A 72,089-nucleotide genomic window follows, 5' to 3' on the forward strand; every position below is an offset into this window, starting at 1 on the left:
AAATGTATTCATCTGTATACCCATTTCTGGTGAAGAATCTGATACCCATTTTCCGGTGAAGAATTCGACCACTGGACGAACTCCCATTGCCGATCAGATCTCCCAGCCCCAAATTCCAGCCTCGTCTCCGTTTCTGTTTCTCCTCCTTATTGTTCTTATCATCGTCAGAACCGTTAAATTCGAGTTCCACTCTCTCATAGTATTGTCCGTAAATATGCTACTATGCTACTGCGTATACTCATTTTCTTGATCAAAGAGGATTATGTGGCCGTGCCACTGCCACACTCGATAATCTCTTTCTTCATGGAATCCAACGCATATGCGGTGATCTCCAATAGTAACACCCTCCCTAGAATTAGGGTTCAGGGTCTCGATCCTCACGTTATCAATTCTCCGAATAGTCTCCCTCTCTATCTTCGATTCTTCTTTGGCAAGCCATTGAAGGTTGTTACAAGAGGAGTTGTGGAGGCTGTTGTAAGAACTCATGTTTGCTCTGTTATTAATGAACTTGAATGGGAGTGCAGCTTTAGCCAATATTTGGAAGGGCGCCATTTAGTTTGGCGTTCCTAAATATATAATACACCAAAATATGCACTCACGATCAGCAAAGATTTTACAAGTGTCCAGAAAGATACAGGTAAGGCCCTACTAGTTTTGGATTTTGAGCACAGACGGAGCGAGTGGGGGGAATTGACCCCCGATAATTTTTTGGAGGAGTTTTACCTACTTACTTAAAATGAATAAATTAACTTTACCCCTCTTTGATTTTTAATTTACTGCAAAGATCTCCATTCCCATCTCTTTAATTTTCCCTCTCTCAAGGCGTCTAGTTTCCCCTATCCGACGATGACGGCTAAGCCTTGAGGTATGCTCTCTCTCTCTCTCTCCCTCTCTCTCTCTCTCTCTCTCTCTCTCTCTCTCTCTCTCTCTCTCTCTCTCTCTCTCTCTCTCTCTCCACACACACACACAAACCCCCTATTGAATATGGCAGTACTTGTATAGCTCATGTGTCAAAAATGATAGTTTCTAGGGGAAAAAGGATTAGCAAAAATTGATCATGGTTTTGGGGCCTAAAAAGATTTCATAATCATGGTTTTCATTTTTTTTTTTTTGGATCTATGGTTTCATGATCAATGTTGTGGGTTTTTTTTAACCTGGATTTTACCCATTAAATTGAATGGATTCCTTCTTGCTAAAAGTTTTGAATTTTCTGAATCTCTGCAAATTGTCAAGTGCATTTTTTCAATTTGAATTCCAAAATTTATTGAAAATAAGATTCTTCTAAGTTTTTCTTTGTTCTGACAATGTTGAATGTTTCACATTTAGTTACTCTTGATAATTTTGAACTTAGGCGATTGTGTAATTTTATTTTTCTCAGAGGCTGTCTGTGAGAGATACATCCTGAATTTTCCCTAATCTAGTCATAAATTTCATGAAAATATCTTAGTGAGTTCAAGATCACTTCATTTTCTAAAAGTTTTTTGTTCTTCATTCTTTAATTCTAAGAAAGCTTGTGAAATTATTATTCCCAATGACTATACTTTTAGTTCTTTAATTAACGGATCCGTAACATTTGGGATTCTATTGTGCTTAGTTTTGAGAATTATTCCTCAATTGCCGAGATTTAATAGATATCTGCATTTTCCTATCTCCGTGTCTCAACAAAATTGAAAACCATGTCTTATCAAGTGTTTAAAAAAGGGAAAAATATTGAAAGCTTGTTCTAAATATATTTTTGGTACGTGTTATTATCATTTTCTCCACTCCAGTAGTTTCAAAAACTCAAAAGAGACTCCTATTCAAATTTCCAATCTAATGTTTTGGGTCTTTTTCTTTTGGCACACTCAAGTTGTTGTGAGCCACCCATTAATTGTGCCTCGGCTCGAATAAAAGAATTTGTTTTAATTTTGTATATAGAACCAGAATATGCGAGGCTCAGCTTAGATTTTTGTGTTTGGGACTAAAATCTAAAAAATAGGTTCACGTTAGTATTAATGTGGATTGTGTCTCAAAAATGGTAATTTATAAGGAAAAATGATTCCTTATTTTGGTGGATATTATAATAACTTTCTGATTGTTGTATAAAAATCATTCGATGGAGCAAATTAGGGAGCCCTTCCAAAAACCAATTACAAGCACTAATGGGGGCGCCATTGTAACTTGTTTTTTTTTTTTTTTTCCGCAAGGGCGCCCTTCAGTCTATCATTCTCATTAAGAATTTCATTCCGCAAAATCAGAATACCCCATCTTGGTGGCCAGAAACAGATTCCAAAATTTCCCTTCAATGTCATTCCTACCTCTAATTCTGTTCTTTTTTTTTTCCCAACCAGTCATACGGAATTGCAAGGAACGCACGCGAAATCCAAATATATCTTGCTAGATGCGGAATCCCACGCCAAATCCAAATATATCTTGCTAGATACGGAAACCCACGCGAAAATCCTTACATATATCTTCGTGGATACGAGGATGCCTTTTCTTGGCATTTGGACCGTTATATATATATTGAGGAATGCCAAACGAAAGGTCACCCTTGCTAAAAGGACACTCCCATTCAAGTACATTAGCAACCGAGCAAACATGAGTTCTCACAACACCCACCACAACCCATTCTCTAACAACCTTCAAAGGCTTGCCAATGAAGAATTGAAGCTGGAGAGGGAGATTATTTGGAGAATAGAAAGTGGGAGGATCGAGACCCTGAACCCTAAGAATGATGAGGAGGAACAGAAACGGAGACGAGGAGAGAATCTGATCGGCGATGGGAGTTCACTGGAATCGGAATTTGGGTTCATCGAAATAAGGTATAGGTTTTTCTTTCTGTATTTTTTTTTATAGTGCTGTAATGGGGTTAATATATTTGTCCCCATATAAAGTTTTTTTTTTAATATAAAATAATTGTGGGTTATTTTCAGTTTTTTTTGGAATTTTGAAGTAATATACATGCTCGTTTGTTTGATATTAAGATTCATAGGCATGTAACAATGAGAAGTGGAATGTGTTTACTGTACAATGGTTGCAATATAGAACTTCTAAAACTGGCAGAGGATTTTCTAGTAATGTGAATGTGAGAATGGTCTAACCATAAGTGTTAATTATCTAAATTTATGGTTAGACAATAGAATGGTACTCCTAAAATTGAAGTGTCTAACATTCCTCACTCCCCCACCCACCCAAGTTGCTGCAAGAATTTATTTCTGTTTATTGCGTTCATAGGGAAGCTGATTCAGAAAAAGGCCACAAAAAGCAATGCTATGCCACTTCAAAATATTTGCATAGAATGGTACCTTCCTAAAATTGTAAAAGAGTAACACTTCCCCCCTCAAGTTGGTGCATGAATATCTCTATGTCTATTGCATTCATGGGAATATCTCTATGTCACCGAGGTATCCCACGGCATCACACCTTAGGTTGGTCGGTTGAAGAATTGCTCATCCAAGGCTTGCACAGAGCAAATGGGCTTATTCATAGCATTCATATCTTCTCTCAAAAATAGGAAGAAGGCCTTACACGTATAGACCCTTAAACTATGACTAATTAGGACTCTAATTTGCTTAAAACTTGGACTATTCAATTTACTAAAACATTACATGGTCTCTCCCACTTAAAATTTCCGTAATACACTCTTAGACTAAATAAAAGACTTTTAACTCTTGTGATGGGCTCCATCTTCCTAGTTAAGGAGGATGTCATTTCCCTTTGTTTGTCTTTTTTTCCCTAAATGTTGTTGCATTTTCATCAACCTTTTGTTTGTCTTTTTCCCCTAAAAGCTGCTGCATTCCATCTCCTCTTGTCTGTCATTTCCTGAAAATGAAGCCATTCTCAGGAAAAAGACAACCAAAAGGGAAATGATTGCATGGCTCTCTATATGTATGTGTGTGGTTTTTGACATTTTAGTCTGTGACTAACTTGAATTTTCTCTAATCAGGGAAATAACTTTGATCACCATTGATATCTTGGTGGAGACGTGTGATATTATCGGAAATCCTGAGATTTTTAGGGGACTTCACACAGGCTTCAATGCAAACTCGCCAAAGGATATTGAGCAGTTTGAAGCAGAAAGAGATGAGTTGATTCGGGCGCATGAAAGGAAGAAGACTGAACTGAGGCGCAAGTATTTGGAGGAAGAGGTGGAACTTGAGAAAGAATTCAAGGAAACACTCACTCAACTTATGGAGAGCTTTGTTTCCCCATCTGATCCTCAGCAATTCTACAATCAACAGCCACAGCTGGGAGGGACACTCTTTCATTCCTATGGAAAGAATTCAAGGAAACACTCACTCAACTTATCGAGAGCTTTGTTTCCCCATCTGATCCTCAGCAATTCTACAATCAACAGCCACAGCTGGGAGGGACACTCTTTCATTCCTATGGAAAGAATTCAAGGAAACACTCACTCAACTTATGGAGAGCTTTGTTTCAAGGCTGATCTTGTAGGTTTGTCTCATAATTGGACACTTATGTGTAATCAGTACAATTGATCTTGTAGGCCTAGCTGAACATCCGAGGCCAATAGACAATTTTTTAAGAAATAACAAATTTGAAATAGATGGGGCTATTAGGCTCCTTCCTAACACACACTCTATAGATCAAGGATTAGGATCATCCTGTGGAAATTATTTATTATTTTGCAGGAATTTTAAATTCCCCAGTTTGGTTTCACCCCTTACGAAACCCATAAATTCCAATGACACTTTCTACCTCTTGCCTAAAATCCAGCTTAAGCTGCTTCTCTTGTTAATTTTGGACTTGAAAACAAAGAGCTATTGTGTTGATTTTGGCCAACATAAATTCAGTAGAACCACGTATGGAAAAATCTCTCTTATTGGCAAAGTTGTTGATTATAGAACATATCCCTTGTAATTTAGAAAGGACGAGAAACGAAAGAGGGGAAGGGGTGCAACTCGGGTCGTGTTGAGGCCAACACGAACCTGACCCGAGCAACCATTTGGTCAACCCGAACCCGACCCGACCCGAGTTCCAACCCGACAAGGTTCAACCCGACCCGAGGAACCCTTTTTGCCAACCCCAACCCGACCCAACCCGAGATTTTTAGCTAAAAAAATTATTAAAAAAGTCGGGTTCACTTGGGTCGGGTTGCCCAAGCCCTCAACCCGAACCCGACCCGAACTGAACTCAACCCAACCCGACCCGAACTGAAGTCAACCCAACCCGACTTTTTCCTGGGTTGAACCCGTAGGGTTCCGGTTGAGCCCGCCCAAGTTGCACCCCTATTGAAGGGTGTCAATTATGAAAATAAACTTCATATTTTCACCCCCTGCCAAATACAATTAGGCATGATTTTAAGGCACGGTGTGCTCTATATAGTTTTTTCACAGTCTATGATCAACCACAAAAAATAACATTACTAGAAATGATTGGTGTGATTTGGAGCAAAAATCAAGAAAGGACATGTAGTTACTGTGAAATGAACGTTTTGGGCTCGAAAATTAGGAAGGGCTTCTTCAGACGCTCATTCACAAGAGCCTATGAGGGTTCCGTGACGGGAGAAACACGTGATTTTCCGACCTGTAGGTCCACTAACGTAAAGCGAGGAGTTGAGCCTGAAGCGAAGTAACTTTTGGAAACATTTACTAGTATTCTAGGCCCATGCTATGCATTGATGTAAAATGATGGGCCTCACAACATCAAAACATGAGGGATAAAGTGGTGGGGTCCACCATGATGCATAGGTTTGGATAGAAATGGACCCTACATCATCAATAATATTAGGAGTAAATAGTAGGCTCCACCCTATGCATTGGTTCAGGTAGAGATGGTGGGTCCTACCCACCAAAACCTGAGATGTTAAATGGCAGGCCCCATCCCATAAAAAATATGAGGTGCAAAATGTTGGCCCCGTCCCATCAATAACATGAGATGTAAAATGGTGGGTCGCAACCTATGTATGGGTTTGAGTGGAGATGGTGGCCCTACCACATCAAAACATGAGGTTTAGAATGGCGCGCCTCACCCATGCCAGGCATGATTATAAATTGTTGGCGCCAACCCCATCCTAGCATGAAGTTCCGACCGTAAGTTCTATAGGAAGAACTCTAGTTGGCTTCTTGCCACCTCCCATGAATTGATGACCATGACTTTGGCCGGGATTAAATTTCTTTGTTCTTTTCCTAGTTTCCTCATCATAATGGACGGAATGATTTTGACCATTGCACCGTTGTCAACCAAGACCCTAGTTATAGGCCGACCGTTCACGTGGACTTTAACAGAGAGTGACTTAAGGTGGTTTTCCATCTCATCAGTCACTCGTTCAAACACAATCTTTGGTGCTTCACTATCATTATTCATCATAAATTTTGCTGTTTTCTCTATCTTTTCAATTGGCTCGTGGATGATTTCCACATCCAAGATCTCAGAGATCTCTTCTCTTGGTATCTCAACATCATCTTCTAAGTGCGAAGGTTTCTCGGGTTGGTCCGGGTACAGTTTGGGCAGGATGCATACCATATTGACCACCACCTTGTCAGGCAGAGATCCCATTCTGGGGGCGCTATACCTTTCTCTGTCAGTCTTTCTAACCCATTGGAGCGGTCGAACCTTCATCGTTTGATCCTGACCAAACTCAATTTATAGTCTTCTGAAGAGTGCATGCTGCTGTTGCAACCTCCTTTTCTGAGTCTTGGTCAATGGCATAAGATCATGTGGGTACTGATAGAGACTGACTCGGGTTCATTATATCTAACTCTGAAAAGTTTGGAAGTTCCATATCCATAGGGATCTAGAAATTGATCACTCTGATCGTCATCCGAGTCCGGTATGCATTTGAACTTTGCTTTTCTAACCTTGTGTTTGCACCAATGACAAAGGGTCTTAAAACAATCCGTTTTAAACTTGCACATCCGTTTGGAGAGTTTCCTGGCATTATCAGGGGCTTCGTCAATTTCATTTTAAGTTAAACTGAAGAAAGTAAGGCTAACATTCCGGTCGAAAAAAACACTATGTGACCGAAAGTTGTCCTTTGGTGGTGTCTCGGCCTTGCCCTCAGTCTCATTCCGATCCGGCACTTTGGTTGTTTTAACAATTGGGTTTTTCTTGGATTTCCCATATCTATTTTAGTGAGTTCAAGATCACTTCAATTTATAAAGTTTTTTATTGTACGTTCTTCATTTTATGAAAGCCTGTGAAATTATTACTCCCCACGACTATACTTTTTAGTCTTTAATTAACGGATTCTTAATTTTTGGGTTTCTAATGTGCATAGTTTTAAGGATTAATCTTCAGTAATTGCTGAGTTCTATCCAATAGATATCTTCATTTTCCTATCTCCGTGTCTCAACAAAATTGAAAACTTATTCTAAATATTGTTTTGCCATGTGTTATTATCATTTCCTCCTCTGGCAGTCTCAAAAATTCAAAATAACCTCCTATTCAAGTTTCCAATCTAATGTATTGGGTATTTCTATTTTGGCACACTCATGTTGTTGTTAGCCACACATCAATTGTGCCTTTGGGTGAATACAAGGATTTGGTTTGATTTTAGATGTAGAAACGGAATGTACATGGCTTAGGTGAAATTTTTGTGTTTGGTACTAAAATCTAAGAATTAGGTTTTGGGCAGGACAATATTACTATGGATTGTATGTTGAAAATGGCTGTTTATAGGGGAAAATATTAGCTATTTTGATAGATATTATAGTAATTTATTGATTATTGAATAAAAACCACCGTTTGCCCGTCGTGGAGCAAACTCTTATCTCTGTCCTTGATGTGAGTCCAAAGCTGAATATTGGACTCAAATTTACATTTTACTTTTGAGACAAATAATCGGTTTGAGACTCACAATCAGTTATCACATTATAAAACAAGCTTGTCCTAAACCTTAGGCTGTGTTTCAATACCGAAATCTGGAATTGGAGGCCACATCCTATTTCAATTCCTATGCTGGTTCCCTATAAACTGAATGTAAAAAATTAAAATAAAAAAATTAATTAAAAAAATCTAATAAAAATTTTACTCCGGAATCAGAATACCACATCTTGGGGGCGGTAATCCCCTTTAATTTTGCTCCGATGTCATTTCCACCCCTAATTCTGTTCATTTTTCGAACTTATTAGAGTTACCTAGAATTAGAATTGGATCCCGATTCTAGTGCCTCATTCTTGTAATGGAATCGCAAGTGAAGTATATATGTTGGAGTATACGAGTATGTTAATCCAATGCCTTTGAAACACACATGAAATCCTTAACGTATCTTTGTCGATTCGAGTATGCTGATTCTTGCAATCTAAAAAACCCCTAAAAAATATTTGTTAAATTTGCCATTTTTGCAGGGATGGCACATTATAAATAGCTTCACCGTCAAAAGTGAGGAGAAACAGAGCACAATGAGTTCTTCTTCTTGCAACAACAATCTCTCCTTCAACCCTCCCTATCTCAAAACCATTTCCTTTCCTTCCCCTGTCAGAGCCTGCCTGGAAGATTTAACCATCATCATTCCTTACATCCCCCAATCTTTATACAAACCCTATAATTGGGCAAATTGTGAAGGCATAAGAATGGCCATGGAATCTGGCCACCAAGCGAATTCCTATCACCGATCAGACTCCCAGCCCCAAATTCATGGAAACCCCAATAAGGGTGTTTTGAACCCCCATCACAAACAAAATACAACCTCAAACCACCCCCTCCAGTAAATAAAAAAATACAAGAAAATACAGAAACAAAAACCCTATACCTTATTTCGATGATGAACCCACATTCCGATTCTGGTGAAGAACCCGACCACTGAACGAACTCGCATCGCCAATCAGATAGCCCAGCCCCAAATTCATGGCTTAGCTTCATTTTTTTTATTCTCGTCATCGTCATTCTCATTTTTTGTCATTCCTGCCAAATTCAAAATCCAATCTCTCATAATAATGTCCATAAATGTATTCCAGCCTATACATGTTTTGCTCATCGGAGAGGATTATGTGGCCATTCCACTGCCACACCCGATAGTTTGAATCCCTATCAACATGGAATGCAATGGATATATGGTGATCACCAATTGTAACACCCTGAGGAGAATTAGGATTTAGGGTCTTGGTCTTCCCACTGTCGATTATTCGAATAATCTCCCTCTCCAGCCTCCATTCTTCGTTGGCAAGAGGCTGAAGGTAGTCACAGGAGTTGTTGTTGTTGTTGTTGTAAGAACTCATGTTTGGAGGAGTCTTACCTACCTACTTAAATTTTTTGGAGGAGTCTTACCTACTTACTTAAAATGTCAAAATTACATTTATCCCTCTTTGAGTTTTAATTTATTGCAAAGAGAGACAATTCTAACTCATTTCCTAAAACCCATTAGCGGAAAATTTTCCTTTTCAAAATTGATCTCCACTCCCATCTCTTCGATTTCCCCTCTCTCAAGGCACACTACAACAAAACTAGCCTTTCCCTGCCCATTTTAGTTATGTCCGTAGGGATAAATTTACTTTTTCCCTACGGATTTTAATTCCATAGGGAAATGCACAATATCCCTACGGGGGTTAATTTCTCCATAGGAATATAGTTTTCAACTATGGACTGCTAAATAATCCGTAGGCATAGATGGACATTTATGCATACGGTAGCCTCTTACCTACGGAAACTACTTATGTCCAGTAGGGATATGGTATGTTTTGCCTACCGTTAGTTAGGTAAATCCGTGGGTATACCAAATTTAATTTTTTCCCTAATAATTTCTCAATTTAGAGTCCCGCCCGCGCTCGATATTTCCTCCGCTCGATCGATATTTCCTCTTCGATATTTCCTCTTCCATGCCCTAAAATCGAGTATTACCTAAACAAAACCCATCTTGCCTTTGTCTCTCTTCGCTCTCTCCAAGCTCTGTCCAAAGAATAAGGTTTTCCCTAGGTCATCTTCAACCTCTCGTCTGCGCTCACCTCTGCAAAGGAAGAAGAGGTTTTTATCAAATCTGCTCTCTCTCTCTCTCTCTCTCTCTCTCTCATCTGGTTTTTTCCCACCCCTAACCCTATGCCTGATTATTGAAACATGTTTTCCCCTGTTTTCTATCCCTTACCAATTCGTTTCAGTTTTTCTTCTTTTTTAGTTTCTCAGTGTATTTTCTCGAATTTGATTGTGTGCTTGTTCCAGATGCCTACTATGATTGGATTGATTCTTAAGAAACTTGCTTTCAGTTTTCGACTTCAAAGAGGATACAGATCTAGAAACAGTATGGATTGGATCTCTATCCAGTTTTGAGAGAGCCCTTCAAATTGAATGCTCTATTTAGACTGATTCTTCAAAAACCTGTTTTATGATTTTGTGTTCGGGTAGGAAACTGACGTAGAGCGGTGAGCAGAATTATGCACAAAGAGATTCAAATATGATCTTGATCTTAAATTTATAGATTAGATCTGAAATCTAAAACAAATGTCCAAGATTTTACGGAAAAAGTGGTTAGATTTTGGAAGAACCCCCTACCACCCCCCACCCCCACCCCCAACACACACACACACACAAAACCACCACGACCAGGGAATGACCTACTGTCTGCTCTTTGAAATCACTTCAATTTCAGTGTTACAGAATCCATAACATCAACAGATAGACCTAGGCTGGACTGATTTCTTGCTGCTTTTAACCTTTCCTTTAGGTAGAGGTTTCTCTAATTGGAATAGCAGTATTCACAATATAGGCATTTCCCCTAACTCCCGAGCAGTTTGAACAGCATCCCCTTGTAGACACCCCATTTTGACCGGACCTTAATTTCCTAAAATTAAATAAATTTTCGAAACCCGAACCTCAAATGCGTAATTTTTGAATAAATTTCTTTTAAATGTGTGCTCTAGAGTCCCAAATTTCATTTTAGCATAGTTAGAACTCTAATAAAGTGTCCGTAAATTTTCATTAGAAGCCGATGGAAATTGCCCAATAAACAAGCCGGGTTTGTGTTAATGGTGTAATTTCACTATGCAGTAGGGGAGTGTGTCATCATAGCAGGGGTTGCCCATAGAAGAAATGGGGTTAAGGATATCATTTTCCCCTGGGCTTGGTTTTACCCTGGGCTACCCCGTTAAATATAAAAGAGAGTCATAAATACATTATAGGTGGCTGTCCATGGAGAATAGGGGGGGTGCGAATCTACCACTTCTCTCTACAAGCCCCCCCATCGAATTAGGGTTTAGGAGGAGGCCATTTCGACAGAAAGGAGAAGAGCAGCTGCAGAGAGAGGGAGAAGAAGAGAGGCAGTTGCAGCCACCTCCCATCTCCACCTCCAAAGCCCCCATCTCCCTCCGACCAGCGCCATCTTCTCCGGTCCTCCGACCACCATCCCCATCTCCGGCCGGAGCTCCGCTCGGCCACCACCTCCATCCCATTTCTGCAACCCATTTCCACCTTCACTCCCACAATCCGCCTCCACCACCACGGATTCGGACCACCATTCTCCACCTCCTTCTTCCCCCTACCCAAATCAGCCACCACCCAAACCCTCTTCTCTATCTCAGACTTTTTCCCCAAAACCCATTTTTGAAAAACCAAACGTTCCTCCATTGTTCTCGGTCACCATCCCCATCACTGGCCGGCCATCGCCCAACCACCATCGCCCAACCTCCACCTCAAATCTGCAACATACCCACCACTACCTTCCCACACCCTTTTTCTTTTCTTTTTTCTGCAAACCCATCTTCCATCTACCACCATTTTTTTTCCAGCAAACCCCATTTATTCCCCTTTTCTATCATCTACCCCACCGACCATACCCATTTCCTCCTGTTCAATTCTATCTCCACCGCCACCATCAACCTCCACTAGCCGCAACCCCTTTTCTTCAAAACCCGTCCTCTGCAACTACACCTCCGACCCCATCTCCGGCCAACAACCCACCGGAATCCGAGCCACTACCTCCCCCATTCTATCCCCCTTATTTTTACCTCCAAACCCCTCTCCATCCCCATCTTTACCCGAAACCCATTTTTGAGCAAAAACCCCACTTCGAAAAAAAGAAGAAAATAAAACCCCCAAAACCCAGCCACCGAACCCATCTCCCTGATTTTCTTAAGTCTAAAACCCATTTTCTTTGCAACCCATCTTCCACTCCCATAACCAACATCTCCATTGATTCCGGCAAGCTTGCCGGAATCCGACAGACCACCACCACCGGCCATTCCACCTCCTCCACAGCCACCCAGCCTCTGCAACTCCGATCATTCATCCAACCTCCATCTCCGACCACCTCCATCACTTCCCTTAAATCCACTTTCATCCCTTCAAATTCCAGAGGAGAGCGAGAGAGAGGGTTTGAAAGAGGAAGCTGAGCAGAAAAGGGGAGATCTGAAGAGCAGGCCGACATCAACTTCGATTGATAGATCCGTACTCCATTCATCCAAATTCCGGTCACTCGCCTAAAAATCCGGTAAGCTCGCACCATACTGCAATCTGGCTCCGGCCACTATCAACTTTAATCCAGTAACTCCTCTACTCCCTTCTTTCATTTCACTCTTAGTGCTCTTTGTTCTATTATATTTGTTTTTGCTTCTTCCTCATATAATTCTATTTTGAATTGGGAGACAATTGATGAACATGTGATTTGCTCATGGTTTTGGTTTGTTGCACCAAATATCTTTGGATGCAAAATAGTGGCTTTGCATTCAGTTAGCATATTGGTTTGGCCGATTGTGATTTGAAGCTACATCTCTTGAAGCTATAATAGGTTAGTTCATGTCATTGATTTAGCTGATAAAATGGGCAGTTCATGTCATTGATTTAGCTGATAAAACGGGCATTGCTATGTTTAATAATTGTATAAGCTAAAGGTGTTTTTACTATCATAACTGATCGTCTCATATTGATAAATATCAGTCTTTTATTTCAGTCTCAGTTACACTGTGTCGGTCTTTGAGTTGCATAAATCTGTCTTAAGTGATGCACATAATCTATTCACACCTTGTTGTCCCCTGTTGTGTACGAATAAGTCCATATTTTAACCCATTTGCTTGGTACAAATAAGTTCACATTTCGGCCCCACTGTTGGCACAAATCTGTTTATATTTCACTCTCACAGTTTTTACATTTGAATCTGCACAGGTTGATGCCCTGTTATGTATTAAAATTTGTACAAATTGGAAATATCATTTAATGTGTTCGTATAATCTGTTGAAAATCTAATACTCTTCATATACTAAGCTTTGAGTTAGGTTTTGAAGATGGTGATGAATGGATTATTCAGGTGAGATTATCTTGAAGCTTATCATATTTGTTTAATTTTATTTAAATAAATTGTTTTAGGAAAGAAGGAGATCAGATGACTACTCTATTCGATATTATCGACATGAGTACTGTCTGATTTCAAGGCGGGATTAGAAATAATAACATGTGTATTATGATATCAGATGATTACTTTAGCATCATCTGATTTCATCCCCATATTGGGGTGGTGTTTGTGGTTGGGCATAGAAGTGTTTGATATTGTTTTTGCTTTATTAGGCTATCCAGCGGCTGGTCTGGACTAATTTATGTTGTTTATCATTTTATGATTGCTATAGGTTGTGTATTTTTTTTAATTGAAAATTCTTCTTTGCTTAACACTTGATTTATTTTTATAATAATTGAATGGAAATCTGAGTTTATTTGATAACTTTTTTCTTCACTTTGATTAGAGACTAACTCAGTCTTGTTAGAGCTTTGCTTGCTTGGGATCTTGGATCGTTTTCTCTCTTCTTGGGGCGCTATCTTTCTTGTTGTGGTTCGTCTCTTTGAGGCGTTAGTTGCTTGTTCGGGGTTTCCCCTTTTGGATTTAGGGCTTTGCCCTAGTTTGTGGTTGTTCTTGCGTGTTCCCTTTAAGATTGAAAACATTTAAAGGTTTAGAGTATTGGAAAAGCTTTAAAATCCAAAAACATTAGAAATTTAAAACTCAAAAACATTTGAAAACTTTAAAAATATCAAAAACATTTAAAAATATAAAAAACCTTAAAAAAATATATATAAAGTGTTGAGTGTTTCTTTTAGAAGCGTAGTTTGAGAGTTCGTTTCGAACTACGTTGGCTTGATCCTCTTCCACGAGGTACGTAGTGCAGCTTGAGATTCTTATCTCAGGTCCAGCCAAACTTTGTAAATAAATGCTTTAACCCTTTTTTTCTTCAAAGCCTTGTTTTCAACAAGATCTTCCTCTAGAGTTAGGAGTTTGTCCTAGATAGAGAGTTTTATAGTTAGGGAGTTTGTCTTGGATTTGTTGTGTGCTTGTTTGTGTTTGTTTTAGAGTTAGGGGTTTGTCCTAGAGTTATAGGAGCGCCTCCGTCCGGTCAGTTGGCGATTCACATCGCCGACTGATGACTAGGTCTAGGATGCGTTAGTTGATCCCATTGTTTTCCTTAGGACACACAGCCTAGTTACTCATAGGTTGTAGGAACTACCTGCATTAGCTTAGGGCTAACTTGCATTTAGTTAGGGCATATAGGGTGTCCTAAAATATACAATCCATTTGGAATTTAAATAATCGCGCAATAAACTTTAATAAATAGTCCGGTCTTTTAGATCGAGTCTAGGATAGAGGTCTAGGTGTCTTAGGCATCCTAGCTTAGAATAGGTGCGAAGAACTACGTTGCCTTGATTCTCGTGGAGGCGGGGATACGTAGGCTTCTTTGGATGAATACCAGACCATCCGAGGACTCGGGCTAATAATTTAGAGTCTTAGGATTTGTTGTGTAGTTATTGTATTTCTTTTGATGTGTTTTCTTACTTTCTTGTGCAGACCGATACCTTTAGCTGTAGCATGCATGTGTTTGTCCATCAGAACTTAGACACCTGTTAGGCATGTCACTCATAACCTAGTTGTCATTAGGTGACATTTATTTCGGTTCTTTTGTGTGTGCTTATTTTCATCTCCGAGACATGCATGATTAGATAGACGTTTTCTCGGAGATGTGTGTTCCCATTTCATATGATTTTCGCCCAAAACTCTTCGAGGTTAATAATAAATGGCATAAGAGACCAAGTGTTCGCACTCGGGCGAATTGGGGGCGCTCTTCGGACCTTCTCCATTCGTCATCAGGCACGGACCTTCTGTATCTCTGGTTATCCATTGCAAACAGAGCATTTGTTTTGGTTCCATGGCGTGTCCATGGATGGCGACTCTGAGTTATTTTTAGATATATCTTGGTTTCGAGCCCTGGCTCCGGATCAGGATGTATCTCTTTCCTTTTATATCGCCACTCATGCTATGCTATGAGGGTGGCATCCGTTTCGAGAGTTCCCTGGTAGAGCTCTCTTCCATTGTGGAGATCTTAGAGGATCGCTGTGGGGATCTCGCGTCCCTCGGCACCGTCCTCAGGATCGGGGTCCACAGGCTGGCGACTCTGCTGGGGAGTTCTTGAAACATTGCCTAACTCTGTTAAAAATGCCATTTTTACTAACTTTGGAGAAATTTGAGCTAAAATCATTTTAAATGGGAACTTTATCGTTAGAATCCAGGGGCACCAGATAGGTGTGTAATTAAAACAAGGGATTCACACACTGCACATCATGCATTGTCATATTTCTTATTTCTTTCATTGTTTTTTATTGTTTTTCATTATTGGCTCCACGGGATAGATTCAATGCGTGCCCGACTGGGATGTTACTACATCCTGATGGTACTGTTGAATCTATTTCCAAGCTATGCGCCAGCGCTGCAGCCGTAAACACTCGGTGCACTTGTGTTTGCAGCAGCCGATGAGCAATGAAGCATACTATGTATAACACTCGGTGCACTTGAGTTATACATATTAAGTATGTTTTATACGCATAGTACCCATTAGATTGAGTCCGGAGCCCTACTTTGTTTTATATATTATGTATGTACGTACTGACTTAGTGAAATCCAACTAGGAAGTACCCGTGTTTATATATGTATATTGCATTCATATGGGGTTGAACATGTGTTGCTCACACATGTGGAGCCTAGAGTTAGGAACTTTGTCCCATTAGTAGACTAGGGTAGCTCATTTTATATGGCTACAACACGGTCCCAGTACACTCATCAGTCTGTCTTGAGTCGAGACTTCCTTGACTCCGCTAGATTAGAATTAGGGCTGGTGCCCTTGGTTAGGATGTATGTGTGTATATATATATATATATACTGATTATGTGTATTAGGGTTCTCCTCTTAGTTAGAATTCCTTATTCATTTCGATCAGTTGTATCCATTCGTTATTCAGATCTAGATCTAGTCAGTGGTTTTTGATCGCCATTACCCTGGCCAGGATCGGCCCTTCGATCTGTTGGTTATAGGGTCTGACCCGCTGTTATATGTTACCACCTGTGGTCAGTCCTTCATTTGTTTACCTTTCTTTGGTAGCCTATTTCGTTTACCGATTATGAATCGATTTTACCACCGTTATTTATGTACCTTCGGTTGAGTTGTGGGAATCCTTTCTAGCGTCGTCATGCTGCCGGATTTTATCCAGAATATTTTTGGCATGATCGCTATCCTTTATAGTTAGTTAAAAACCATGAGTTTGCCTTACCTCGATCTTCTTGTATAGCCGTTATGCTGCCGGATTTTACCGGGAACATTTTGAGCATAACTGCTATTCTTCAAAGTCAGGGATAGACCATGAGTTTGTTGTATCGTGATCTTTTTTATTTATTCTTATTTATCCATTTGTGGATTATCATCAGATTCTTGACTTTTGTCATAATCTATTTTTTTGATCTTTTGTGCATATAATTGATTCATATTTTCCGTCATGGATTTACCTTTCTTATATCATGATCATTGATGGATTAGCTAAATCTTGCCTATCTGTCGCGAGTGCATAACTGTTGTTGAGGTCCAAACTCATTTAGTTTAGGGGTGTTTATCATTCTTAACTTTTTCATACCCCAAAAGAGAGCAGTCATATTCCAAAAAGACTTAAAGGGATAAATTGAAGATTCCTTGAGATCCTGTTGGTGTAGGTCATGTTATCAGTGCCTACCTTTCCTTGACCTTCATAGATTGACTTACCTGTTTTGTAATTCAAACATGTTCAAGACTGTTTTTGCCTCTATTAGTACAAGATATTTTATCTCTGTTATCATCCATTTAACCTAGTGTTTTAACCTCCATTTCAGGATTCTAAAGAGTGCAAATCACTGTTCCTAAAAAGACAATCTTAGCCAAACCTGCTTGGTCTAGATCATCTTCGATATCTAGACTCAGTTGATCCTCTCATTACATCGAGAATACCTTTACTCTCTTTGTCTGAGCTATTTGAATTATCGGAGGTTCATCCAATGGCTGACCCAGTTGATCCTATGATAGCTATTCAAGAGATGCTGAAAAATCTTACTCGCGACATGGCGAGCATGAAGGAAGAGATGACCCATTTAAAAGTTCAAAGTACTGACAAGGCCCCCAATTCTAGAGAGCCAATACCCCAATCTCCTCGAGTTGCGTCTCCAAATTCGAACAGACCAACCGTTTCGCCATTTGAAGTCAATTTAGAAGATGAGCAATATGCTGAAGAATATGGTGTACCTGTGGTCAGTAAAGAGAAAGATATGTATGACAAGTTAGAGAAGGAGATGTACGACAAGTTCAGAAAGTTGGCTCAAGATGTAGAGAATATGAAATTTCAGGGACCAAAGAAGTTCGATATTTCTGAGTTTATGATACCTCCTGAGGCTATTCTGCCACCCAAATTCAAAACCCCTGACTATGATAAATATGATGGGACTGGGTGTCCTCGGGGTCATGTAGGATGGTTCATAAGACTTTCCCAACAACATGGACTCAACCCCGAGCAGATGGCACAACTATTCCCTGTGTCCCTTGTGGGAATTGCAAAACAGTGGTTCTTGCGCTTGAAACCCGAAGAAGTCAGAACTATGGAGGCCATAGCAAACAAACTTGTCGAACAATTTTCGATGGAGGACGGGATAGAGGTTACGAAGAGGGATTTGAAGCAGTTGAAACAAGGTCCGCAGGAGACCTTTACCTCTTTTATCCGGCGATGGAAAAGAAAGTTAGCGCAATTGAGTCAAGCACTCTCAGAGGCAGATCAAATCAAGCTGGTAGTAAAGAGCCTATCCCCCGAATATTTTCATTTCATGGCACCTCAGCACTACACAAGTTTTGATCATCTGATAAAGACGGGAACTCAAACTGAAGATGCTTTGGTAAAAGGCCTGAGGTCCAAGACTTTATCTGATACCACAGAGGGGAAAAGACCTATGGTCGAGTCAAAGGAGGTACATAATGTCAATTCTGTTAGGACTCCAGTCAAAACAGTATTGGAAGGGGAAGAATCAGCAGAAAAGAAAACAAGAAAATTTACTCCGCTTCCTTGCTCGTTATCCTACATTCTTAGGAGATTGATCAAGGACAACAAGATTGAATTGCCTGAACAAAGAGTCCTACCTAATCCTCTGCCTAAGAATTGGAGAAAGAATTTATTTTGTGCATATCATCGTGGTTCGGGCCATACGACTGATAAATGTTATACTCTGAAGCATAAAGTGCAAGATATGATCGATGAAGACAAGCTCACTATTGAAGAGCCTTTCGATGCGCATGCTGTCTCTCCGCTAGCTTCGATAAATGTCATTTCTACTGAAGGAGCAATCTTGGATCCTGCATCCCTTATTCGCCCTATTTCTGAGACGCCACTTGTCCCATCCGGCACTCGATCTGTAGAAGAATCTGTTGAGAGGACTACACTTGTCAGAATGGAAAACTGGATGGTCAAGCTCTTTGGTCAGGTGGCTATGCTAACTGAGGAAGTAAGAGAGATGAAAATTCAAATGCAGCACTTGTTTATTAAATGTGACTCTGCTCCGAAGCAACTTGTTGATATGGGTACTATGACAGAAGAGGCCTCTGTTCAGAGTTTAATCCTTGATAGATATGTTGATTTGCATAATGGGAAAAAGCCTTACATTGCTCCGAAGGAAGTTAGAAGTGTTAGACCTTCTCGACAACCTCTTAAGCAGGCTTTCATTGCTCCGAGGGAGGTTAAGAATGTTGGACCTTCTCACCAACCTTTAAAGAGGCCAGTGATAGAGGAAGAAAAGATGGGTCAGAAACGAGAAAGAGAATTCACTCAAATGCCTTGTTCTCTTATAGTCATCATGAAGAAATGGGTCAGTGAAGGTTGTTTGAGGCTTCCAGATATTAAACCTGTGCCTGTACCATTCCCCAACAATTGGAGGATGGATCAATACTGTGAGTATCATAGAGGCCCGGGTCACCTGACAGAGAATTGTTTAGCTTTGAAACATGCAATCCAGAGCCGGATAGAGAAAGACTCTTCTGCTCTTGCTGAAATCTATGCTTTTGTGAACCAGGCGTTTGAAAGAACTATTCAACCTCCCAGAGATCCCGTCACTTATGTCACTCCAGAGCCAGAGAATAAGTTGAAGGGAAAAGAAAAAATGTCAGAGTTTGAATATCTTGAGAATGTTCAGGCAGAGAAGGTGATGTCACCAGCCAGTTTTCAAAGACAATTTGGGCCAAGTCAACAGGACTTCAGAGGACCACCCTTTCCAAGGTTTCTGAACCAGGGTCGAACTCCTTAGCCAGCATTATCATGGAGGAAGGCGTGCTACTTGTGAACTTCAGTGCCAAGTCCTCGCCTCTGTTCAACTGTTATGTTTCAAGAGTCATGTGTCAAGTATCTTGTTTCAAGATTCAATTTTTGTTAAGTGTTTACCAACTCCTGTGTTGAAGGTTAGGGAGTCTTGTAAAAAAAAAAAAAAAAGAAAAAAAAAAAGAAAAAAAGAAAGAATGTGTTTCGTGTTTGTTAAGTCTTTAGTGTTCAGAGTCAGTGTTCTATTTTCTGTCAAATCAAATGTAAAGCTCATAGAGGCGTGTCTGTGAGTCATCTATGTACTTTAAAGTCTTCAATTCAATATAGCATTTGGTTCTGTATCTTCAATGTTTATGATTCACTCTTGGATTTAATGCTTAAAACAACTAAAGACACCCTTTTCGGATGAGAATGCAGACGAAATTCACCTCGAGATCTGAAAGATGGTCAAACGAGAGGAAGAGCGTCGAGCATAGCCACTTAAAGAAGAAATCGAAGTCATTAATAGTGGTATCGAAATCCGAAACTCGGGAAAGATGGAGTGGCAAAACTTTATCTCCCGAGAAGCGCAAAGAATTGATAAACCTGTTTAGAGGGGTTTGAGGTAGTCTTGCTTGATCCTATAAGGATAAACCAGGGGAATGCCCTGTCGTTGAGCAAAGCAAGACTTCATTGTCTTTAGACATCCAGTTGAAGAGAAATTTTTTAAAGAGTGAAACATCAGACATCCTATGGAGCTGATGAAATATTGAGAGAAGATTTTCGGGCGAGGAAGTTGTATGATAAATTTGAGCCCTAAGAAAAAGAAAAAAAAAAGAGAAAAAAAAAAGGAAAAAAAAAGAAGAAAGAGACAAGGAGTTGTGGAATCTTGAGCATAAATTCAAGATCTTCGAGATGGGAGTGGAGCGCAGCGGTTGAAGTTTTGCCTGACATGCCGTCAGATTCCAAAAAAATTTTAAGTCTTTGAATCTTAAGCAAAAGAGCTTGTACGCCAAATATACCAGGAGGCCATCCTTGATAGTCTGAACTTTTATAGCCAAAATCCTAATGTTTTAAAATCCATTTGTAAACCCTTTGGGCCAAAAAGTCAAATCAAACCATATTTTTTCTAACCATTTTATAAACCCGGGGCATTTTATGCACCCGAACTACGTCGGACCTGATCCCTAACTCTTCAGGGGTACGTAGGCAACTTGATTAATTCAAGTTCGGTCAAACCTTGGGATAAAATCCCTTTCAAAATTTTGAAGCTAAATGCTAAACCATTCTTTGAAAAACACCAAAGCGAATTACGCGGATCTGATCCTCCGTTTTTGGGGTACGTAGGTAGTCTGGCTAGACCAGATTCGGTCCAAATCGTTTGAACTTTAAATATCCCACCCTTTTGATCCCAAGCATTCCTAGAAAGTCTTTCTGGTGAAACAAGCAAAAGTTGAAACAAGTGGTCTTTTAGACCGAAAATTGGAAGGGCATTAGTTTTGACTTCTTTCGAAAAGAGAAATCAAGGAGACAGAGAAGCAACCTCTACACAGGGCACGATCCTGGAATCCGAGTCATGTCGACAAGACTTACTTTGATATCCTTTCAAACTAGGGGCATTAAAACCGAGCAACCCAAAGGGGTAATAACCATGACAGAAATCCCGATGGAGGAAACTAGAGCCTCTTGACATGGTTTTCGAGAGTACTCTAAGAGTGGCTAGCCTTACCATAATAAGATAACACATTTTATCTAAGGGTGAATCAAAAGTGAGTCAAGTCCCTTGAGAAATTTGAGTCTTCTTTGATTGAGTCTTTGGAAGTCTTTCTCTTATTTTTATTATTTTTTCTCTCTCAATGTCCGAAGTGTTTGGCACTGGAAGAGCGAGAGTATACCTTTTGAAATATGAAGAAATTCAGAGTAGATCCTGGTTTAGAAATCAAGGAAAGGGCAAGAGACATTTTGTTCCAAACTTGCCGGATGCATCAAAGCCTCAAGTAGTGAGCAATGAAAGAAAAAGAAATTCTCAGACTCATCCATTGTGGATACCCTTTTGCTTATATACCAAAGAAAGAACCCATGCAAGCTCAAGCTTTCTTGCCTACCCTGATTTTACTCTCTTATGAATCCTGTCATGGAAGTACATCATACTAGGGCCATCTTTTATGACTTGCGTCATAAAAGATATCAAATTCAAGATAATTGAGATAAATATTTTCAGCAAATAGAAGCAAGAGAAGCTTGAACGCTCTCTTGAATCAATTTCATAAATTGAACTCATTCTTTGAAAGAGTTAATGTTCCAGAAAATCTAGTACCCAGCGGAGTCTAGAATTCCTGCTCTTGCAGTTTTCAAATCTTAGCAGAATGCTTTTCCTCTCTTTAAAAGAGTCAATATCCAAAAATCCCATCAAGTTTTTCGAGTCTGGTCTTCAGTAATGATCATGCACTCCCACTTATTCTCGGCAGGAGATAGCTATGCTATCAATGAACTCGATATAAGATCGATAAACCTATCAATCATGTTTGCAAGCCCTTTGGGCCAAAAAAAATCTTTTTCTTTGTTAAACCCAAGCAAGGGGCATTTTTTATTTTTATTTTTATTTTTATTTTTATTTTTATTTTTTTAAGAAGAAAAAAAAATCTTTTGATTGTTAATCAGTGAGGTGCCAAGTAGTGGCCTGTTTATTTGTTGCTTGGTGAAAAGTAGTTTCGCCGTGGATTTGAAAATCAGGCGAGAAGTAGTTTTCCCGTTGTTTGGAAGATTGGGCGAAAAGTAGTTTCCCCATTATTTGGAAGATCGGGCGAGAAGTAGTTTCCCCGTTATTTGGAAGATCGGGCGAGAAGTAGTTTCCCCGTGGATTTGAAGTTCGGGCGAGAAGTAGTTTCCCCGTTATTTGGAAGATCGGGCGAGAAGTAGTTTCCCCGTGGTTTTTAAGATCGGGCGAGAAGTAGTTTCCCCGTTGTTTGGAAGATCGGGCGAGAAGTAGTTTCCCCGTTATTTGGAAGATCGGGCGAGAAGTAGTTTCCCCGTGGATTTGAAGTTCGGGCGAGAAGTAGTTTCCCCGTTATTTGGAAGATCGGGCGAGAAGTAGTTTCCCCGTGGATTTGAAAATCGGGCGAGAAGTAGTTTCCCCGTTGTTTGGAAGATCGGGCGAGAAGTAGTTTCCCCGTGGGTTTTAAGATCGGGCGAGAAGTAGTTTCCCCGTTGTTTGGAAGATTGGGTGAAAAGTAGTTTCACCGTTCATTTTGAGATTGGGCGAGAAGTAGTTTCCCCTTTGATTTGAAGGTTTTGAAGAGAAAAGTAGTTTCTCGATTATTTGAAGATTTTTAGAAGAGAAAAGTAGTTTCTCAATTATTTGAGGTTTTTGAAGAGAAAAGTAGTTTCTCGAAAATAGAGTTTTGAGGAGAAAAGTAGTTTCTCAATTATTTGAAGTTTTTGGAGAGAAAAGTAGTTTCTCAATTATTTGAAGATTTTGGAAGAGAAAAGTAGTTTCTCAAAGGCAGAGTTTTGGAGAGAAAAGTAGTTTCTCATTGGATAGAGTTTTAGAGAAAAGTAGTTTCTCAGATGTGGTTTTTGGAGAAAAGTAGTTTCTCAAAGAAATAGATTTTGGAGAAAAGTAGTTTCTCGTGTTTATGTTATTTGTCGGAAAAGTAGTTTCCTTTTGTTTTTGATTGTTTGAGAGAAAAGTAGTTTCGTTTGATCTAGAATGCTTATTTGAAAGCAGTTTCCCCATCATTTTGAATGCCTGAGGTGGAAAGCAGTTTCACCAGTATGATATGTTTTGTCGAGTTAAGAGTTTCAAGAGAGGCCATCTCATTGAGATATACCACTTGCAGAGTTAAGGGTCAGAGAGATACTATCTCCCTATTGCTTGCAGTTTTTAGAGTTTTCTTAAGAGTCTTTTTGGCCGGTTTACCTTTGTGTTTCAAAATCAAAACCCAAAAATTTGCTTTACTTTGTTTTTTGGGTCGATCAAAATGTGTTGTCTTGTCAGCTTTGTCATTCGTGTGACAAGCACACTCTGCCAAAGAGGGGCATCTGTAGACACCCCATTTTGACCGGACCTTAATTTCCTAAAATTAAATAAATTTTCGAAACCCGAACCTCAAATGCGTAATTTTTGAATAAATTTCTTTTAAATGTGTGCTCTAGAGTCCCAAATTTCATTTTAGCATAGTTAGAACTCTAATAAAGTGTCCGTAAATTTTCATTAGAAGCCGATGGAAATTGCCCAATAAACAAGCCGGGTTTGTGTTAATGGTGTAATTTCACTATGCAGTAGGGGAGTGTGTCATCATAGCAGGGGTTGCCCATAGAAGAAATGGGGTTAAGGATATCATTTTCCCCTGGGCTTGGTTTTACCCTGGGCTACCCCGTTAAATATAAAAGAGAGTCATAAATACATTATAGGTGGCTGTCCATGGAGAATAGGGGGGGTGCGAATCTACCACTTCTCTCTACAAGCCCCCCCATCGAATTAGGGTTTAGGAGGAGGCCATTTCGACAGAAAGGAGAAGAGCAGCTGCAGAGAGAGGGAGAAGAAGAGAGGCAGTTGCAGCCACCTCCCATCTCCACCTCCAAAGCCCCCATCTCCCTCCGACCAGCGCCATCTTCTCCGGCCCTCCGACCACCATCCCCATCTCCGGCCGGAGCTCCGCTCGGTCACCACCTCCATCCCATTTCTGCAACCCATTTCCACCTTCACTCCCACAATCCGCCTCCACCACCACGGATTCGGACCACCATTCTCCACCTCCTTCTTCCCCCTACCCAAATCAGCCACCACCCAAACCCTCTTCTCTATCTCAGACTTTTTCCCCAAAACCCATTTTTGAAAAACCAAACGTTCCTCCATTGTTCTCGGTCACCATCCCCATCACTGGCCGGCCATCGCCCAACCACCATCGCCCAACCTCCACCTCAAATCTGCAACATACCCACCACTACCTTCCCACACCCTTTTTCTTTTCTTTTTTCTGCAAACCCATCTTCCATCTACCACCATTTTTTTTCCAGCAAACCCCATTTATTCCCCTTTTCTATCATCTACCCCACCGACCATACCCATTTCCTCCTGTTCAATTCTATCTCCACCGCCACCATCAACCTCCACTAGCCGCAACCCCTTTTCTTCAAAACCCGTCCTCTGCAACTACACCTCCGACCCCATCTCCGGCCAACAACCCACCGGAATCCGAGCCACTACCTCCCCCATTCTATCCCCCTTATTTTTACCTCCAAACCCCTCTCCATCCCCATCTTTACCCGAAACCCATTTTTGAGCAAAAACCCCACTTCGAAAAAAAGAAGAAAATAAAACCCCCAAAACCCAGCCACCGAACCCATCTCCCTGATTTTCTTAAGTCTAAAACCCATTTTCTTTGCAACCCATCTTCCACTCCCATAACCAACATCTCCATTGATTCCGGCAAGCTTGCCGGAATCCGACAGACCACCACCACCGGCCATTCCACCTCCTCCACAGCCACCCAGCCTCTGCAACTCCGATCATTCATCCAACCTCCATCTCCGACCACCTCCATCACTTCCCTTAAATCCACTTTCATCCCTTCAAATTCCAGAGGAGAGCGAGAGAGAGGGTTTGAAAGAGGAAGCTGAGCAGAAAAGGGGAGATCTGAAGAGCAGGCCGACATCAACTTCGATTGATAGATCCGTACTCCATTCATCCAAATTCCGGTCACTCGCCTAAAAATCCGGTAAGCTCGCACCATACTGCAATCTGGCTCCGGCCACTATCAACTTTAATCCAGTAACTCCTCTACTCCCTTCTTTCATTTCACTCTTAGTGCTCTTTGTTCTATTATATTTGTTTTTGCTTCTTCCTCATATAATTCTATTTTGAATTGGGAGACAATTGATGAACATGTGATTTGCTCATGGTTTTGGTTTGTTGCACCAAATATCTTTGGATGCAAAATAGTGGCTTTGCATTCAGTTAGCATATTGGTTTGGCCGATTGTGATTTGAAGCTACATCTCTTGAAGCTATAATAGGTTAGTTCATGTCATTGATTTAGCTGATAAAATGGGCAGTTCATGTCATTGATTTAGCTGATAAAACGGGCATTGCTATGTTTAATAATTGTATAAGCTAAAGGTGTTTTTACTATCATAACTGATCGTCTCATATTGATAAATATCAGTCTTTTATTTCAGTCTCAGTTACACTGTGTCGGTCTTTGAGTTGCATAAATCTGTCTTAAGTGATGCACATAATCTATTCACACCTTGTTGTCCCCTGTTGTGTACGAATAAGTCCATATTTTAACCCATTTGCTTGGTACAAATAAGTTCACATTTCGGCCCCACTGTTGGCACAAATCTGTTTATATTTCACTCTCACAGTTTTTACATTTGAATCTGCACAGGTTGATGCCCTGTTATGTATTAAAATTTGTACAAATTGGAAATATCATTTAATGTGTTCGTATAATCTGTTGAAAATCTAATACTCTTCATATACTAAGCTTTGAGTTAGGTTTTGAAGATGGTGATGAATGGATTATTCAGGTGAGATTATCTTGAAGCTTATCATATTTGTTTAATTTTATTTAAATAAATTGTTTTAGGAAAGAAGGAGATCAGATGACTACTCTATTCGATATTATCGACATGAGTACTGTCTGATTTCAAGGCGGGATTAGAAATAATAACATGTGTATTATGATATCAGATGATTACTTTAGCATCATCTGATTTCATCCCCATATTGGGGTGGTGTTTGTGGTTGGGCATAGAAGTGTTTGATATTGTTTTTGCTTTATTAGGCTATCCAGCGGCTGGTCTGGACTAATTTATGTTGTTTATCATTTTATGATTGCTATAGGTTGTGTATTTTTTTTAATTGAAAATTCTTCTTTGCTTAACACTTGATTTATTTTTATAATAATTGAATGGAAATCTGAGTTTATTTGATAACTTTTTTCTTCACTTTGATTAGAGACTAACTCAGTCTTGTTAGAGCTTTGCTTGCTTGGGATCTTGGATCGTTTTCTCTCTTCTTGGGGCGCTATCTTTCTTGTTGTGGTTCGTCTCTTTGAGGCGTTAGTTGCTTGTTCGGGGTTTCCCCTTTTGGATTTAGGGCTTTGCCCTAGTTTGTGGTTGTTCTTGCGTGTTCCCTTTAAGATTGAAAACATTTAAAGGTTTAGAGTATTGGAAAAGCTTTAAAATCCAAAAACATTAGAAATTTAAAACTCAAAAACATTTGAAAACTTTAAAAATATCAAAAACATTTAAAAATATAAAAAACCTTAAAAAAATATATATAAAGTGTTGAGTGTTTCTTTTAGAAGCGTAGTTTGAGAGTTCGTTTCGAACTACGTTGGCTTGATCCTCTTCCACGAGGTACGTAGTGCAGCTTGAGATTCTTATCTCAGGTCCAGCCAAACTTTGTAAATAAATGCTTTAACCCTTTTTTTCTTCAAAGCCTTGTTTTCAACAAGATCTTCCTCTAGAGTTAGGAGTTTGTCCTAGATAGAGAGTTTTATAGTTAGGGAGTTTGTCTTGGATTTGTTGTGTGCTTGTTTGTGTTTGTTTTAGAGTTAGGGGTTTGTCCTAGAGTTATAGGAGCGCCTCCGTCCGGTCAGTTGGCGATTCACATCGCCGACTGATGACTAGGTCTAGGATGCGTTAGTTGATCCCATTGTTTTCCTTAGGACACACAGCCTAGTTACTCATAGGTTGTAGGAACTACCTGCATTAGCTTAGGGCTAACTTGCATTTAGTTAGGGCATATAGGGTGTCCTAAAATATACAATCCATTTGGAATTTAAATAATCGCACAATAAACTTTAATAAATAGTCCGGTCTTTTAGATCGAGTCTAGGATAGAGGTCTAGGTGTCTTAGGCATCCTAGCTTAGAATAGGTGCGAAGAACTACGTTGCCTTGATTCTCGTGGAGGCGGGGATACGTAGGCTTCTTTGGATGAATACCAGACCATCCGAGGACTCGGGCTAATAATTTAGAGTCTTAGGATTTGTTGTGTAGTTATTGTATTTCTTTTGATGTGTTTTCTTACTTTCTTGTGCAGACCGATACCTTTAGCTGTAGCATGCATGTGTTTGTCCATCAGAACTTAGACACCTGTTAGGCATGTCACTCATAACCTAGTTGTCATTAGGTGACATTTATTTCGGTTCTTTTGTGTGTGCTTATTTTCATCTCCGAGACATGCATGATTAGATAGACGTTTTCTCGGAGATGTGTGTTCCCATTTCATATGATTTTCGCCCAAAACTCTTCGAGGTTAATAATAAATGGCATAAGAGACCAAGTGTTCGCACTCGGGCGAATTGGGGGCGCTCTTCGGACCTTCTCCATTCGTCATCAGGCACGGACCTTCTGTATCTCTGGTTATCCATTGCAAACAGAGCATTTGTTTTGGTTCCATGGCGTGTCCATGGATGGCGACTCTGAGTTATTTTTAGATATATCTTGGTTTCGAGCCCTGGCTCCGGATCAGGATGTATCTCTTTCCTTTTATATCGCCACTCATGCTATGCTGTGAGGGTGGCATCCGTTTCGAGAGTTCCCTGGTAGAGCTCTCTTCCATTGTGGAGATCTTAGAGGATCGCTGTGGGGATCTCGCGTCCCTCGGCACCGTCCTCAGGATCGGGGTCCACACCCCTAAACTAGAAATAACATTGATTTATTCTTGGCTGACAAACAATGAGGCCCAATTTGGCTGCCTGAGCTGGGTACTTATGGCTTTGTTTTGCTGCACTTTGATGCTCACTGAATTCTTCAGTTAGTGGAATCTGAAAATACCTACAAATCTAAGTTGTCTACATGCAATTCTGGTGGGAGCCATTATAACAAGTCAAGCTTCACCGTCTGAGTTTATTTCAGGAATGTGAACCTCTCTGAATATCATGTTTCTTTCAATCAAGGGATCTTTCAATCAATGGATTCACATGCAAGTTCCTCGTTGACAAATTGAATGGTTCTTGTACATGCGCCTCTTTGAACTTTTAAACCGAAAGAAGCATTAGAACAATAGTTGATCATGTCACACCCCGACCCCACTGTGTAGATATTGTCCGATTCTAATAGAAGCATTAGAACAATAGTTGAGCAAGCAATAGTTGATCATGTCACACCTTGTGTAAGTAGCTTTCCTCTCGGAGTTTCTTGTAATTGCTTGCTCTGTATTGGCACCAAAAAAGTGCAAAATAATTGCACTTTCCCTCTAGCTTCCAACTCCAATCCACAACACAAATTTCATGTAGAATGGACTTTAGTTGCTGCCCAAAGGTCCAAGCAAGTTTAGACATGCTGAAGTTTCTGTAGACGTGTGTGCATCATATTGTTCTACATTTCAGCAAGTATTTCTTTCTGAAATTTTGCCTTGTTGCTGTCCAAACTAATGCAGCAAGCTACTGCTTGTTTGCACATGTTCGCTGTCCAAATTTTGGAAGTGATTCCATGAAGGCTAGAAGAGCAAAACCATAGCATCTTATCACAAAACTAATCATCACTTTTTTTCCATTGCTGTTTTGTTTTCAGTTTTTCACTTTCATAACAGACCTAAAGTGATTCTTTGTGGCTACCCAAAGAGGTCCAAGTTTCATGTATCCACTGCCCTAAATCTCAGGCTTCTTCAAGCCACGATCAAGTCAGATTGCTGAAATTTCAGCAAGCTAAAGTCAGATTGCCGGGATTGGAGGTGTTTTCGGCAATCAATTGGGAAGTTATCTTGCCTTTCTCAGGGCTGATTGGAGTTGCAGAGTCCAACTAACCAGAGGCTAGGGCTCATCTAGTGAGAATCTAATTATTCATGGAGTGATGTTTATTAACAGATATTTGGATTTGTGTACATGGAGACATGTTTATTTTTTTTATATATTAGTTTGTTTATTTTAGTTCCAATTCTTCATAGCTTGATGACCATGGCATGATCATGTCTCATAGCATTATCACTTTGACACTCAAATTCAGAGCTCCTGTGCTACCATGCCATTCCTTTCCATGTGACATATGTACAGTAATCTTGGCCGTTGCTTTGGTTGGCTACAAAGATCATTCTGATAGGACTACCTCAACATCTGCTAAAAGTTATCTCTCTCAGGATCATTCCATTTTTCCCCTACGCATTTAGCATTAAAAATTGAAAAGGCGTGCGGCGGAACTAAGTCAAATGACGCACTTTTTAAGGTGTTGTTATGGCCTCAAACCATGAATTGTGAAATACTTGTGTCCTGTTTGTTTCGGTAGAGAGGTTGGTTCTTGGTTCTAGAAGACGATGCTTTATCCATGTCTATAATTGGAATTCTTGAAGGAACGTGTAGTCCAAAGAGTCTTTATTGCACTATTTATGATCGTAGTTTTTTATTTCTCTCTTTTTATACTTCTTCAACAGATTTATTGACCATTAGAAGATATATGAAATGGACAAGAGTTGGATGAACAAGAAAAGGTATAACGCGAATCATACGCTTGGTTAAATTTTCAAGTCCTGTTTATAGAATTTGTAAATTTTTTATAGATAACGCTAGTTTTATTGGATTATGTAGGAATACAGTTGAATATGTGAATGGGATAAAGGAATTTCTAATATATGCTTTCAATAACTGTGTTGATGGGAAGATCTTGTGCCCATGTACCAGATGTGTTTGCTCCTACCGGGTGAATGCTAAAACGGCAAAGGAGCATTTATTTTGGAGGGGAATGATGAAGAATTATACAACTTGGGTTTTCCATGGAGAAAAATCATCACATTATACCTCTACTAGCCGGAATAGTGTGGTTGAAGAAGAGGATTCGAATGACGACATGCATGAGATGTTGGATGACATGCAAGAAGCTATGCAAGGTAGAAATCCAACAAATGAAGATAGAGGGGAGGGGGGTGTTGATGAAGCAGGTCTTTCATTTTACAATTTGTTAAGGGACGCCGAACAAGAGTTGTACCCTGGTTCTAAGATGTTTACGAAGTTGTCTTTTATAGTTGAGTTGTTTCACATTAAGTGCTTATGTGGATGGAGTGATAAATCATTCAACATGTTACTAGATTTGTTAAAGCGTGCTTTTCCTGAGGGCGTATTATTGCCGAAGAACATGTATGAAACGAAGAAAATCATTCGGGAATTGGGACTCCATTACGACATGATTGATGCATGCCCGAACGATTGTATGTTATATTGGAGAGAGACCGCCAATCTTACCTCATGTTACAAATGTGGTATCTCGAGATGGAAAACGGTTGAGAACAACTCAGATAATGAGGGAATAGATTCGTGCAAGAAAGGAAAGAAAATTCCTGCAAAGGTTCTTCGCCATTTCCCTTTGAAACAAAGGCTTCAGATGCTATTCATGTCATCAAAAACAGCGGCCTACATGAGATGGCATGATGAGGGCAGGAAGGAAGACGGTGTATTAAGACATCCTGCTGATTCCCCAGCATGGCAAGATTTTGACGTACAACATGAAGGGTTTAGTTTGGAGACTCGCAATGTTCGTCTTGGGTTAGCAAGCGACGGGTTCAATCCATTCAGGACCATGAGCATTACACACAGCACATGGGCCGTCATTCTTATTCCTTATAATTTGCCACCATGGATGTGTATGAAGCAACCCTATATGATGATGTCTTTGCTTATCCCTGGCCCACATTCACCTGGTAATGCAATTGATGTGTACTTGCAACCTTTGATTGAAGAGCTTAAGGAACTTTGGGTGCATGGGGTGGATACTTATGACCACTCACGAAAGGAATCTTTTAGAATGCGTGCAGCACTTCTATGGACTATTAGTGATTTTCCCGCTTATGCTATGTTGTCAGGATGGAGCACTAAAGGGGAAAAGGCTTGTCCTTGTTGCAATGTTGACACATGTTCTCAGTGGTTGACCCATGGAAGGAAGTTTTGTTACATGGGCCACCGGCGATTTCTACCAGAAGATCATAAATTTCGAGCAAATAGAAACCAATTCAACGGTGAACAAGAATGGAGATCTCCACCAAGAAGGCTGTATGGTTCTGATGTGTTGAAGCAACTACAGGGCTTAAAATTCACATTAGGGAAGGGTCAAAAGAGGAAGAGACAAGAGAAATCGCCGAGGAAGAAAAAATTTCCGAAGAAGAAAAGTTCAACGGAGAATAAAAATTCACCGAAGAAGAAAAAATTACCAAAGATTACACTATTACTGGGGCCGAAAAAATGGGTGAAGAAGAAAAACCCACCGTGGAAGAAAAAAAGTATCTTCTTTGAGTTGCCATATTGGGAAACTCTTCTTTTGCCTCACAATCTTGATGTGATGCATATTGAGAGGAATGTGGGCGACAAAGTGGTCGGTACGTTGTTGAATATTACAGGAAAAACAAAGGACACTGAAGAAGCTCGTCTCGATCTAGAAGAAATGTCTCTAAGGTCAAGGGATAGCTTCACGATGAGTAGGAAACAAAAGAAAATTTTTTGCGAAGTGTTAAAGCGAGTGAAGGTCCCAGATGGGTATGCTGCTAATATTTCAAGATGTGTCAATCTTGAATCACTGAAGATTTCAGGACTAAAGAGCCACGATTTTCATGTTCTGATGCAACAATTACTCCCATTAGCTATACGACCAACGTTGCCAAAGAAAGTCAGTTCAGTCCTCATTGATTTATGTAATTTCTTCAAGGAGTTGTGTTCTAAAGTTTCGACGGGAGAACAGTTCGAAAGACTATCATCTCAGATTGCCGTGACTCTTTGTTGTCTCGAGACTATATTTCCCCCTGGTTTTTTTGATATTATGGTGCACTTACCCATTCATTTAGCATATGAGGCTAAACTAGCTGGACCTGTACACTACCGCTGGATGTACCCCGTCGAGAGGTAAATATTATTAAGTCTATTAGTTGTCATTTTAATGGTAGTGTTTCAACGTCTAAAATAAAGATAAATCTATATCGTAACGTCACAGGTACCTCCTCACGCTAAAGTCATATGTGCGCAATAGAAGTCGTCCTGAGGGATCAATTGCAGAAGGGTACCTAGCGGGCGAATGCCTCACCTTTTGCTCGAGGTACTTGCAGAGTGTTGAGACACGTTTCAACCGACCATTGAGGAATGACGACAATAGGGCGCATGTAGCCGAAGAACATGTGTGGGGTGTGTTTTCCCACACAGGTCGTTTGTTTGGTGGTCCCAACATTGATGATCTAGATGAAGCCACATTGACACTAGCACATAGATATGTGTTAGACAACTGCAATGAGATCAGTGAATTCCATCTGTGAGTTAATTTCTCAACTTAGCAAATCTATCTAATGTTGTCGAATCGATTATATCACCTCTGAAACTTAGACATCTTTACAATTTATATGTAGTGCACATATCGATGCCATTCGGGAGCAACATCCCCGTGGCCAACAATGGGACATAGAACGCATTCATAATACAGAATTTCCGGAATGGTTTAAAGGCCAAGTAAGTAAATAATATAATAGTTTCATTGTAATCAAATGTTAATATGCACCTAATTAATTTTCATAGTATTGAAATGTTATGCTTAATTAATAGGTTCAGAAGTTGCGGGATGAGGGGAATGAGCCAGTGTCGGAAAATCTTCGGTGGTTGGCGCGTGGTCCATCACCAAGGGTAAAGAACTACAATGGTTGTCTCATAAACGGTTTTCGTTTTCATACCAAGATGCTCGAGAGGAAAAGGAGGACGCAGAATAGTGGCGTCATTTTGGTTGCGAGAACCCCAAACTATTCAAGTAGAAAAGACAAAAACCCCATTCATGCGGACAAAAGTTACTATGGTGTTTTGACAGATATTTTTGAATTAGACTATTGTGGAAGCAGAAAAGCACTGCTATTCAAATGTGAATGGGCTGACTATCAAGCTGATAGGGGTGTTAAGAAGGACCCCCTTGGATTCACCCTTGTCAATTTAAAGCATTGTCGCAAGGATGATCCTTTTGTGTTGGCAGCTCAAGTACATCAAGTTTTCTACGTACAAGATCCCACAAATATAGATTGGTATGTGGTTAAGAAGACGACACCTAGGGATTTCTTTGATACAGAAGAGGAAGAATGTAGGGATGATTTTGAGACTGTCGATGCGAGCGAGGCACCACTTACTGATGATCTTATAGATATTTGGGAAACGTCGGAGTGAAGATGGGGCATATATTGTTGCGATGTTTATATCTTTTTGTAATGAAGACACTTGTTTGATACTTAAGACATGTTTATGACAGTTGGTTCTAATACGCCGATTTTTGCCTTGTTTTGATTGTTGGAATTGATTGGAATACTTAAGCACACTTTTTATTATGGAAATATGTCGATTGTTTGCATTTTCTTTTTCCTTTGAGCCAATTTTGATGAACTATTTAGATTTTTTAGTACAGATTTCGACCACTGAATCTTGGCCAATTACATTGACAAAAATAATCAAGGAGGAAGCAGGCATTTCATATCCCCATCCACATTTTATGTAAGTGATTTAAAAACATATTATCATATTTTTCTTTATTCTTATGGTTATCTTGGTTCATTATTATGATAAATGAGCATGCATACTGTTATGATGAATTTTGTCCACTACAGCTTCACAGTATGAAAAGAGGCAGGGAGTTAAATATGTCACAGGTTCAAGAAGAGGGGGTCATCGAAGCCCAGGAATCCCATCAACATGACTCAATGGACTTACAACATGTGGCATCGGAACCCCAAGAGGAGACCTCATCGAAAAGTAAGAAAAAGAGAGGACCCACAAAATTGGACTATTTATTCAAGATGGAAGGTCGCTTTACTGTGAAACTAAATGCATACAACCAAGTAGTTGGAAAAAATGCTGGCAAATGTGGAAAGTTCTTGGGTATTATTGCTAAGACTGGGACTTTACTACCCATTGACGTGTTTTCTTGGAAAAATATGCCAGAATCTAATAAAGAGGATGCATGGAGTACATTATTGGTATGTATTAGGAGATAAAGTTGATTATCCTTCTATAGTGAATATATTATTTTATCTTATGCTGTAACTATATCTTAACCATGCCACTTTTAATTTTGATATATGTAGGAAAAGTTTGATGTTCCAGAAGATGGAAAAGAATGGGCGATGAGCCAATTAAATGAAAAATGGAAGGACCACAAGTACCAACTAAGAAGAAAATACTTCAATGAAACAAGTGATGAAGTGATTTTTCCACCTCAGCCTAATAAGATTGTCGAGTCACAATACATTAAGTTGTGGGAACATTGGAAGAGTGATGAGTTCAAGGTATTTATATAGTTCTTAATTAACTATTGAAAGGGTGATTTTCTTAATGATATTGGAAGGGTGACCTTCCCAACTAATTAGACTATGAACTCGATATTGCAGGCTCAAAGCACAAAAAATACTTCAAATCGCAATCAGTCTTGGACACCACATACGGGTGGATCTAAGGCATTCGCTGTTATTACCGAGGAAATGGTAACTTTTAATTTGAATATTTGTTCTTTCTTGAATTTGCAATTGATCTTAATTAATAAACCTTAATTTTTCTTCTATGTTGATGATAGGAGGAAAAGACGAAGAAACCATATGGGTGGGATGAATTATGGATCATGACCCATACTCACAGTGATGGGACCTTTGTTGAAAATTCAAGCGATGCTATTGTATGTTAATAATGTGCATACCAAACGGTTCACTTTCATTCCTCACTTGTTGATAAGGCAGTCTTTAACAATTTATTTGCATTCTTATTGTAGGCAAAAATACGCGAGCTTCAGGAAACACAACCAATGGAGATCTCACAGTGTAACCTGGCTTCCAAAGACGACATCCTCAGCAAAGCTTTGGGTCCGGATAAACATGGTCGTGTTCGTTGTTTAGGGCCGGGCCCAACCCCATCTTCTCTATGGGGGAAAAAACCCCGTCGTGAGACAAGTAAGTCTAGATGTGAGGTATTAGAGAAGGAATTAGCCGCGATGAAAGAGGAGATGAGGCAGATGAAAGACATATTCATGCAAAATGTAAGTATTCATAGTTATATTATGGTTTATATTTGTTGGGAAGTGATATATCCGCTCCTTTTATGTATATGGCATACAAATGTATGATTTTTTTATTAATTAATGGTAGGGTATTATTGGAGGGGAACATAATTCACCGAATCAACTGCACTCGTCTGTTGCAAGTCGCATTGATCAGCCTAATGCTATGGACAGTCCTCCTATTACTCCTCATATTGTTCTTCCTACTCACGTTGCTCCCCTTTCCGCTCCTATTGACTCTAGTATTCCCTCTGTTCTTCAAAGGCCTCTTTTTGTTCCTGCTACTACTAATTCTCCAATTGCTCTTCCTACCAATCTTCATGTTCCTATTGCTCGGCATACCACTCTTGTTGGTGCTAACACTCCTCGTGCTTCACCTCGGACTAAGGCTCGTAATAACCAGGTATTTATATTTTTTGTTGTGCAAGTTTAAGTACATGATAGTTCTTATTACTGATTGAATGAAGTTCTTATGTGCACCATATTTATGATTTAATTATTTTCAGATTCAGCATACCGCTCCTGTTGCTGCTAAGACTCCTCGTTCTTCACCTCAGACTAAGGCTCGTAATAACCAGGTATTTATATTTTTTTTGTTATGCAAGTTTAAGTACATGATAGTTCTTATTACTGATTAAATGAAGTTCTTATGTGCACCATATTTATGATTTAATTATTTTCAGATTCAGCATACCGCTCCTGTTGCTGCTAAGACTCCTCGTTCTTCACCTCAGACTAAGGTTCGTAATAACCAGGTATTTATATATTTTTTGTTATGCAAGTTTAAGTACATGATAATTCTTATTACTGATTAAATGAAGTTCTTATGTGCACCATATTTATGATTTAATTATTTTCAGATTCAGCATACCGCTCCTATTGCTGCTAAGACTCCTCGTTCTTCACCTCAGACTAAGGCTCGTAATAACCAGGTATTTATATTGTTTTTGTTATGCAAGTTTAAGTATATGATAGTTCTTATTACTGATTGAATGAAGTTCTTATGTGCACCATATTTATGATTTAATTATTTTCAGATTCAGCATACCGCTCCTGTTGCTGCTAAGACTCCTCGTGCTTCACCTCAGACTAAGGATCGTAATAACCAGGTATTTTTTTTTTTTTTGTCCAAGTTTAAATATATGGTAGTTCTTATTAGTGAATGAATGAAGTTCTTATGGGCACCATATTTATGACTTAATTGTTTTCAGATTCATGTATGTATTCCCTGTAAGTTGATGAATTTTGAAGGCGATGCTGTGGCAAAAGGGTTCCTCAAAAGTGAAGATCCCAACCAAATTGTAGGGGGAAAAAAATTGGGTGAGGGATGGTGTGAAGTAACGATCAATGGAGGTATATCCTGAAAAGCAAAGTTGCCAAGATCGTATGGAAAACTTAAAGTCATCGGCGATGTCTTAGGAAGTAACGTTGCTTGGCCTCGTGCATTTGTAAGTGTATAATTTGTTTTGAAAGGCAATTTAAATTCTTAAAATGGGTTTACTTTATATGCATTTGTTCATTTATACATGGTATGTGTTTGTAGGTTAAATTGTTAACTCGCAAATGATAATTGGAATTGACGAGATGATGAAGAGGAGATGAAGAAGATGATGAAGAGAGGAGAAGATAAAGAATGTTGACCAATATATAATATTTTGTTTTGATATGGTTGGGAACAATGTAGCTACTATTTTGTTTTGATGTGGTTGGGCACTTTGTTTTTATGTGGATGGGAATAATATAGTATTTTGTTTTGATATGTGGTTCGGAACATATATTGTAGTATTTTATTGATGGAACAATTATAAGATGTTAGCTATGGACGAATCGTGAATTCATAAATATTCTAAATTTAGATAACTTTTTTTTATTTTTATATGTTGTGGGAAATGGGTGTTATAATAGAAATTTTGATAATATGTTTAGATTGTTTGTGGAAAGTACATGTATCATATAGGTCACAAGAAATGGTTATTTATAATGGATTTTTAAAAAAAAAATTGAGAAGTCTATCCCTACAGATTTTATTTTGCATTTATGCAGGGAAAGAACCTTTTAGCTACGGCTGAGTTTAACTTATCTGTAGGGAAAAGTGCCTTTTTCCTACTTTTTTCCTGAAAATATGTAGGGAAAAACTCCTTTTGCCTACTTGTTTTTTACCAATCCGTAGGGAAATCCCTCTTTTCCCTACGGTTTTTTAAATTTTAGTAAGGAAAACTAATTGGAAAAAATATTTTACCTACAGTTTTTATATATTCCGTATGGAGAAACACCATTTTAACTACGGATTTTATGAAACACCGTAGGGAAAATCACATTATCCCTACGGATGTTCTGGATATTTAGTAGGGATAAACACACCTTTACCTACGGCGTTATGCATTTACGTAGGGAATGTTCAACACTTCCCCTACGGATTATTCCGTAGGTAAAAGTAGTATATCCCTACGGCACACAAAATCCGTAGGGAAAAGGCTTTCCCTACCCCCACCTAGCCTACGGAAGGTGGGATGGGCAAAATCCGTAGGGAAAGGTCTATCCCTACGGAGTTTGATACTTTTCCCTACGGTTTTTTCCGTAGGGAAAGGCCGGTTTTGTTGTAGTGGCATCAAGTTTTCCCTATCCGACGGTGACGGCTAAGGCCTAAGGTATGCTCTCTCTCTCTCTCTCTCTCTCTCTCTCTCTCTCTCAAACCCCTTATTGAATATGGCAGTACTTGTATGGCTTGTGTGCTGAAAATGGTAGCAAAAATTGACATGGTTTTGGGGCCTAAAAAGATTTCATGATCATGATTTTTTATTTTTTTTGGATCTAGGGTTTCATGATCAAGGTTGTGGGTTATTTTTGACTGGATTATACCTATTGAATTGAATGGATTCCTGCTTGCTGAAGTTTTTGAATTTTCTGGATCTCTGCATATTTCAAGTGCATTTTTTCAATTTGAGTTCCAAAATTTCTTCAAAATAGGATAATTCTGAGTGTATTTAGTTCTAATAATGTTGAATGTTTCACATTCAATTGCTCATGATTTTGAACTTCAATAATTGTGTAATTTTTTTTTCTCCAAGCTGTCTCTGAGAGATACATCCTTGAATTTTTCCTAATCTAATTATAAATTTCATGAAAGTATCTTAGTGAGTTCAAGATCACTTCATTTTCTAAAATCTATTTGTTGTGCATTCTTTAATTTTAAGAAGCTTATGGAATTATTATTTCCCATGATTATATTTTTGGCCTTTAATTAACAGATCCGTAACATTTGTGTTTCTTTTGTGCTTAGTTTTGAGGATTATTTCTCAATTGTTGAGATCTAATAGATATCCACATTTTCCTATCTCCATGTGTCAACAAAATTGAAAACCTGTTTATCAAGTGTTAAAAAAAAAAAAAAAGGAAGAAAAATATTGAAAGCTTGTTCTAAATATCATTTTACTACGTGTTATTATCATTTTCTATTTTGTCTCTAAAATTCAAAAGAGACTAGCTACTATTCAAATTTCCAATCTAATGTTTTATGTCTATCTCTTTTGGCACACTTAAAAGTTGTTGTGAGTCACCCACTGAGGCCCAGATTATTACAACCGATCGTGACTGCGAAACTGATTGTTGGACTCAAATTTAAACATAATTTTGATTCCAATAATCGGTTGGGCACTCATAATTGGGTGTCATAATCTTAAACGAACAGGGCCTAATTGTGCCTTGGTGTGAATATATGAATTTGTTTTGATTTTGCATATAAAATCGAAAATGTAGGAGACTTAGGTTATATTTTTGTGTTTGGGACTTAAATCTAAGAATTAGGTTTCGGATAGTATTAATGTGGATTGTCTGTTGAAAATGAGTTTATTAGGAAAAATGATTAACTATTTCGGTGGATATTATAATAATATTTTATTGAACTCAGATTTACATTTACTTTTGAGTCCAATACTTGGCTTGGGACTCACAATCCGTTCTCAAAATCTAAAACAAACGCCCCCTAAACCTTAAGGTTGTGTTTGGATGATTGAAATCAGGAAAAAGAGTCGATGAGGAAAAAATAAAATAAGAAAGATGATTCCTAGACTCAAGGGCGCCCTTGCAAAATAGAGAGGAAAGGGCACTCCATTGGTCCATGTCATTTTTACTCAACCGGGATTTTTTCCCTTTTAGCACATATATTATGATGTGGACCAATTGGAGCACCCTTTCGGCTTTATTCTGTAACGGCACCCTTAAGTCTAGCGTTCCACAATAAAAAAAGAATTAAAAAAAAAAGAGAGAGAGAGGAAAGATAGACTGAAGGGCGCCTTGGCAAAAAACCAGTTACAAGGACACTCCTATTGCTCCTTATAAGCAAAGTGCATTGATGATTACAGTTGTCAACGTTATTTTCATATTTCTTTTGTGTAACTTTCTTGCTGGGGACCAATGAGAGTTATGTTTTTGGAAGGGTGCCCTTCAGTCTATCATTCCTCTAAAAAAAATCTAATAAAAATTTCATTCCGAAATAACATCTTGCTTTGTACCTCTAATTCTCTTCTGTTGTTTTTTCCAACCAGTCATGCGGAATTGCAACGGGAACGCACGCGAAATCCAGATATATCTTGATGGATAGGGGTACGCCTATTGTTGGGTTCATAAAATCTTTGCCGATAGTGAGAGCATACTTTGGAGCATTATAAATAGAGGAATGCCAAACTAAAGGGCGTTCTTGCAAATATCAGCTAAAAGATCTTCCCCATCCAAGAACATTAATACCAAGAGCAAAAATGGCCTCTTCAATAGCAACAACAACTCCTCATCTAAGCGTCTTACCAACGAAGAATTGAGGCTAGAGAGGGAGATTATTAGGATAATCGATAGTGGGAATACCGAGTACCTAAACCCTAATTCTCCTCAGGGCGTTATAATTGGTGATCACCATATATACATTGCATTCCATGTTGATAGGAATTCAGACTATCCGGTGTGGCTAGGGCTGCAACTCGGGTCGGGTTTGAAGAACCCAACCCTACCCGAGAAATATCTTGGGTCGGGTCGGGTCGGGTTTTTTTCCAAAAAACCCACGATTCCCAAACCCGGCCTACCCATGATAAATATCGGGTCGGGTCGGGTCGGATTTTTAAACGTTGACGCAATTTTTTAAGGAAAACTCTTGTTTGGCAAGGCAACTCAACTCATATAAGTAGAAAAACTCAAGCATGGCAAACTCTATAGTGCATTAACTAATAACTAGTCCAAATAGAATAAATTGATGCATTACCATTTGAAAATGATTATACTCATATGAGATAAACAACAAACTATTTAGTTGAAACTTGAAACCATAGAGCTAAAGGGGGGAAACGAACAAAAGATGGAAATAGTCCCTGTGATTGCGTGCGTGCGTGAGTTTTACTTTTAAGTTTTCACTTTTAAAGTAACAAAGTTTTAGAGAGAAAAAAATACACATTATAACTTAAGTAACTCGGGTTGGGTCGAGCCCCTTCAAACCCGGCTCGAACCGAGATTCATGCGGGCTTTTGGATCGTAGATCCGGCTAGACCCGAAACCCGAGAAACATGAACCCAACCCAAGCTATTTTCGGGTTGGATCGATGCGGGTCTTGTAAAACCCGACCCAAGTTGCAGCCCTAGGTGTGGCAGTGGCACGACCACATTATCCTCTCCGATGAGGAGAATGGGTATAGGCGGGAACACATTTATGGACATTATTATGAGAGATTGGATTCCTAATTCGGTATGAATGACGGAAACGAGAATTACGATGAGGAGAATAAGAAATGAAGCCGAGCCATGAATTTGGGGCTGGGCTATCTAATTGGCGATGCAAGTTCGTTCAGTGGTAGGATTCTTGACCGGAATCGGAATGTGGGTTCGTCATCGAAATAAAGTATAGGGTTTTTTTTCTGTATTTTTTTGTATTTTTTTATTTACCGGAGGGGCTGGTTTGCGGTTGTATTTTGTTTGTGATGGGGGGTTAAAAATACCCTTGTTGGGGTTTCCTTAATTTTACAGTTTTCTCTTAAATGGGATTAATATATTTGCCCCCATATAAAGGTTTTTTTATATGAATTAATTTTGGTTTTTTTTCGGTTTCTGGGAATTTTGTAGTAATATGATATTAACATTCATAGGCATGTAAAGATGAGAAGTGGAAGAACTTTGCCGGAATGTGAATGTGAGCATGGTCTAACCATATGTGTTAATTATCAATATTTATGGTTAGATAATAGAACATATTTTGACTGGCAGGAACATTTTCTTGAAATGTTGATGTGGGTATTGTATAAACAAATTCGTTAAAATTATATTCAGCGTGGAGTTTGGAGATTCTAATTTTAGGTAAACACTTGTGATTCCAGTTCACTAGAACTAGTATTCTAGTTTTTGAGGGCACAACCTATTTAGGCTCTGGCCCATCTAATGGACGGTTTGGATCATCCTATGGTGTGGGCCATACCACACTTTTTAATAAAGTGAGGAGTGTGATCATCAAAATATGGTAGTAGTGATATCATTTCCTTTTTTTTTAATAAATAAATGAATTATGGTTTATTTTCAAGGATTTTGTAGTAATTTGCATGTCCATTTGTTTAATATTAAGATTCATGGGCATGTAAAGATGAGAATTGGAAGGTGTTTACTTGTACTAGTGTATGGTACTATGGTTGGATTGTAGGACTTCTAAAACTGCAGAGCATGGTATAAACATAGGTATTACTACTATAAATTTCATTGTTACTTTGTTATGCGCAAGGATATACGCTTAAATACCCAAGAAAATATAAAGTATGCACCTTCCTCTTGTTTTTCTTGTTTGCTATTAGTGTTCATCACGGCTATATTGCATTTTTTTTTCAGACCCTTGCGTAAAGCACTAAATAGTCGGCAATATGTGAATGTCTAATAAAACGTTGAATAGGAGAATAACTCATGGGTATTTGCAATTGATCTAATGAGCCTCACAGCCTCACAGGGCGACTCCGTGAGGCTTACAAAAAAGTTAAACAGTTGTTCACTTGTTTGAAGTTACAAAGGACTTTATTTTTAGCAATGCATTTATGATAGACAAAGGTTCACTTGGTTTCTTTTAAGGATTTGTCATCCATCTCATCCATAGATGGTATGACACTTGGAAATTCACTGTTCAGTAGGTGAAGGTGCCCCTTTTGGGAGCTAATGATGGAGAACCCTCTTTTTTTTCTGAAATCACGAGCTTCTTCGTTGCTTATTAGAGGTTTGTACACCTATGGTTGTCAAAATTCGGCTTGCCATTTGGAATTAACGCACTCATCATTATGGGTCACACGAACCTTCAATGATGTGAGGGAAACAATGTGGGGATGGCTCTTTTGGTCTCTTCAGCCATAACATTGACGAGTGAATTGAAATACTGTGGACAAAAAAGGCCACAAAAAGTTATGCTATGCCACTCCAAAATATTTGCAAGAGTGTAACGCTTCCCCTGTCAAGTTGGTGCATGAATATCTATTGCATTCGTAGGTGTTAACTTACCAACTTCTCCAAAAGCTTATACTTTAACAATAGGGAAACCGATTCAGAAAGTATGTGATAGCTCGTCGATTACCATAAATTATGTCCATAAATGTTAAAGTAACGCCATCTCCAACAGCATAAGCTTATGGAGTAACTGGTAGTTTCACATGGTATCAGAGCAAAGGTCCTTAGTTCAAACCTCCCAGATAACAAAAATACACATGCAATGGCCATACCCAAAAGAGGGACACATGTGCCACGTGTAAGCCAACCCTAGAAAGAGGGGCCACACGTGAGGGGGAGTGTTAAAGTAATGCCATCTCCAACAACTTAAGTAACCGGTAGTTTCAAAATAAATTAATGAATGTTCCCTTTTTAATAATTTTTAGTGTATTACATATCATATAGGCTTAGAAATAGTCAAGTCAAAAACTTGTTTTCTGTTTCTTAATGAATTATGTAGAACATCTTTAATCCATGTACAAAGTCCAACACTCAAAAGGGAAAAGGAGAAGGAAGAGAGAAAGAAGAAAATTATCTCTAATTGATCAACTTTGGAGGACTGAAAATGTTTTATTTTATTTGTTGATTGAGGGAATATTAGGGTATTTAATTCAGTTTAAGGAACTTTTTTAAAATGCAGAAATTAGAAACAAGAAATCTGAAATTTAAAATATGATCTCCCCAATTTCAAATACGACCGTTGTATCAATCTGAAATTTAGACCGATGCGGTTCAACACTAAGAAAATCAACCACGTCCTATTTCAATTCATATCCTGGTTCCCTATCAACTCAATGTAAAAAATTAAAATAAAAATTTGATTTAAAAAAATCTAATAAAATTTTCATTCTGGAATCAGAATACCACATCATGGAGCGGGAAACACATTTCCCCTTTAATTCTGCTCTGAAGTCATTTCTAACCCTAATTCTGTTCATTTTTCAAACTAATTAGAGTTATCTAGAATCAGAATCAGAATTGGACCCCGATTCCAGTGCCTCATTCTTGCAATGGAATCACAAGCGAATTATATATCTTGGAGGATACGAGTAAGTTAATTCCAATGCCTTCGAAACACACCCGAAATCCTTAACATATCTTTGTTGATTCGAGTATGCTATTCGTGCAATCTAAAAAAATCCTAAAATATATTTGTTCAATTTGCCATTTTTTGCAGGGATGGCGCATTATAAATAGCTTCACCATCAAAAGTGAGGAGAAACAAAGCACAATGAGTTCTTCATCGGACACCAACAACCTCTCCTTCGACCCTCCCTTTCTCAAAACCAATTCCTTTCCTTCCCCTGTCAGAGTGGAAGATTTCCGGCAAGAAACCATCCTCATTCCTTACATTCCCCAATCTTTATACAAACCCTATAATTGAGCAAATTATGACGACATAAGAATGGCCATATATGGAATCTGACCACTAAGCGAACTCGTATCTCCGATCAGATTGCCCAGCCCCAAATTCATGGCTCGGCTCTGTTTTTTATTCTCCTCCTCATCATTCTCGTTTTTGTCATTACCGCCAAATTTGAAATCCACTCTCTCATCATAATGTCCGTAGAAATACTCACACATATACCCATTTTGGTCATCGAAGAGGATTATGTGGCCGTGCCACTGCCACACCTGATGGTCTAAATCCCACTCATCACAGAAAGCAATGTATATATGGTGATCTCTGATTGTAACGCCCTGAGGAGAATTAGGGTTTAGAGTCTCGGTCTTCCCACTATCGATTATCCTAATATTCTCCTTCTCTAGCTTCCATTCTTCGTTGGCAAGACACTGGAGGTAGTCACAGGAGGAGTTGTTGTTGCTGTTGTAAGAACCCATATTTGCTATGTTATTAATGCACTTGAATGGGAGTGCCCTTGTAGCTAATATTTGCAAGGGCGACTTTAAAGTGACATTCCTCAATATATAATGCTCCAAAATATGCTCTCGCTATCGGTAAAGATTTTACCTCTATCCACGAAGATACGGGTAAGGCCCTGCTTGTTTTGCATTCTTAGCAGAGCGAGTGGGGGCAATTGAACCCCTGGAAATTTTTGGATGAGTCATACCTACTTACTTAAAATGTCAAAATTACCTTTACCCCTCTTCGATTTTTAATTTACTACAAAGAGAGACACAATTCTAATTCATTTCCAAAACCCATTAGCGGAAAATTTTCCTTTGCAAAATTGATCTCCACTCCCATCTCTTCGATTTCCCCTCTCTCAAGGCGTCTAGTTTTCCCTATCGACGGTGACGGCTAAGCCCTAAGGTATGCTCTCTCTCTCTCTCTCTCTCTCTCTCTCTCTCTCTCTCTCTCTCTCTCTCTCTCTCTCTCTCATATGGTAGTTCTTATATGGCTCGTGTGTTGAAAATGGTAGCAAAAAATGACATGGTTTTGGGGCTTAAAAAGATTTCATGATCATGGTTTTCCTTTTTCCGGATCTAGGGTTTCATGATCAAGGTTATGGTTTATTGATTTTACCTATTAAATCGAATGGATTCCTTCTTGATGAAGGTTTTGAATTTTCTGGATCTCTACATAATTCAAGTGCATTTTCTCAATTTGAGTTCCAAAATTTCTTTAAAATAGGATTCTTCTGAGTTTTTCTTATTTCTGATAATGTTGAATGTTTCAGATTCAATTACTCTTCATGATTTGAACTTTAGTGATTGTGTACTTTTATTTTTCTCTAGGCTTTCTCTGAGAGATACATCTCTGAATTTTTCCTAATCTAATCATAAGTTTCATGAAAGTATCTTAGTGAGTTCAAAATCACTCCATTTTCTAAAAGCTTTTTGTTGTGCATTCTTTAATTCTAAGAAAGCTTATGAAATTATTATTTCCCATGACTATGCTTATTGATCTTTAATTCACAGATCTGTAACATTTGGGTTTCTATTGTGCTTAGTTTTGAGGACTATTTCTCAATTGCTGAGATGTAATAGATATCCACATTTTCCTATCTCTGTGTCTCAACAAAATTGAAAACCGGTTTATCAATTGTTCAAAAAGAGAAAAAGAAAATTATTGAAAGCTTGTTCTAAATATTATTTTGCTACGTGTTATTCTTATTTTCTCCTTTGTTTCAAAAATTCAAAAGAGACTCCTATTCAAATTTCCAATCTAATGTTTTGTGTCTTTCTCTTTTGGCACACTCAAGTTTTTGTGAGGCACCCACTAATTGTGCCTTTGCGTGAATATAAGAATTTGTTTTGATTTTGTATATAAAATCGGAAATGTACGAGGCTTAGGTTAGGTTTTTGTGTATGGGACTTAAATCTAAGAATTAGGTTTCTGATAGTATTAATGTGGATTGTCAGTTGAAAATGACAGTTTATTAGGAAAAGCTATTAGCTATTTTGGTGGATATTATAATAATTTATGGATTATTGTATAAAAACCATTGTCCACCCCTGCTCGAGCAAATTCCTAGCCTGGCGTGTGTCCAAAACTGATTACTAGACTCAAATTTACATTTACTTTTGAGTCCAATAATAGGTTTGGGACTCACAATCTGTTATCAAAATCAAACGGGGCCTAAACCTTATGCTTTATTTGGATTGCCAAAATCAGGAATATATTGGAGTCGATGCCCTATTTCAATTCCTAATCAGGTTCCAATAAACTCAATGTAAAATATTAAAATAAAAAAGAGGAATTCTAGATTCAAGGGCGCCCTTGCAAATAGAGCGAAAAGGGCTCTCCCTTTGGTCCACATCATGTTTGCAACCCAGATTTTTTCCTTTTAAGCACATTTAAATGATGTGGACCAATTGGAGGAACCTTTCAGCTTTATTTTGCATGGGCGCCCTTGAGTCTACTGTTCCTCAATAAAAAACTAATTCTAAAAAAGAGAAAGATAGACTGAAGGGTGCCTTGCAAAAAAACCAGTTACAACGGTGCTCTTATTGCTCCTTATAATCCAAGTGCATTGATGATTACAGTTGTCAACGTTGCATTTTTTTTGGGAAATATTATCAGCACTACTGTATTTTGATGAGGGGCACTCCTCACTTTATTAAAAGTACGGTATGGCCGCACCATAGGATGATCCAAAACCGTCCATTAGATATACCAAAGTATAAATAGGTTGTGCCCCAAAAATTATTTTCATAGGTTGATCCTAACCCTCCTATCTATAGAGGTTTAGGATCAACCCTCTATTATTCATATCAGAGGGTTAGGATCAGCCTATGGAAATTATATTTGGGGCACTACCTATTTAGACTGGCCCATCTAATGGATGGTTTGAATCATCCTATGGTGCGGACCATACCATACTTTTAATAAAGTGAGGAGTGTCCTCATCAAAATACAGTAGTGCTGACAACATTTCCCTTGTTTTTGTGCAATTTTCTTGCTGGGGACCAATGAGGGCGCCCTTGTGACTGGTTTTTTGCAAGGGTGCCCTTCAGTCCATCATTCCTCTCAAAAAAATCTAATAAAAATCTCATTCCTCTCTGAAATAACATGGAAGAAACAGATTCCAACATTTCCCCTTTCATTCTGCTTATTTCTATTCTACCTCTAATTCTGTTCGTTTTTTTTTTCCAACCAGCCATGACTCAAGAGGAATTGCAATGGGAACGCACGTGAAATCCAAATATATCTTGTTGGATACGGAAACCCACGCCAAATCCTTACATATATCTTCATAGATACGGGTTATGCCTATTCTTGCCATCATAAAATCTTTCCCGATTGTGAGAGCATAATTTCGCCCACTATTAATCGAATGCCAAACTAAAGGGCGCACTTTCAATTGTCAGCTAAAAGAGCTCTCCCATAGTCCCTCCCAAGTGCATTAATAACCTACCAAACATGGCTTCTTACAACAGCAACAACAACACCACCTACTGACAGAGGCTTACCAACGAAGAATGGAGGCTAGAGAGCGAGATTATTCGAATAATCGACAGTGGGAAGACCGAGTCTCTAAACCCGAATTCTCCTCAGGGCGTTACAATTGGAGTTCACCATATCTATATTGCATTCTATGATGAGAGGGCTTCAGACTATCGGGTGTGGCAGTGGCACGGACACATAATCCTCTCCGATGACCAAAATGAGTATAGGCGTGAATACATTTACGGTCATTATTATGAGAGAATGGAATTCAAATTCGGCGGTAATGACGAAAATGAGAATGACGATGAGGAGAATCAGAAACGGAGCCCAGCCATCAATTTGGGGCTGGGCAATCTGATTGGCGATGCTGTGAGTTCGTCTAGTGGTCAGATTCTTCACCGGAATCGGAATTTGGGTTCATCATCTAAATAAGCTATAGGGTTTTCTCTCTCTATTTTTTCGATTTACTGGAGGAGGTGGTTTGAGGTTGTATTTTGTTTGTGATGGGGGGTTAAAAACACACTGGTTGGGGTTTCCATAATTTTACAGTTTTCTCTTAAATGAGATTAATAAATTTGTCGCCATATAAAGGTTTTTTTTGTATAAATTAATTTTGGTTTATTTTCAGTTTCTTGGAATTTTGTAGTAATATGCATGCTCGTTTGTTTGATATTAACATTCATAGGCATGTAAAGATGAGAAGTGGAAGAACTCTCCTGGAATGTGAATGTGACCATGGTCTAACCATAGGTGTTACTTATCCACATTTATGGTTAGATAATAGAACATATTTCGACTGGCAGGGACATTTTTTTGGAATATTCCCACAACTTCTCTATAATAATTTGGAGATTTATTCGAGTTGCCTTGACCTAGATCCAAATATCAATGCTGAAAATTCCAGACGTTGATGATAATAGTTGTATGAAAAGATCTCTTATTTAGCGAGAACATTTGCTTGTAATACTAACATTAAGTTACAAGTTGGGAGAGATGCTTAAATGCCCAAGAAAAGATAAAGTTCCCAACTTCCTCTTGTTTTTCCCTTTTTTGTTATAAGATTTCATCATGGTTATACTGCATTTTTCCAGACCCTTGTGTATAGCACTAAATAGCTGTCAGTGTTTGACTTGTTAATGTCTAATAAAACGTTGCATTGGAGAATAACACATAGTTATTTGCATTTGAATTAGTTCCTGGCACCACAAGATAATGGCCACCAAGTCATTCATCAATATACAACCGTTGGGGTGGGTTTGAGGTTGTATTTGGTTGTGATGGGGTTCAAATCGGTAACACCTTGGTTGGGATCTTTCATCCGGATTTTGATTTTTAATCGGATTAATATGTTTGTCCCCACAATACCAATTTTTTTAATACATAAATGAATTATGGTTTATTTTTAATTTTTTGGGATTTTGAAGTAATTTGAATGTCCATTTGTTTAATATTAAGATTCGTGGGCGTGTAAAGATGAGAATTGGAAGGTGTTTACCTGTACATATGTATGTGGTACTATGGTTAGATTGTAGAACTCTCTAAAACTGCAGAGCATGGTATAGCCATAGTTATTACTACTATAAATTTCATTATTGTTGGAAATTAATTCGTGTAGTGGTTGAGAAGAAGATAAGAAGATGCTTCAAGGCGTGTAAACGCTCTCCTTAAGACGATATTCACCCCCACCAGTAGTGTGCAGGGAGGTATATATGCTTAGATGCCCAAGAAAATATAAAGTTTGCAACCTCCTCTTGTTTTTCCCTTCTTTGCTATTAGCGTTCATCACGGCTATAGTGCATTTTTTTCAGACCCTTGTGTAAAGCGCTATATAGTCGGCAATATGTGAATGTCTAATAAAACGTTTGCATAGGATAATAACTCGATCATGGGTATTTGCGAATGATTAAGTTGTTCCTGGCACTACAAGATAATGCCAACCAAGTTGTTCACTTGTTTGAAGTGATGAAGGACTTTATTTTGGGCAATGCATATATGATAGACAAAGGTTCACTTGGTTTCTTTAGATTAAGGATTTGTCTTCCATAGATGGTATGACACTTGGAAATTCATTGTTCAGTAGGTGAAGGTGCCCTTTTGGGAGCTAATGTTGGAGAACCTTTTTTTTTTTTTTTTGTCCACGAGCTTTTTCGTTGCTTATTAGAGGTTTGTGCACATATGGTTGTCAAAATTCTGCTTGGCATTTGGAATTAACCCACTCATCATTATGGGTCACACAAAGCTTAATGTTCTCTATGGCAATCAATTTTAAAAATGGGCAGCATGAGGGTCTTAAGCTATGATGTGAGGGAAACAATGTGGTGATGGCTCTTTTGGTCTCTTCAGCCATATATATCAGTGACGAGTGAAATGCTGTGGACAAAAAAAGGCCACAAAAAGTAATGCTATGCCACTCCAAGATATTTGCATAGAATGGTACTCCTAAAATTGCAGTGTCTAACACTTCCCCTGCTCGAGTTGGTGCACGAATTTCTTTTTGTTTATTGCATTCATAGGGAACCCTATTCAGAAAAAGGGCCACAAAAAGCAATGCTATGTCATTCCAAAATATTTGCAGAGAATGGTACTCCTAAAATTTCAAAAGCGCAACACTTCCCCCCTCAAGTTGGTGCATGAATATCTCTATGTATATAAGTATATTGCATTCATAGGGAACCCGATTCAGGAAGATATGATAGCTGGTTCCATAAAATTTCAAAAGAGACTCCTATTCAAATTTCCAATTTAATGTTTTGGGTCCTTTTCTTTTGGCACACTCAAGTTGTTGTGAGCCACCCATTAATTGTGCTTTGGCTTGCATACAAGAATTTGTTTTGATTTTGTATATAGAACCGGAATATGGAAGGCTCAGCTTAAATTTTTGAGTTTGGGACTAAAATCTAAAAATTAGGTTCATGGTAGTATTAATATGGATCGTGTGTCAAAAATTGTAATTTATAAAGAAAATGATTAATTATTTTGTTGGAAATTACAATAATTTATTGATTATTGTATACAAACCATTGTCTACCTCTCACGGAGCAAATTCCTAGCGTGATGTGAGTCCAAATATATCTTGCTAGATGCGGAAACCCACGCGAAATCCAAATATATATCTTGCTAGATCCGGAATCCCAAGCCAAATCCAAATATATCTTGCTAGATACGGAATCCCACGCCAAATCCAAATATATCTTACATATATCTTCGTGGATACGGGGATGCCTTTTCTTGGCATTTGGACTTATATATATATATATATATATATATATATATATTGAGAAATGGCCAAAGAAAGGACACGCTTGCAAATATCAGCTAAAAGGAGAGCAAACATGGGTTCTTACAACAACCACCATAACCCCTCCTGTAACAACCTTCAAAGGCTTGGCAATGAAGAATCGAAGCTGGAGAGGGAGATTATTCGAAGAATTGATAGCGGGAGGACCGAGACCCTTAACCCTATTTCTAGGGAGGGTGTTACTATTGGAGATCACTGCATATGTGTTGGATTCCATGAAGAAAGAGATTATCGGGTGGGGCAGCAGCAAGGCCTTATAATGGTTGGTCCCTAGCAAATTTCATCTTTTAGTAGTTTTTGAGTATTAAAATGGCAGTTTCATTTTCTTGGATTGATGATCAAGAACAAATTTTACCTTCATTTAAAATGACTTTGCATTACTGCATATGATTATCTTCCCATTTATTTCAAATGACTTTGTATTAGTTTATGGAGAAAAAATACTAGGGAATTTAAATACTAATGTCTCTCCATCTTTTTTGCAGGGGACTTCCTTTAGTATCTGTCGGCGAATAGGAGATAAACAGGTGTTTTCTTTTGCGAGCGTTGTTTGGCATGGATTACGCAACTGTTCAATGCATTCTCTTAGCACCCCATTCTGCTCCTGCAACTCCTCCACAAATTCATTGAAATGAGCTGCTCATCAGAAATGGAAAAGCATTAGAAAAATTCCAAAACAGGAATAAATAAAAATTAAGTATCGAAGAAAAGTTTTTGGCAAGCCAAATAAAGCTTATGGTAGGTTCATTTGGGAGAAGTATAGAACTGCACCCATATGTATTACACCACAAACATCAAAGTATTGAAGACTTCTCCCCAAAAGAACTTAGCGGTTCTGACGATGATGAGAACGATGAGGACGAGGAGCAAAAACGGAGATGAGAGGGGAATTTGAGGCTGGGAGATCTGATCGGCAGTGGGATTTCGTCTAGTGGTCGGATTCTTCACAGGAATCGGAATTTGGGTTCATCGAAATAAGTTATATGTATTTCATTCTGTATTTTTTTTGTATTTTGTTTTAATGGGGTTAAAAACTTAAAATCACCCTTGTTGGGGTTTCCATGATTTTAATATACTTGTCCCCATATAAAGTTTTTTTTTAATATAAATTAAGTGTGGGTTATTTTCAGTTTCTTGGAATTTTGTAGTAATATACATGATCGTTTGTTTGATCTTAAGATTCATAGGCATGTAAAGATGAGAAGCAGAATGTGTTTACTGTACATATGTATGGTACAATGGTTAGATTATAGAATTTCTAAAACTGGCAGAGGACTTTCTTGTAATGTGAATGTGAGTATATATGGTCTAACCGTAAGTGTTAATTATCCACATTTAGGGTTAGACAATAGAACTTCTCTCAACCAACAGGGACATTTTCTTGGACTTTGGATGTGGGTATAATATAAATAAATTCCTTGTATGACGCTTGGAAGTTCATTGTTTAGTAGGTGAAGGTGCCCTTTTGGGAACTAATGATGGAGGACCTCTTTTACGAAATCACGAGTTTCTTCGTTGCTTATTAGATGCTTGTTCACCTATGGTTGTCAGAATTCTGCTTGCCATTTGGAATTAACACACTCATCATTACGGGTCTCATGAAGCTTAATGTTCTCTATGGTAGTCAATTTCAAAATAGGCAACATGAGAGACTTAGGCTATGATGTGGGGATGGCCCTTTTGGTCTCTTCAGCCCCATCAGTAATGAGTGAATTGAATTACTGTTGACGGAAAATGCCACAAAAGCAATGCTATAAATTGCATAGAATGGTACTCCCAAAATTACGTAGAATGGTACTCCTAAAATTGCAAATTGTCTAACACTACGCTAAACAACCCCCTCTCTCCCCACCGCCGCTGCGCCCCCCCCCCCCCCCCCCCAATTCACTTTGATTTGCAAAACATGAACATTGATCCAAGCAAGATTGTATATGTATCTCAGTTGGAAGGTGCTTTCTGTTTCAACCAAAAGATTGTGTGCTCGATCCCAACCCTCACTTACCCAAATTAATAATAATCCAAGCTCACTGGGGAACGAGGTTCATGACAAAAGCAAAAAGGCGAGTCATTATTGTTAGTCCTATTAGTGTTAGAGATGTGAAGCCAAGGAGACGATACTCGATTCACTATGAGGCTTCCTTTCTGTTATTATTAATGATATTTGGTGGGTTACTTACAAAACTATAGGGCATAGACAAGGAGTCCGTTTGTCACTCTTTTCTTTTACCTTTGTTTTTGTTTTTTGTTTTTTTTGTAACATAGGGTGTCCCCACCACCTTTGGAAGTGGGACTATTCCCTACGGATGCCCGCAATCGCCCATAAACCACGCGCATCAGGTAATCCCGGGAGGGATTAGATCACAAGTCTCCGGGGAGCAAACCCGTGACTTATGCCGAAGAGCCAACACCCGTATGGGCATAGTTATTAGCTGCATTATTTACTCGACGGAGGACCATATTCTTACTGAATGCATCAAAATTTTTAGATCACTTGAATCGATATCACACCTTTCAGACGACCCTCTTGATTTTTGGTAGTCATAACTTGACTCAAAAGAGGTGGAATCATTGACCCTTAGAAAGGGGTTAAACTTGCTTTTAGCTTTTCTTTAACATGGGATGGCTATAGTAAAGACACAGCTATTTGCATTGGTTCCTACTTTATGAGGACACGAGACCGCACTTGTGCTGTTCTTACCACTGAAAACTAAATGACCTGAATGATAATTGCGAAGGTTAAGTCCCGTTACACATTTTGGTAATGCACATTTTATTGTTTCCTTGTAGGCCTTTTTAAAAGCTATACATGATGTCGTTTTTTAGCTTCTATATTAAGGAACGCAAGTTTTAGTTGACAAATTTGTTTGTTTCACATCTGTAGGACTGCATAGAGGTTAACAATTGTGGCATTCAGATCATGTAATTTGATGATTATGAAGGTAACAATCCAGAAATAGAGGACAATGATTCTATTACTAACAAGAGAGAGTTGTAACCACAAGGTGTTGATCCAAAACAGGGTAGGGGTTTTCGAGGGGTGCATAAGGTATTATCACTAGTTTTAAACTTGGAAAATACACGTTCTATATCCCATGCTCTGTCTACTCAGATATTCTTTCTAAGTAAGAAGTTTAGGCTATTCATGCTTTTGATTTGCATGATAGGCACTTATTTGTGGCAAAATTGGGCAAGCTTCTGTGCAGAAAATCTTGAGGAATGGGTTGACTGTGACCATCTTTACCAAAGAATTGTAGGTGCAGAGAACTTTCCAAAACCAGCTCAGTGGCACCAAATTGGCGTTAATATTGAACACCTCAGGGCATATGCTGTTCAACAACTTGTAAAGAAGTATGGGTTGATTGCTTTACAAAACTGAATTTTACACACTACCATTTGGGTAAGTATTCATCTACGAATATGTATAATGGTGGTTGTTAGGTTCTGTTTCTTGCTGATTATGTTGTTGGTAGCTGATATCCTCTTCCGGTGCCTCTGTTCAGTTCATCAGTTTTTGTTGAAGGGGACATCTAAAATATAGTCTACAAAGACAGCATAAGTGGCCAAGCTAAAGACATTCCTGAGAGGGTGATCTATTTATAATATTAAACATAGTACATTTGGGGTTTTAATAATTAATATTGATAATGCTGCAATTATTTATGGTATCAGAGCAAATTAAATGTCAGATAGGAGTTTTCTATAGCCGCTTAAGAAACCGAACAATGACTTCCATCGGTAGAACTGCATCATGCCCATAGGTTAAAGGAAATGGGGTAGTTTACATGCTCGATTTTTTAGAAACCTTGTAAGCCTGTAAGACTTTCAGATAACGTTTCATGCCAAGCCCTTTGATTGGCATCAATCATTTTCTCCAAAATCAATTTCAAGGATTTGTTTGTAGATTTGGCCCGTCCATTAGCTTGGGTGTAATATGGAGTTGAGTTGACAATCTCAAATCCATATTCCTTAGCAAAAGTGACCACTTATTCACCTGTGAACACAATTCCTTAATCGGTTGTGATGGTGTGTGGTAAGCCGAATCTATGGATGATGTGTTCCTTTTAAGAATTTTATAATATCGGTTTGTGTAACCGATTTCATAGGAACAAGTTCTACTCATTTAGTAAAATAATCCATAGCTACTATTATAAAACAATGTTGTTTAGACGATGGTGGGTATATTTTGCCAATTAAATCCATTGCCAATCCTTTAAATAGCTACGACCTAACAATTGGGTCCATTATTGTAGCAGGAACGTGTTGTACTGGCCCATATTTCTGGCATGGTTGACAGCCTCTCGCATATTGGATTCAGTCTTATGCAATTGTGGGCTAGTAGTAACCATGTCTGTAAGCCCGATGGTACAACCCTTGGCAATCTTATATTTTGTTTTATGATTCCAAACACAAGTGATTAAGTGGTACTAATTTTGTTTGTTGCTTAAGTGTTTAGATTTTAGCAAAGTACCAAAGTCAAGGAATCATGGATCAAGTCCAAAGCAATCACGACGATCAAGTGAGCCTAAGGAAAGAAGAGGAGATCCATGGTGAAGATCAAGACTTGAAGATTGGAGATCAACATTTAAAGATTCATGTCAAAGTCTTGTAATAGATTGTATAAATTTAATTCCCTAAATAATCTCATGGGTACCTAGGGTCTAGAACGCCGAAATCTGATAAGAAGAGAGGGAGATATGAGTTTTATAAGATGGCTGCGTAAATTTGGAAAAATTTAGAATCTGTCTAATTAGAGTTATCTAGAATCAGAATCAGAATTGGACCCCGATTCCAGTGCCTCATTCTTGCAATGGAATCGCAAGCGATTTATATATCTTGGAGGATTCGAGTATGTTAATTCCATTGCCTTTGAAACACACCCGAAATCCTTAACATATCTTTGTTGATTCGAGTATGCTATTCGTGCAATCTAAAAAAATCCTAAAAAATATTTGTTCAATTTGCCATTTTTTGCAGGGATGGCGCATTATAAATAGCTTCACCATCAAAAGTGAGGAGAAACAAAGCACAATGAGTTCTTCTTCCGACACCAACAACCTCTCCTTCGACCCTCCCTTTCTCAAAACCAATTCCTTTCCTTCCCCTGTCAGAGTGGACGATTTCCGGCAAGAAACCATCCTCATTCCTTACATTCCCCAATCTTTATACAAACCCTATAATTGAGCAAATTATGACGGCATAAGAATGGCCATGGAATCTGACCACTAAGCAAATTCCTATCGCCGGTCAGATTCCCCAGCCCCAAATTCATGGCTGGGCTCTGTTTTTTATTCTCCTCCTCATCATTCTTGTTTTTGTCATTACCGCCGAATTTGAAATCCACTCTCTCATCATAATGTCCGTAGATATACTAACGCATATACCCATTTTGGTCATCGAAGAGGATTATGTTGCCGTGCCACTGCCACACCTAATGGTCTAAATCCCACTCAGCATAGAATGCAATGTATATATGGTGATCTCTGATTGTAACGCCCCGAGGAGAATTAGGGTTTAGAGTCTCGGTCTTCCCACTGTCGATTATCCTAATATTCTCCTTCTCTAGCTTCCATTCTTCGTTGGCAAGACGCTGGAGGTAGTCACAGGAGGAGTTGTTGTCGCTGTTGTAAGAACTCATATTTGCTATGTTATTAATGCACTTGAATGGGAGTGCCCTTGTAGCTAATATTTGCAAGGGTGCCTTTAAAGTGACATTCCTCAATATATAATGCCCCAAAATATGCTCTCGCTATCGGTAAAGATTTTACCCCTATCCACGAAGATACGGGTAAGGCCCTGCCTGTTTTGGATTCTTAGCAATAAGGGAGTGAGTGGGGGCAATTGGACCCCTGGAAATTTTTGGATGAGTCATACCTACTTACTTAAAATGTCAAAATTACCTTTACCCCTCTTCGATTTTTAATTTACTACAAAGAGAGACACAATTCTAATTCATTTCCAAAACCCGTTAGCGGAAAATTTTCCTTTGCAAAATTGATCTCCACTCCCATCTCTTCAATTTCCCCTCTCTCAAGGCGTCTAGGTTTCCCTATCGACGGTGACAGCTAAGCCCTAAGGTATGCTCTCTCTCTCTCTCTCTCTCTCTCTCTCTCTCTCTCTCTCTCTCTCTCTCTCTCTCAAACCCCCTATCGAAAATGGTATATAGTTCTTATATGGCTCGTGTGTTGAAAATGGTAGCAAAAAATGACATGGTTTTGGGGCTTAAAAAGATTTCATGATCATGGTTTTCCTTTTTCTGGATCTAGGGTTTCATGATCAAGGTTATGGTTTATTGATTTTACCTATTAAATCGAATGGATTCCTTCTTGATGAAGGTTTTGAATTTTCTGGATCTCTACATATTTCAAGTGCATTTTCTCAATTTGAGTTCCAAAATTTCTTTAAAATAGGATTCGTCTGAGTTTTTCTTATTTCCGATAATGTTGAATGTTTCAGTTTCAATTACTCTTCATGATTTGAACTTTAGTGATTGTGTAATTTTATTTTTCTCTAGGCTTTCTCTGAGAGATACATCTCTGAATTTTTCCTAATCTAATCATAAGTTTCATGAAAGTATCTTAGTGAGTTCAAAATCACTCCATTTTCTTAAAGCTTTTTGTTGTGCATTTTTTTAATTCTAAGAAAGCTTATGAAATTATTATTTCCCATGACTATGCTTATTGGTCTTTAATTAACAGATCCGTAACATTTGGGTTTCTTTTGTGCTTAGTTTTGAGGATTATTTCTCAATTACTGAGATGTAATAGATATCCACATTTTCCTATCTCTGTGTCTCAACAAAATTGAAAACCGGTTTATCAATTGGTAAAAAAGAGAAAAAGAAAAATATTGAAAGCTTGTTCTAAATATTATTTTGCTACGTGTTATTCTTATTTTCTCCTTTGTTTCAAAAATTCAAAAGAGACTCCTATTCAAATTTCCAATCTAATGTTTTTTGTCTTTCTCTTTTGGCACACTCAAGTTTTTGTGAGCCACCCACTAATTGTACCTTTGCGTGAATATGAGAATTTGTTTTGATTTTGTATATAAAATCGGAAATGTACAAGGCTTAGGTTAGGTTTTTGTGCATGGGACTTAAATCTAAGAATGAGGTTTCTGATAGTATTAATGTGGATTGTCAGTTGAAAATGACAGTTTTTTAGGAAAAATTATTAGCTATTTTGGTGGAAATTATAATAATTTATTGAGTATTGTATAAAAACCATTGTCTACCCCTGCTCGAGCAAATTCCTAGCCTGGGTGTGTCCAAAACTGATTACTAGACTCAAATTTACATTTACTTTTGAGTCCAATAATAGGTTTGGGACTCACAATCTGTTATCAAAATCAAACGGGACCCAAACCTTATGCTTTATTTGGATTGCCAAAATCAGGAATATATTGGAGTCGATGCCCTATTTCAATTCCTAATCAGGTTCCAATATACTCAATGTAAAAATATTAAAATAAAAAAGAGGAATTCTAGATTCAAGGGCGCCCTTCCAAATAGAGCGAAAAGGGCTCTCCCTTTGGTCCACATCATGTTTGCAACCCAGATTTTTTCCTTTTAAACACATTTAAATGATGTGGACCAATTGGAGCAACCTTTCAGCTTTATTTTGCATGGGCGCCCTTGAGTCTACTGTTCCTCAATAAAAAACTAATTCTTAAAAAGAGAAAGATAGACTGAAGGGCGCCTTGCAAAAAAAGCAGTTACAAGGGTGCTCCTATTGCTCCTATTGGTCCGAAATAACATGGAAGAAACAGATTCCAACATTTCCCCTTTCATTCTGCTTATTTCTATTCTACCTCTAATTCTGTTTTTTTTTTTTTCCAACCAGCCATGACTCATGAGGAATTGCAACGGGAACGCACGTGAAATCCAAATATATCTTGTTGGATACGGAAACCCACGCCAAATCCTTACATATATCTTCATAGATACGGGGGTATGCCTATTCTTGCCATCATAAAATCTTTCCCGATTGTGAGAGCATAATTTCGCCGACAATTAATCGAATGCCAAACTAAAGGGCGTACTTTCAATTATCAGCTAAAAGAGCCCTCCCATAGTCCCTCCCAAGTGCATTAATAACCTACCAAACATGGCTTCTTACAACAGCAACAACAACACCACCTACCGACAGAGGCTTACCAACGAAGAATGGAGGCTAGAGAGCGAGATTATTCGAATAATCGACAGTGGGAAGACCGAGTCTCTAAACCCGAATTCTCCTCAGGTCGTTACAATTGGAGGTCACCATATGTACATTGCATTCTATGATGAGAGAGCTTCAGACTATCGGGTGTGGCAGTGGCACGGACACATAATCCTCTCCGTTGACCAAAACGGCTATAGTGCATTTTTTTCAGACCCTTGTGTAAAGCACTATGTGAATGTCTAATAAAACGTTTGCATAGGATAATAACTCGATCATGGGTATTTGCGAATGATTAAGTTGTTCCTGGCACTACAAGATAATGCCAACCAAGTTGTTCACTTGTTTGAAGTGATGAAGGACTTTATTTTGGGCAATGCATATATGATAGACAAAGGTTCACTTGCTTTCTTTAGATTAAGGATTTGTCTTCCATAGATGGTATGACACTTGGAAATTCATTGTTCAGTAGGTGAAGGTGCCCTTTTGGGAGCTAATGTTGGAGAACCTTTTTTTTTTTTGTTGTCCACGAGATTTTTCGTTGCTTATTAGAGGTTTGTGCACATATGGTTGTCAAAATTCTGCTTGGCATTTGGAATTAACGCACTCATCATTATGGGTCACACAAAGCTTAATGTTCTCTATGGCAATCAATTTAAAAAATGGGCAGCATGAGGGTCTTAAGCTATGATGTGAGGGAAACAATATGGTGATGGCTCTTTTGGTCTCTTCAGCCATATATATCAGTGACGAGTGAAATGCTGTGGACAAAAAAAGGCCACAAAAAGTAATGCTATGCCACTCCAAGATATTTGCATAGAATGGTACTCCTAAAATTGCAGTGTCTAACACTTCCCCTGCTCGAGTTGGTGCACGAATTTCTTTTTGTTTATTGCATTCATAGGGAACCCTATTCAGAAAAAGGGCCACAAAAAGCAATGCTATGTCATTCCAAAATATTTGCAGAGAATGGTACCCCTAAAATTTCAAAAGCGCAACACTTCCCCCCTCAAGTTGGTGAATATCTCTATGCATATAAGTATATTGCATTCATAGGGAACCCGATTCAGGAAGATATGATAGCTGATTCCATAAAATTTCAAAAGAAACTCCTATTCAAATTTCCAATTTAATGTTTTGGGTCCTTTTCTTTTGGCACACTCAAGTTGTTGTAAGCCACCCATTAATTGTGCTTTGGCTTGCATACAAGAATTTGTTTTGATTTTGTATATAGAACCGGAATATGGAAGGCTCAGCTTAAATTTTTGAGTTTGGGACTAAAATCTAAAAATTAGGTTCATGGTAGTATTAATATGGATCGTGGGTCAAAAATGGTAATTTATAAAGAAAATGATTAATTATTTTGTTGGAAATTACAATAATTTATTGATTATTGTATACAAACCATTGTCTACCTCTCACGGAGCAAATTCCTAGCGTGATGTGAGTCCAAATATATCTTGCTAGATGCGGAAACCCACGCGAAATCCAAATATATATCTTGCTAGATCCGGAATCCCAAGCCAAATCCAAATATATCTTGCTAGATACGGAATCCTACGCCAAATCCAAATATATCTTACATATATCTTCGTGGATACGGGGATGCCTTTTCTTGGCATTTGGACATATATATATATATATATATATATATATATATATATATAATGAGAAATGGCCAAAGAAAGGACACGCTTGCAAATATCAGCTAAAAGGAGAGCAAACATGGGTTCTTACAACACCCACCATAACCCCTCCTGTAACAACCTTCAAAGGCTTGGCAATGAAGAATCGAAGCTGGAGAGGGAGATTATTCGAAGAATTGATAGCGGGAGGACCGAGACTCTTAACCCTATTTCTAGGGAGGGTGTTACTATTGGAGATCACTGCATATGTGTTGGATTCCATGAAGAAAGAGATTATCGGGTGGGGCAGCGGCACGGCCTTATAATGGTTGGTCCCTAGCAAATTTCATCTTTTAGTAGTTTTTGAGTATTAAAATGCCAGTTTCATTTTCTTGGATTGATGATCAAGAACAAATTTTACCTTCATTTAAAATGACTTTGCATTACTGCATATGATTATCTTCCCATTTATTTCAAATGACTTTGTATTAGTTTATGGAGAAAAAATACTAGGGAATTTAAATACTAATGTCTCTCCATCTTTTTTGCAGGGGACTTCCTTTAGTATCTGTCGGCGAATAGGAGATAAACAGGTGTTTTCTTTTGCGAGCGTTGTTTGGCATGGATTACGCAACTGTTCAATGCATTCTCTTAGCACCCCATTCTGCTCCTGCAACTCCTCCACAAATTCATTGAAATGAGCTGCTCATCAGAAATGGAAAAGCATTAGAAAAATTCCAAAACAGGAATAAATAAAAATTAAGTATCGAAGAAAAGTTTTTGGCAAGCCAAATAAAGCTTATGGTAGGTTCATTTGGGAGAAGTATAGAACTGCACCCATATGTATTACACCACAAACATCAAAGTATTGAAGACTTCTCCCCAAAAGAACTTAGCGGTTCTGACAATGATGAGAACGATGAGGACGATGAGCAAAAACGGAGATGAGAGGGGAATTTGGGGCTGGGAGATCTGATAGGCAGTGGGATTTCGTCTAGTGGTCGGATTCTTCACAGGAATCGGAATTTGGGTTCATCGAAATAAGTTATATGTATTGCATTCTCTATTTTTTTTGTATTTTGTTGTGATGGGGTTAAAAACTTAAAATCACCCTTGTTGGGGTTTCCATGATTTTAATATACTTGTCCCCATATAAAGTTTTTTTTTAATATAAATTAAGTGTGGGTTATTTTCAGTTTCTTGGAATTTTGTAGTAATATACATGATCGTTTGTTTGATCTTAAGATTCATAGGCATGTAAAGATGAGAAGCAGAATGTGTTTACTGTACATATGTATGGTACAATGGTTAGATTATAGAATTTCTAAAACTGGCAGAGGACTTTCTTGTAATGTGAATGTGAGTATATATGGTCTAACCGTAAGTGTTAATTATTCACATTTAGGGTTAGACAATAAAACTTCTCTCAACTAACAGGGACATTTTCTTGGACTTTGGATGTGGGTATAATATAAATAAATTCCTTGTATGACGCTTGGAAGTTCATTGTTTAAGTAGGTGAAGGTGCCCTTTTGGGAACTAATGATGGAGGACCTCTTTTTACGAAATCACGAGTTTCTTCGTTGCTTATTAGATGCTTGTTCACCTATGGTTGTCAGAATTCTGCTTGCCATTTGGAATTAACACACTCATCATTACGGGTCTCATGAAGCTTAATGTTCTCTATGGCAGTCAATTTCAAAATAGGCAACATGAGAGACTTAGGCTATGATGTAAGGGAAACAATGTGGGGATGGCCCTTTTGGTCTCTTCAGCCCCATCAGAAATGAGTGAATTGAATTACTGTTGACGGAAAATGCCACAAAAGCACTGCTATAAATTGCATAGAATGGTACTCCCAAAATTACGTAGAATGGTACTCCTAAAATTGCAAATTGTCTAACACTACGCTAAACAACCCCCTCTCTCCCCACCGCGGCTGCGCCCCTCCCCCCCCCCCAAAAAAAAAAAAAAACAAAAAAACAAAACCCGGCCACACACCCACACACACACAAAAGTTGGTGCCTGATTCAGGACATTGATCAAAACATGATTGTATGTGTATCCCAGTTGGAAGGTGCATTAACAAGGTTTACAATTCACTTTGATTTGCAAAACATGAACATTGATCCAAGCAAGATTGTATATGTATCTCAGTTGGAAGGTGCTTTCTGTTTCAACCAAAAGATTGTGTGCTCGATCCCAACCCTCACTTACCCAAATTAATAATAATCCAAGCTCACTGGGGAATGAGGTTCATGACAAAAGCAAAAAGGCGAGTCATTATTGTTAGTCCTATTAGTGTTAGAGATGTGAAGCCAAGGAGACGATACTCGATTCACTATGAGGCTTCCTTTATGTTATTATTAATGATATTTGGTGGGTTACTTACAAAACTATAGGGCATAGACAAGGAGTCCGTTTGTCACTCTTTTCTTTTACCTTTTTTTTTTTTTTTTTTGTAACATAGGGTGTCCCCACCACCTTTGGAAGTAGGACTATTCCCTACGGATGCCCGCAATCGCCCATAAACCACGCGCATCAGGTAATCCCGGGAGGGATTAGATCACAAGTCTCCGGGGAGCAAACCCGTGACTTATGCCGAAGAGCCAACACCCGTATGGGCATAGTTATTAGCTGCATTATTTACTCGACGGAGGACCATATTCTTACTGAATGCATCAAAATTTTTAGATCACTTGAATCGATATCACACCTTTCAGACGACCCTCTTGATTTTTGGTAGTCATAACTTGACTCAAAAGAGGTGGAATCATTGACCCTTAGAAAGGGGTTAAACTTGCTTTTAGCTTTTCTTTAACATGGGATGGCTATAGTAAAGACACAGCTATTTGCATTGGTTCCTACTTTATGAGGACACGAGACCGCACTTGTACTGTTCTTACCACTGAAAACTAAATGACCTGAATGATATTTAAGAAGGTTAAGTTCCGTTACACATTTTGGTAATGCACATTTTATTGTTTCCTTGTAGGCCTTTTTAAAAGCTATACATGATGTCGTTTTTTAGCTTCTATATTCAGGAACGCAAGTTTTAGTCGACAAATTTGTTTGTTTCACATCTGTAGGACTGCATAGAGGTTAACAATTGTGGCATTCAGATCATGTAATTTGATGATTATGAAGGGACCAATCCAGAAATAGAGGACAATGATTCTATTACTAACAAGAGAGAGTTGTAACCACAAGGTGTTGATCCAAAACAGGGTAGGGGTTTTCGAGGGGTGCATAAGGTATTATCACTAGTTTTAAACTTGGAAAATACACGTTCTATATCCCATGCTCTGTCTACTCAGATATTCTTTCTAAGTAAGAAGTTTAGGCTATTCATGCTTTTGATTTGCATGATAGGCACTTATTTGTGGCAAAATTGGGCAAGCTTCTGTGCAGAAAATCTTGAGGAATGGGTTGACTGTGACCATCTTTACCAAAGAATTGTAGGTGCGGAGCACTTTCCAAAACCAGCTCAGTGGCACCAAATTGGCGTTAATAATGAACACCTCAGGGCATATGCTGTTCAACAACTTGTAAAGAAGTATGTGTTGATTGCTTTACAAAACTGAATTTTACACACTACCATTTGGGTAAGTATTCATCTACGAATATGTATAATGGTGGGTGTTAGGTTCTGTTTCTTGCTGATTATGTTGTTGGTAGCTGATATCCTCTTCCGGTGCCTCTGTTCAGTTCATCAGTTTTTGTTGAAGGGGACATCTAAAATATAGTCTACAAAGACAGCATAAGTGGCCAAGCTAAAGACATTCCTGAGAGGGTGATCTATTTATAATATTAAACATAGTACATTTGGGGTTTTAATAATTAATATTGATAATGCTGCAATTATTTATGGTATTAGAGCAAATTAAATGTCAGATAGGAGTTTTCTATAGCCACTTAAGAAACCGAACAATGACTTCCATCGGTAGAACTGCATCATGCCCATAGGTTAAAGGAAATGGGGTAGTTTACATGCTCGATTTTTTAGAAACCTTGTAAGCCTGTAAGACTTCAGATAACGTTTCATGCCAAGCCCTTTGATTGGCATCAATCATTTTCTCCAAAATCAATTTCAAGGATTTGTTTGTAGATTTGGCCCGTCCATTAGCTTGGTCGTAATATGGAGTTGAGTTGACAATCTCAAATCCATATTCCTTAGCAAAAGTGACCACTTATTCACCTGTGAACACAATTCCTTAATCGGTTGTGATGGTGTGTGGTAAGCCAAATCTGTGGATGATGTGTTCCTTTTAAGAATTTTATAATATCGGTTTGTGTAACCGATTTCATAGGAACAAGTTCTACTCATTTAGTAAAATAATCCATAGCTACTATTATAAAACAATGTTGTTTAGACGATGGTGGGTATATTTTGCCAATTAAATCCATTGCCAATCCTTTAAATAGCTACGACCTAACAATTGGGTCCATTATTGTAGCAGGAACGTGTTGTACTGGCCCATATTTCTGGCATGGTTGACAGCCTCTCGCATATTGGATTCAGTCTTATGCAATTGTGGGCTAGTAGTAACCATGTCTGTAAGCCCGATGGTACAACCCTTGGCAATCTTATATTTTGTTTTATGATTCCAAACACAAGTGATTAAGTGGTACTAATTTTGTTTGTTGCTTAAGTGTTTAGATTTTAGCAAAGTACCAAAGTCAAGGAATCATGGATCAAGTCCAAAGCAATCACGACGATCAAGTGAGCCTAAGGAAAGAAGAGGAGATCCATGATGAAGATCAAGACTTGAAGATTGGAGATCAACATTAAAGATTCATGTCAAAGTCTTGTAATAGATTGTATAAATTTAATTCCCTAAATAATCTCATGGGTACCTAGGGTCTAGAATGCCGAATTCTGATAAGAAGAGAGGGAGATATGAGTTTTATAAGATGACTGCGAAAATTTGGAAAAATTTAGAATCTGTCTAGCGGCCAGTCGGCCGGGCAACCCGACCAGAGCGGCCATCTGATGATTGGCGGCCAGCCTCAAGCAACAAACTGTGTTTTTATATAGGCCTAGCAGCTGGTTGAAACGAGCTGTTTATTGGGGGAGCCATGCAATAACTAGTTTTGTGCAGTTTGCCTGTCAAAGGGTCTTCTAACCCCTTGGGATAGTATATAACACCCAAAAACATGATTGGATGATATTAAATAGTGATTAACACCATTGTGCCTGAAAGTGGTGAACCTCGTAGGGATTAGACCTTAGGCTTCAGTTTGTATATTCTTTGAGAGTGGAAACTTGTAGTGAGTGAACTTGTTGTATCCGCCATGTTAGAGGCTTTGTATTTTTCATTTTCATTACATTGTATTTGGAGACGCAGAGCCAATGCCGAAGGCGAGTGTTGGGAGACGCAGAGGCATCTCCGTCGGCAAGTGGTGAGGCGCGGAGCCACCTCATTGTAATCGGTTTGATCTTCACCATTAAGAAGATCCGGTTAGTGAAGCTACCAAGGTTTTGGGTGGAGTGGAAGTAGGTCCGGAGATTTGGACGGAACCACTATAAAAATCTATGTGCGCTCTAGCTATTCTCTTGGTTCTTACTTTTGCATCTTGATTTTTATCTTCCTTGCATTAACTGTCAAAGTTCTTCTTTAGATACAATCTTCAATTAATCTTCTTAAACGAGCAAAAATTTGCAAAACCCAATTCACCCCCCTCTTGGGTTGCCACCTGGGCCTCACGGTATTTTTCAAGTATAAAGATTAACCAATGCATTTTAATGCCGGCTTGATGCACACCACAAATCCTCTCATGAACTTCAGCCATTACCACCATGGCTTCCTCTATTTTTTAAAATTTTAGGAGTAGATCATCCATGTTTTTCTTATAAAAATCGTCACCAAGTATAATGTAGTTTAATGCTTTTCTTTTTCGTTTTCAAAACGGCCGGGATGTGGGGATTTTGTGAGTACTAGATTATTGGATATCTCCCATCACTTTTCTTTACATCCAATGCCATGACTTCGATTCGAAAGTCTCGGTCATAGACCAAGGGTAATGGATGTTTCTGTATGGCGATCGGTCTCTTGCATTAAGAATTCTTAGTCCTGAGGCGACTTGAGCTAATTCATTTGCCTCACTATTATGGAACCCAGGGACAGACCTACGCGTTACGTCGGTGAATTGTTTTATGTGGTTATTCGCTATCGTATGATACTGGACTAAGGCGTCACTTGAGAATTTATACTCGCCCCCAAGTTGTTCGATAACTAATTGGGAATCTCCAACAATCTCAGCATTGGTAATCCCTATTTATAGTAATATTCCAGGCCAACTATCAATACGTCGTACTCAGCTTGATTATTGGAACACTCAAAGTATAGCTGAAATGAGAACTGAGTTCTCCTACCATTAGGAGCAATAATTGAGATTCGTGCTATAGCAGCCTCTTCGGTGTGGGATCCATCAAACATTAGGACCCAATGTTTTAGACGATGATTCTGATATTGATGCATCTTACCTCATCCGGTTCAACATCTATACAAGGGTGATTGGCTAAGAAGTCGGCCAAACCCTGATCGACCCTTGACCATGCTTTGAGGCACGTAATGAATACTTAAAACAAGCTGCTTTAAAATGGCAAATTCATTTGGAGAATTTCATAGCAATACCAGGGCTTCGTCAATTTCATTTTGAGTTAGACCGAAGAAAGTCAGGTTTGCATTCCGGTCGAAAAAAGACTGTGACTGAAAGTTGTCCCTAGTCTCATTCTGATCCGGCTCTTTGGCTGTATTAACAACTGGGCTTTTCCTGGATTTTCCCCAATCTATCTTAGTGAGTTCAAGATCACTTCATTTTATAAAAGTTTTTCGTTCTGCGTCTTTAAATCTTATGAAAGCCTGTGAAATTTTTATTCCCCACGACTATACTATTTAGTTTTTAATTAACGGATCGTAATGTTTGTGTTTCTATTGTGCATAGTTTTGAGGATTATTCTTCAGTAATTTTTGAGTTCTAACTAATAGATATCTACATTTTCCTATCTTCGTGTCTCAGTAAAATTAAAAACATGTTTATCACGTGTTAAAAAACTTTTTTTTTTTGAAAACTTATTCTAAATAACGTTTTGCCATGTGTTACTCCTATGTCATTTTCAAAATTTCAAAATAATCTCCTATTCAAATTTCCAATCTAATGTTTTGGGTATTTCTCTTTTGGCACATTCATGTTGTTGTGATACAAGGATTTGGTTTGATTTTGTATATAAAAATGGAATGTGCAGGGCTTAGGTGAATTTTTTTTATAATAATTTATTGATTATTATATAAAAACCACTGCCTGCCCCTCCTGGAGCAAATTCCTAGTTTTGTCCTTGATGTGAGTCCAAAACCGAATATTGGACTCAAAGTTACATTTTACTTCTGAGACCGATAATCGGTTTGGGACTCACAATAAGTTTTCAAAGTCTAAAACAAACTGGTCCTAAACCTTAGGCTGTGTTTGGATTACCAAAATCAAGAAAGAATTGGAGTCTACATCCTATTTCAATTCCTATCCTGGTTCACTATAAACTCAATTTTAAAAAAAAATTAAAAAAAAAGTAATTAAAAAAAATCTAATAAAAATTTCATTCCAGAATTAAAATTCTACATCTTGGGGTTGGGAAACACATTTCCCCTTTAATTATATTAAGATGTCATTTCTACCCTAATTATGTTCACATTTTCGAACTAATTAGGCCATGTTTGGATTTGTAGGAATTTTCTTTAAAAGTTAGGAAAGGAAAAATATTCCTAAAATTTCTTTCCTTTTAATGTATGAAAAATATAACATGAACCAACCCTATTCAATTTTTAATTAAGACGGACCTTCGATTTTTCATAATATTTTCTAAATTAACCATAACAATATTATTTCTCTCCAAATCATGGAAAGAAATTTCCCGAAGAAGAAATTTCCCACCAGAAATCTTTTTCTTGCAATCCAAACAGGTCCTAACGGTTACCCGAAATTAGAATCGGAATTGGATCCCAATTCTAGTGCCTCATTCTTGCAATGGAAACACGAGCGAAGGATATATCTTGGAGGATACGAGTACGTTAATTCCAATGCCTTCTAAACACATCCGAAATCCTTAACATATCTTCATCGATACAGGTATGTTGATTCTTGCAATCTAAAAAAATCTTTGTTAAATCCTCTACTTTTTGCAGGGAGAGCGCACTATAAATAGCTTCACCAACAAAAGTGAGGAGAAATAGAGCACAATGTGTTCTTCTTCCAACACCAACAACCTCTCCTTCGACCCTCCCTATCTCAAAACCAATTCCTTTCCTTCCCCTGTCAGAGCCTGGAAGATTTCCAACAAAACACAAACCTCGTTCCTTACACCCCACAATCTTTATACAAACCCTATAATTGGGCAAATTGTGAAAGCATAAGAATGGCCATGGAATCTGACCACTAAGTGAATTCATATTACCAATTAGATCACTAAGCCCTGAACTCCTTCCTTTCCTCTGTTTCCAATTTTCCTTATCATTTTTGTCCTCATCAGTACTGCTCAATTTCAAATCGACATTCTCAAAGTAATTATGGCAAATCTATTCATGCGTATACCCAATTTCCGGTGAAGAATCCGACCATTGGACGAACTCCCATCGCTGATCAGGTCTCCCAGCCCCAAATTCCCGTCTCGTCTCCGTTTATGTTTCTCCTCCTCATTGTTCTTATCATCACCAGATCTTCTGAATTTGAGTTCCACTTTCTCACAGTAATGTCCGTAAATAAATCCCCACGTATACCCATTTTCTTCATCGAAGAGGATTATGTGTTTGTGCCATTGCCTCACATGATATTCTCTATCTTTGTGGAATCCAATGCATATGTGGTGATCTCCAATAGTAACTCCCTCCCTAGAATTAAGGTTCCGGGTCTCGGTCTTTTAACTGTTAATTCTCCGAATAATCTCCTCTCCAGCTTCGACTCTTATTTCGCAAGCCATTGAAGGTTTTTACAGGAGGAGTTGTGGAGGCTGTTTGTAAGAACTCATGTTTGTCCTCTTATTAATGCACTTGGATGGGAGCGCCCTCTTAGCTGATAATTGGAAGGTTGGAAGGGCGCCATTTAGCATGGCGGTCCTCAATATATAATATGACAAAATATGACCTCACGATCAACAAAACCCATTAGCAGAAAATTTTCATTTTGAAAATGGAACTCCACTCCCATCTCTTCAATTTTCCCTCTCTCAAGGCGTCTAGCTTCCCGTATCCAGCGATGACGGCTAAACCCTGAGGTATGCGCTCTCTCTCTCTCTCTCTCTCTCTCTCTCTCTCTCTCTCTCAAACCCCCTATTGAATATGGCAGTACTTGTATGGCTCATGTGTCAAAAATGACAGTTTCTAGGGGAAAAAGGATTAGCAAAAATTGATCATGGTTTTGAGGCCTAAAAAGATTTCATGATCATCGTTTTCATTTTTTGTTGGATCTAGGGTTTCATTATTAGGGTTGTGGGTTATTTTTTGACTGGATTTTATCCGTTAAATCAAATGGCTTCCTTCTTGATGAAGGTTTTGAATTTTCTGATTCTCTGGAAATTTCAAGTGTATTTTTTTCAATTTGAATTCCAAAATTTCTCGAAAATAAGATTCTTCTGAGTTTTTCTTAGTTCTGATAATGTTGAATGTTTCACATTTAATTACTCCTGATAATTTTGAATTTTGGTGATTGTGTAATTTTGTTTTTCTCCGAGGCTGTCTCTGAGAGATACATCCTGAATTTTCCCTAATCTAGTCATATATTTCATGAAAGTATCTTAGTGGGTTCAAGATCGCTTCATTTTCTAAAAGTTTTTTGTTGTGCATTCTTTAATTCTAAAAAAGCTTGTTAAATTATTATTCCCCAGGACTATACTTTCAGTTCTTTAATTAACGGGTCCGTAACATTTGGGTTTCTATTGTGCTTAGTTTTGAGGATTATCCTCAATTGCTGATGTCACGCCCCGAACCCAAAATCTAGGGACCGGCACACGTAACAGCCGCCGCAAGCCTAAGGGGTCGCCCCCACAAGCATGCAAGGCTTCCTCACAAAGGTACTATTCTCAATATCCAGATTGATTAGTAAATGCGGAAATTTTAGTCTCAATTAGAGTTCAAATGAAATACAAATATAGATTAGGTCCATAAGTATAAATCCAACAATAATTATTTCAAGACAATCACCTTAATAAAATAACAAAAGTTTCTAAATTGGAATAATGAAATAAAGAAGAAATCTCCTAGGCTCCAATCCAAGTGCCTGATGTCAGCAAATCTACTGCCGCTCCTCTGTATCTGAAAATTGTTAAACCACATAATGAGCTAACAGCCCAGCCGGTTTTCCAAATCCAAGCCAGCTAATAGGAAAACGAAAACAATGCTGGTGTGGAAAAGAAGTAACATACTATAGAAATTTAGCCAATGCAGAATTTGATAGGAAGCAAGAAAATCATTTCTACATAAGCTACATAAGAAAAATAGATTCTTTTACAAAAAAACAATTCCAACTACTCGGTTATGCAGTTTTCCGCTTTGAAATCAATGACTAAGAATATAAATTTCTAAATACTTGATTTTGCAGTTTTCCACTTGGAAATCAAATACTTAACAGTCTTCTCTGTGGCCAATTTCCAACCTTATTGGCAAGTAGCGTAACCCAAGGCGAACACTCGTTCCCAGGACTCACAGGTCCAAAAGCGCGCAATGTAATATTATCAATAGCCAGAGGACTCCCTACTGGCTGCCCGAGATCAACCTTACGGGCAGATAAAATTTGACCGGTCTACGTGATCACGTCCAGTGTACTCACCCACTGGCAGGTTGGGCACTAGATCCCCACCAGAGATCAACCTTACTGGCGGAATCCATTCCATACCAAGACTGTATACAAACATACAGAAAGCAATTTAATATTTTCAATACCGTGTCATAAATTTTGAAGACGTTTCAAACCATTGGGGGCTTCCCCGTTCCAAAACATTGAAACCATATCATATATAGAATGCTTTTCAATAGTGTTTCATGAATTTGAATTTCCAAAAATCATGTTAGTCACAAAGCTCTTTTCTTTTCTTTTCTTTTTTGTATAGATAAGGAAGCATGTTAAGACTAAAACATTTCATAGATAATGACAATTTAATCATTTGGAATGACATGCTAAAAGAGAATAGTGAGAAACCTTTTTAAAACAAGTCCC

At 38.4% G+C, this 72,089-nt stretch overlaps 4 protein-coding genes across 4 annotated transcripts; 3 read left to right on the forward strand and 1 right to left on the reverse strand.

Moving 5' to 3' along the window:
• The first annotated feature begins 17,196 nt into the window (after positions 1-17,196).
• On the forward strand, positions 17,197-33,593 carry LOC143850076 (uncharacterized). The gene is made up of 5 exons (XM_077359389.1): positions 17,197-17,756; positions 30,006-32,303; positions 32,392-32,703; positions 32,798-32,897; positions 32,991-33,593. The coding sequence occupies exons 1-5, from the start codon at positions 17,197-17,199 to the stop codon at positions 33,591-33,593; spliced, it is 3,873 nt and encodes a 1,290-aa protein (XP_077215504.1).
• A 467-nt stretch (positions 33,594-34,060) lies between these two features.
• Positions 34,061-36,838, forward strand: LOC143850077 (uncharacterized). The gene is made up of 11 exons (XM_077359390.1): positions 34,061-34,396; positions 34,505-34,705; positions 34,808-34,900; positions 34,990-35,088; positions 35,182-35,445; positions 35,555-35,869; positions 35,973-36,044; positions 36,150-36,221; positions 36,327-36,398; positions 36,504-36,575; positions 36,678-36,838. The coding sequence occupies exons 1-11, from the start codon at positions 34,061-34,063 to the stop codon at positions 36,828-36,830; spliced, it is 1,749 nt and encodes a 582-aa protein (XP_077215505.1). The 3' UTR covers positions 36,831-36,838.
• Positions 36,839-44,342: 7,504 nt separating this feature from the next.
• On the reverse strand, positions 44,343-44,795 carry LOC143850078 (uncharacterized). The gene has a single exon (XM_077359391.1). It carries the CDS (start codon positions 44,793-44,795, stop codon positions 44,343-44,345), a length of 453 nt encoding a protein of 150 aa, XP_077215506.1.
• A 90-nt stretch (positions 44,796-44,885) lies between these two features.
• LOC143850079 (uncharacterized) lies at positions 44,886-48,240 on the forward strand. Its single transcript, XM_077359392.1, has 2 exons — positions 44,886-44,945; positions 47,824-48,240. Exons 1-2 carry the CDS (start codon positions 44,886-44,888, stop codon positions 48,238-48,240), a joined length of 477 nt encoding a protein of 158 aa, XP_077215507.1.
• Positions 48,241-72,089: the final 23,849 nt, after the last annotated feature.

This window comes from Tasmannia lanceolata, unplaced genomic scaffold (assembly GCF_043159265.1).
Source record: "Tasmannia lanceolata isolate RefF3 unplaced genomic scaffold, GAP_Taslan_0.1 ptg000018l, whole genome shotgun sequence".
In the NCBI taxonomy this organism is placed as follows: Eukaryota; Viridiplantae; Streptophyta; class Magnoliopsida; order Canellales; family Winteraceae; genus Tasmannia; species Tasmannia lanceolata.

What these genes read in the sequence shown, in the direction of transcription:
- LOC143850076 (XM_077359389.1), top strand. Translation starts at nt 17,197, where the DNA reads ATGGCTGACCCAGTTGATCCTATGATAGCTATTCAAGAGATGCTGAAA. An exon ending in GTGGGAATTGCAAAACAGTG is followed by an intron (nt 17,757 to 30,005) that starts GTTCTTGCGCTT and finishes TGGATTATGTAG; the next exon opens with GAATACAGTTGAATATGTGA. An exon ending in TGGATGTACCCCGTCGAGAG is followed by an intron (nt 32,304 to 32,391) that starts GTAAATATTATT and finishes GTAACGTCACAG; the next exon opens with GTACCTCCTCACGCTAAAGT.
- LOC143850077 (XM_077359390.1), top strand. Translation starts at nt 34,061, where the DNA reads ATGTCACAGGTTCAAGAAGAGGGGGTCATCGAAGCCCAGGAATCCCAT. An exon ending in CTAAGGCTCGTAATAACCAG is followed by an intron (nt 35,870 to 35,972) that starts GTATTTATATTT and finishes AATTATTTTCAG; the next exon opens with ATTCAGCATACCGCTCCTGT. An exon ending in CTAAGGCTCGTAATAACCAG is followed by an intron (nt 36,399 to 36,503) that starts GTATTTATATTG and finishes AATTATTTTCAG; the next exon opens with ATTCAGCATACCGCTCCTGT.
- LOC143850078 (XM_077359391.1), bottom strand. Translation starts at nt 44,795, where the DNA reads ATGGGTTCTTACAACAGCAACAACAACTCCTCCTGTGACTACCTCCAG.
- LOC143850079 (XM_077359392.1), top strand. Translation starts at nt 44,886, where the DNA reads ATGCTCCAAAATATGCTCTCGCTATCGGTAAAGATTTTACCTCTATCC. An exon ending in CTCTATCCACGAAGATACGG is followed by an intron (nt 44,946 to 47,823) that starts GTAAGGCCCTGC and finishes ACCTACTGACAG; the next exon opens with AGGCTTACCAACGAAGAATG.